The sequence below is a fragment of the Phaseolus vulgaris genome, chromosome 1 (genome assembly GCF_051622355.1).
Source record: "Phaseolus vulgaris cultivar YP4 chromosome 1, ASM5162235v1, whole genome shotgun sequence".
Classification (NCBI taxonomy): Eukaryota; Viridiplantae; Streptophyta; class Magnoliopsida; order Fabales; family Fabaceae; genus Phaseolus; species Phaseolus vulgaris.
Genome location: NC_143498.1, coordinates 43,969,576 through 44,041,664, shown reverse-complemented (window position 1 = coordinate 44,041,664; position 72,089 = coordinate 43,969,576). Strand labels below are relative to the sequence as shown.

General features: G+C 33.4%; 6 protein-coding genes across 8 annotated transcripts in view; 2 read left to right on the top strand and 4 right to left on the bottom strand.

The window, feature by feature from the left end:
• Window positions 1-6,557: 6,557 nt before the first annotated feature.
• LOC150029651 (uncharacterized) lies at window positions 6,558-7,210 on the bottom strand. The gene is made up of 2 exons (XM_090298563.1): window positions 7,043-7,210; window positions 6,558-6,916 (listed from the first exon to the last, which is right to left on the bottom strand). The coding sequence occupies exons 1-2, from the start codon at window positions 7,113-7,115 to the stop codon at window positions 6,798-6,800; spliced, it is 192 nt and encodes a 63-aa protein (XP_090154689.1). The 5' UTR covers window positions 7,116-7,210; the 3' UTR covers window positions 6,558-6,797.
• A 22,367-nt stretch (window positions 7,211-29,577) lies between these two features.
• LOC137814225 (uncharacterized) lies at window positions 29,578-31,130 on the top strand. Its single transcript, XM_068616825.2, has one exon. It carries the CDS (start codon window positions 30,039-30,041, stop codon window positions 30,942-30,944), a length of 906 nt encoding a protein of 301 aa, XP_068472926.1. The 5' UTR covers window positions 29,578-30,038; the 3' UTR covers window positions 30,945-31,130.
• A 1,087-nt stretch (window positions 31,131-32,217) lies between these two features.
• LOC137814226 (spindle pole body-associated protein) lies at window positions 32,218-34,729 on the bottom strand. The gene is made up of 3 exons (XM_068616826.1): window positions 34,321-34,729; window positions 34,019-34,160; window positions 32,218-32,513 (listed from the first exon to the last, which is right to left on the bottom strand). The coding sequence occupies exons 1-3, from the start codon at window positions 34,653-34,655 to the stop codon at window positions 32,430-32,432; spliced, it is 561 nt and encodes a 186-aa protein (XP_068472927.1). The 5' UTR covers window positions 34,656-34,729; the 3' UTR covers window positions 32,218-32,429.
• A 4,469-nt stretch (window positions 34,730-39,198) lies between these two features.
• On the bottom strand, window positions 39,199-47,382 carry LOC137814223 (F-box protein At4g02760). Of its 2 annotated transcripts, none has more exons than XM_068616822.1 (13): window positions 46,881-47,382; window positions 45,983-46,158; window positions 45,308-45,505; window positions 45,112-45,222; window positions 42,372-42,457; window positions 42,177-42,298; window positions 41,478-41,542; window positions 41,314-41,386; window positions 41,175-41,237; window positions 41,013-41,077; window positions 40,837-40,914; window positions 40,457-40,717; window positions 39,199-39,846 (listed from the first exon to the last, which is right to left on the bottom strand). In XM_068616822.1, exons 1-12 carry the CDS (start codon window positions 47,211-47,213, stop codon window positions 40,510-40,512), a joined length of 1,578 nt encoding a protein of 525 aa, XP_068472923.1. In that variant the 5' UTR covers window positions 47,214-47,382; the 3' UTR covers window positions 39,199-39,846; window positions 40,457-40,509. The 2 variants fall into 2 exon arrangements, with proteins under 2 accessions (XP_068472923.1, XP_090159238.1); XM_090303112.1 differs by having other exon boundaries at window positions 41,171-41,237; window positions 46,881-47,312.
• Window positions 47,383-47,783: 401 nt separating this feature from the next.
• On the bottom strand, window positions 47,784-51,153 carry LOC137814224 (uncharacterized). Its single transcript, XM_068616824.2, is given in 3 exon segments — window positions 47,784-48,421; window positions 48,423-48,512; window positions 50,236-51,153. Coding segments are annotated over 3 exon segments (1,239 nt in total). The 5' UTR covers window positions 51,055-51,153; the 3' UTR covers window positions 47,784-48,091.
• Window positions 51,154-61,975: 10,822 nt separating this feature from the next.
• Window positions 61,976-72,089, top strand: part of LOC137814222 (Acyl-CoA N-acyltransferases (NAT) superfamily protein) — a 12,305-nt gene continuing 2,191 nt past the window's right edge. The window contains exons 1-5 of one of the 2 annotated variants that reach the window (XR_016521354.1): window positions 61,991-62,161; window positions 62,243-62,333; window positions 62,686-62,818; window positions 69,012-69,112; window positions 70,040-70,109. Coding sequence is in view for 1 of the 2 variants with exons in the window: in XM_068616821.1 (XP_068472922.1) it covers window positions 62,084-62,161; window positions 62,243-62,333; window positions 62,686-62,818; window positions 70,040-70,109 (372 nt within the window). In the remaining variant the exon portion in view is untranslated. Of the gene's footprint in view, window positions 62,162-62,242; window positions 62,334-62,685; window positions 62,819-69,011; window positions 69,113-70,039; window positions 70,110-72,089 lie in introns of both variants that reach the window. The other variant, XM_068616821.1, reaches the window with a different exon arrangement.

Genomic DNA, 72,089 nt, shown 5'->3' with positions numbered 1-72,089 from the left:
AATCAATGGTCGACTATACTTAGAGTAAATATGGTCAAAGTATATTCAGAGAAGGGTATAAACGATAGTTTCTGTACAAACTGCAGTCTATACCCTCTCTCTCATACCTTTATTTTTTTTTAAATGGTCTCATGATAGATGTAGATTTTTGCCAATACCATACGTCTATTATGGTATTTTTTTAGTTCAAATTGTTTTATGTGTACCTCCTTTTAATTAATATGTTCATTTAAAAACCTAGCTAGATACCAATTAAGACAGATACACATTCTTTTAAACAATGAAATTATACATATTGATAAATCAATTACAAACATCAATATATATTTCTATCTATCCAATTCTTATACATTAGAAACATGGTATATCACTTAAATCTATATACTATTCATTAGCTATCCTAGAGTAATCGAAATTAATGAAGTATGTGACCCAACATTTCTCGCATAATCCATTGCTTTCGTAGGTAGAGGTTGATCATTCGTAAAAAATTACATTACAAAATAAGTTCAAATTAGTGTTAACATACATATACTTTTATTATAAAGAATAATTTAAATATTATTATCTGTTTCCAATCTTGTTGAATGTTTACCCTTATAATAATAACCATCTATTGTATAACGTAGTAACCACACTCATAGCCTTTCAGTTGTTTATTACACTACAGTTCAATATAAATTAAAAGTTAATATTGATATTTTGATAAACAATGAAGAGAGGAAGACAAAAAATTACAAGTGTTTAGGTCCAACCATGTTAGCTTTGATAATTTGCACTAGGTCGACTTTTGAGTATGCTATATCCATGCCATGCCCTGATTAATAGAAAAAATCTTGTTACTAGATGTTTCAGTATCATACGTAGGTAAAGTTCATAATGTAATTACACTTCAACTATTGGCTTGAGATGTATGGTTGACTTCTTGTGTAGTGAACATAAGCACACAACAGTGTTATCAATTACGGATAACACAAATAACTATCAATGACCCTTGCATCATCCATGAAAATAGTTAGAAAATATTTAAAAGATGAAATACTAATAATTGACAACTTATAATTGAACTTACTCATTAATATAAGGGGAAACATATATTTGTGTTGCCTTTCCAATCAAAGTGTTGGGGAATGTATGCCTAGGTTTCAATTTTCTTAGCTTCCGTTAGATCAATGAAATAGGGATCCAAGAATCCATACACATATTGATTCCCGTCATTAATAGAAACTCCAAACAAATACCTACAAGTAATTAGTTAAAGCACAATCAATAATTTAATATAATAAAGTAAATTGAGATATAGGTGGAAGATACTTACATCATAAAAAATTGAACGATGGTTATATTTAGCTCCTGGTTGCTAGCTGCAAACTCTAACACATTCGTCATGTGTATGTATAGAGGGATGTGAGTGTTTCTTCTAAAAAAAGTTTCATTCCACAAAATCCTCCACTAGATTTATACCTATAGCCTTAGCAATTATTAATAAAGAGGCTATAGGATCGTCAATGGAAACCGAAAGCTTCTTTATTTGCATACTTGGTTTCCAACAAGGTGCTACAAAATAAAGAACATTTTTATTAAATTAAATATAATACATAAATATAAATTAATATAATCAAATTGGGGGTTTGGAATTAGTCGAATGAGGTGTTTGGACCAGGCTATGAATGTTTGAACTACCTCAACCGTAGTAGTTACCTCATCTATAGGTAGAGGAACACGAGTTTAAGAACTCGTACTTTGTCCACTGTCACCTTCACCACATCAGGCGGAGAGCCACATTATGTAAGGTAGTGACCCCTTCAAAGACTTTTCCAATGGCCACCACCCGAGAAATGGTGTCGTCCTCTAAAAGTAACTCACATTGGCTTATCTTGCCAATGACATCCCCTGATGTTGTAGGAGCTACATAACTCCCCATTGTGCTTTTGAGAGTGAGAGCCATAAGTGGCTGAGTAGAAACCTACTGCATTGAAACTCCTTCGTAACAGTTAATTCTTCAACTCAAACTCTTGTCGCATTCACGGACTCTGCTCCTCAAAATCATGTTGCATTCGCTTACTTAAATCCTCAATGATTTTTTGTTGTAATTTATTGATCACTTCTTCGCTGGGCTCCGTGGAGGATGAATTTTGTAGTGCAGCTTCGAAGAATTGTCGAACTCTAACCCTTTTCCAATTGCACGCACACGACCGGGGTGCTCAGGTCATTTGTTAGCTTCGTGTAGGATATCTTGACGACCATGAGGTACAAAATTACCTTGGGAACTTTGCTCAACCAAGGAATCCTGCAAGAGTCCAAAATTATATAATTTTTTCATATAATTAAGACTTTAAAATAGATGAAAAACTAGATGAAAATAACTTACAATTTTTTTTTAGACTATTCGTGATTGCTCATGACTATATGCACCCAATTTTTTCATTCGGGCCATATTCCCTTTTTGGTGGCGGGTATGTAGAGATGGAGGTTCTTGTTAGAATATATGGTCTTAAACAAAAGGGGGGTGAATTGTTTATAAAAGATTTTCGAAAACTTTAAAGGTATAATCAAAGTCAATGAAGAATCACAAAGAAAGAAACTAAGGAAAGTAAAGCACAAACCTATTTTAGTTGATTTCCATAAAATCAACCGATTGTTTTTGCGATTCAATCGGTTGTTTTTATCAGCAGTTAATAAAAACAACTTAAAATAGATATATGTAAGATCAGGGAAAGAGAGAATCCCACAAACAGATTTATATTGGTTCACTCTTACACCAAGAGCTACATCCAGTCCCTAGAAACCACTAGGTAATCCACTATGCAATTAAAACCAGATTACAAACACAACACACCAAAGTAGTGACCTTGAACCCCTCAAAAAACACACTACCTTTGGCAAACCACACCAAGAGTGTTGATTTCGAACACCTCAAAAACACACAACACTCCTTAGCAACACAAATACAGAAATACAGTAATCAAGGAAGAAGAGAATAGAATACACCTGGGTATTACAAAACTTAAAGTTCATAATACAACCCAATCCTATTCCACACACTTAAGAATGATTCAAAACTCTTTCAACTCTTGGAAAAACTGTTTTTTCTTTCTTTTTGATAATCCCTTACCGTCCACTTCTCAGATTCACGACTTTCAACAAAAAGACCCCACATCCCCTCATCAATATTGGAGTACCTTAAACAACAATTTTGACCTTTATAAGGTCCAAAAACATATTTCGTCGTCAGTTATGACTTAAATTGACAAAATTTAATGGTGACCGAAGATAGAAAATTCGATCTTAGACTCTCCACATTAGGAATATCAAAATACATTTGCAAAAAAAAATATCATGAACTTAAAATTAATCAATTAATATAAAATAATATATAATAACAATAATAATGTATAAATTACCAGGATATCCTCCAAATCATTGTCCACTCGACCTCAAACACATGATCCCACGAATGTATCAATATGGAGATCCTCTCTCAAGCCACGACTCCAACATAACGGTTGAACATATAAGTATTAAGACCAAAAGTCACCATGGTGCTAACATTGAGTGTGATTGGTGTTCTATCACCACTAGCATGTCTCAATGAGAGACGTATGAGTCTAGTAAGAATACTTAATCATGTTATTCAATTTTATTGTAATTGTATCAATATATTTTAAATATTTTAAAAGTTGATATAAAATCCGAATTAATTCCTTTTATAACATATAAAATTCTTAAGAAGAAAAACATTCTTTTATTTAAAAATGTGTAATAAACTTTTTTTTTGGAAACATTAAAAGTGGAATGAACTTTGTGGTCAATCATATTGAACGAAAATCTTTTGGTGCTAGTCGTGAGGTTAGTTCAAATGGATTTTGACCAAAGATCATGAAGGCCTAAAGTTGTGTTTAGTCAGGTGGTACGGTTAGTCCCAGAATGTGAGGCAGGGCATGGTTGTAGCTAGAAAACCAGTGTACTATTCTGAATTCTACAACTCCCCTGGTTATACAATTTAGCATGTTCACGTAAACCGATAATTGTTGATCTTGGACTCCTACTGCTCCTATCCTTCTCTTATGAAAAATCACTCCTAAATCAGTAGCTAATTCAAAGCATCTGAGAATCGTCTTGATCGTTATCACGTTTTGGTTTGTAGCTTGGCATACCACCAAAGTATCATCTGTAAATTGGAGCATTGACACATCTACCTGGCCTTCTCCAACTCTCACCCCTTCCAACCAATTTAGATGCATTGATTTCCTTACAAAGCCTGCCAAACTCTCCACAACGACCAGAAATAGAAAATAAGCTACTGGATCCCCTTGTCTGAGACCCCTTGTAGGAATAAATTCCCGAGTAGGACTTCCATTAATCAAAACCGACACCGATGAGGATTCCAAACATCCTTTTATCCAATTTATCCATTTCTCACAAAAACCAAGTATGCTTAGCATATAGTAAAGGAATTCTCATCTCATTGAGTCATAAGCCTTTTCATAATCAACTTTTATTGTAAGACCAGACTTCTTCTCCTTCCTAAGGTCCTCCACTACTTCATTTGCTAAGACAATGCTTTCCAACAATCCTCTGTCTCTCATAAAAGTTGATTGTGACGTATCTATGATTCTTGGCAAAATAATTTTCATTCTATTAGCTAGAACTTTTTGAGATAATCTTATAAATTGCTCCAACTAGGGATATTGGTCTATACTCTTCCAAATTCGTAGGATCCTTCACCTTAGATATTAGAGCAATAAAAGAGCAATTACACCCTTTTGGAATTTTCCCTATACTCTCGAAGCTTTGCACTACTTGTATAATGTCTTGCTTGAGGGTTTTCCAATACCCTCATGAAATTAAAGTTGAAGCCATCTCGTCCTGAACTTTTTGTGTCATCGCACTGTCATACTACCTCCCTTACCCTTTCCTCTGATATCTTTGTAGTTAACGCAATGTTTTCCTCCTGTGTGAGTTCCATCCCCAATCACCCACTCAACTTTGTCTTCGAAATCACACCCCCACACATCTAAGCTCCACACACTTTTCAGATCTCTCCACTAAAGAGAGTCCTTATTATTTGTGGTCGTACTTTTTAACCCCCTCCAACCTCCATACTTAGAGTCCAAGATTTCTTTCCAAAGCCTTATTTCATCAGTTTTGAGACGCCAAATCCATTTACTTAGTAAGGCAATATTGAAAGTTGTTAGGTCTCTTACCCCAAATCCACCTTCCTCTCTAGACTTACAAATCTTATCCCAAGATACCCAAGTTATTTTTCATCCCTCTGATCCCCATCCCCAATTGAAAAACACGCTAACAAAAGGTAGTGAGTAAAAATATATGCCTCGGTAGTGTGTGAAGCAAAAGACATGGAACTTTTCTTATATTTGTTTTTTCATAGAAGGTCATCAAGAAACTGAGATGTCCATTAAAGTGAAGGGTATTGGATTAAAGTGAAGGTTCATTAGATTGCAAGTATTATAATGATAGATTAACAACCTTAATTTTTTATACAATCACATTACCACTCCCAATTATTATTTTAATATTTTTATATAATTTAATTATAAATTTATTTTTATTATATATTTATTTCTAAACTTATTATATCAACTGTATACAATTTTAAGAATTGTGAAATTATTAGATTGAAATTGTCAAATTATTAGATCCGTTGGAGAGGGTCCAAAATCAGTGAATACAAGACAATAATACAGTAAGTGTAGGAGTTGTCAGTGTTTTAAAAGTAAAGAGTACTATTATTTTAATCTTTTTAAATTAGTGACACATCTCATAAGTACAAGAGTTGAAAGACCTTATAATTTGGACAAAAAGAATTAATGTTACTTGACATGGATTAAGTTGATTTAATACTTAAATAAATTATTATTTTATTATAATATAATTTTATTTCAAAAATATAATTGCAAAGTAGTAATTTTTTATTATTTATAGTATCAAAGAAATTTTGTTCCTAATAATAATTTAATACCAACATTTTTTCTACTTTTATTTATTTGATAAATAAATATGTTATTATTTTATTTCAAAATTTTATTTATATTTATATTTATAAACTAAATATAATATTTTATTATTAAATAAGTTGTAAAGTGAAAGTGAAGGTTGGATGGTACCAAAGTAGGATTACGAGGAAATAAAGTAAGGGAGAAATTTTGGTTTAATAGAAAGGAGAGAGAAATTGATAATAATTAAGAAGAATTTTTATTTTACCTTTGTTTAAATTCAACAAAGAAATAAAATAGTGATAATATAAAATCAAATAATATAATATTATAATAAGATTTTTATTTTTTCATTTCTTATCAACCAAATTATCTTATTTTTATTATGTTTTTTTCTTATCTTTTTATCTTTTTTATTTTTCTATTACTCTCTTTTGATATTCTTATCCATAATCCAAAGAACACAAGAGAAAAGGATCATATTTGCAACTGCGAAAATTAGCCACAACTCTTATAAACTTTTGTAACTGAAGTACATCACCAGTTTAAAACTTTGCTGCATAATTTTGCAGCAACCATGAATTCTGCAGATATAGCAAGTTGAAGAAGGTCTGAAAGTATGATTTACTTTGGGGGTAAAGGCGACGAGCAATTTACAACTCGTTCAGCCACTGATATAAGGTCCCGAACACTTTCATATAAGAATCTACAGAGATACAAGTATAGAACCACGATGTAGAAATCGTGCATTTAAAATGCTGTACATTTACATTATTATATACTTTAAATGAAACTAAGTGTATCAACATTTACTTGATGTAAGGTAAATTAGAGAGTCGATCATTTTGATGGCAAAGAAGCAGGTGCAGCCCCTGACTCAACCAATATTGACCAAAGAACATGAACATCTTCGCAAGGGCAAGACTTCACATCCTTATACAGAATGTATATTCCTCTCCCTGTGTTACAAAACAAAATGCTTTTAGCTATATCATCATTTTCGTATAAAATAAAGATTAATTATTTGAATCTACGACAACAAAAGAGGATACAAAATGTTAACTCAGTTGCATATGCATGCTTACTCTTTTTTTGGCCTGAATGAAGCCGATCCCAGAGCTTCTTCAGAGGGCAGAGAAGGGACTGAAGCCATCCCATTGGGTGATGTGTTTTGCTATAGGGTCATAGTTGGTGAAAGATTGGAAGAAAATGAGACCAGTTTTAACAAGAGGGGTTGCTTGCAGCATAGTGACTTCAATGCTACTGCTTCTCATGAAATTCACCAAAATTCCTTTTCAGTGCAATCATGCAAGAAAAACATGCCCCTTCATGGGTGCCATGTCTTTGTCACACATTTTTCTTTCGTGGGAGAAGCGAAACCCATGTGTCTATAACCTGTAAAGTACCCTTTCTCTGGGTATTCACGCTTTCAAACTATCCTCCTTGCATAAACTTACATGTGAAGTCAAAGACTTTTAACTATTTTATACCCTCTTGTTGATTTCTACGTATTTCGTGGGTTTTCTTCCATTGGATACTGTTCTATTCTGATTCTGAATCATGTTGTACACAAGAAAAACCATAGCTTTGGTTGCCCAAGGGAAAGTTAAGCCTTCAAATCAATGTGCTCAAAGCCACATCACTTGATACCGAGTCTTCTCTATGCATGTCTATGAGCTCGAACTGAGTATTACTAATTAATTAATCATAGTTTTTTGAGTTAGGACTATAACCATAATACTAGAAAAATGAAACAAGATGAGCATTTTCAAAGTTAATCAGATTCAGCAAAGATACACATTCTTTGTCTTCTCAGTGAAGGTTTACGCAAGTCCACAAAGTTCGTAACCTTAGTATACAATATTAGGTACCTAAAAGTATGCACATTTCTCAGAAGAAAGTGCAATTAAACATGTCAAGATTAATCTTCAATGTGAAGGAAAGCCTTCCCAATTTGTATATTCTTTTTCTCAATCAATTTGCAGAAAATATGGGAACGTTTTAATGAATGTTCTTTTGGTTACCATATACATTATGTGATTATTAGACCATTCAGAATAAATCATAGTCCCTCTTGGGAACATCATTATTATTGGTATGAATTCAAAAGAAGCTTAATTATTTTTTAATCTTTATTTTATTTTATTATCACTAGAATGTTCAATAAGTTCCTTGATTTTTTAAAATTAATAATGTGATCACTTTTAATCTAATTAGCACATAAATGGTTAACAAGCAGGTATTAATGATTTTAATTTATGTATAATACAATTTATAATCAATAATTAGTAATGATTTATAAAACTAACTATGTCAAATTTTAATATATGAAAGAGTTAAGTTGTTACATTTTTTAAAATTGATGGAAGTGATTGAAACTTAAAAGAATATCTTTATTGTATTTTTAAAATTGAGGAATTTGATATTGAAATAGAATGAAATAAATAAATAAGAAGATTTAAAAATTGTCAAATATAAAGTGTGGTTGGGGTGTTATATTAGCTAGTGTGGTTGTGATGTTATAAGGTTAGGTGTCTGACTTTGGTAAAATATGTAAGGCTCTAGAAAACCAACAATTTGATAGGAAAGTGGCATCTAATAACATCGTAGTTTTCTCTTTAGTCCATTTCACCACTTTTCCATAAATGAATACATGATGGAGTTTGAATAATTTTGTTTGTTTCATAAACTATGCACTGAAAAAGGTACATATTAGTATTCAATAAATTACAAAAGAAAAGAAAAATTGACTAGTTAGTGAGGCTCCCTAGAAAATAATGTAGTTTCGTTCTTTGTTGTTTAAGAAAATTCATTTATGTAATTAGTTTCGTTCTTTATTGAAGGGGAACTCGTATGATCAAATTGACCTAATTATAATACTCATGTACCAAAAAGTGTGTTGATAATATATTGTTAACATCTTTAACTTATTATATTTTATAATGGGATTACTAAAATAGTAATTGAACTTTTCTGGCTAATGTACCAAGTGAATAGTAAGAAGTTAAAAATAAATTTATACTAAAAAAAGAAAGTATAATCAGAAATATATACAAATCATTTAATATTTTTAAAGTGGTTGAAAGACATTCTGGAAGATGACTTTAGCATTTACCCGAAGCATGTCGTAAAAAATGTTTTTTTGTTAGATGGTATTTTTTGTTATGAAAAAAAAAAATTAATAAGGAACAAATAGTAAGTATACATTCTTTTTTCAATGTCATGTTTAAATAATCACTTTTTGAGAAGGGATGTTCAAAATATTTAGGTCTGCCTAGTAAACAATTTTATTTTCTTTTTATATATTGTTTAAGATTCTTTTATATGAACAAGAAAATATAATCAATTTTCTTGATTGTAATAAAATAGTTTTTTTTATTTTGTTTGAGTTAGATTTTTTTTTTTTATAAAGGATGAGGTATCTCTAAAATTTTTTTATTTTTTATTTTTTTAATTAAAAAAATTACTACTAATATTATTTATCTTAACTAAAATTTAACATCTTAAATTATATCTGTTTTTTTAGTTCGTGTTATTATATAAATTAACACCGATGCTCAGACGGTAACAACATCAGTATTGTCCATTTCAATTTCTATGCCCAACTAGATGGGCTTTCCACTGGGATTATTGCATCTTCATATTTTTAAAATTATCAAAATTACTTATTCTGAATTTTATAATTTAGAATACAAAACTTTTGAATTATAGAACTCAAAATATAAAATTTAAATTCTAAATCTTGCCATTTATAATACAATTATAAAATTTGGAATACGTATTTTCAATTATAAAATTTGTATTCTAGATTTTAGAATTTGAAATAAAAAAATTTGTATTTCGAATTCAAAAATTCAGAGTACAATTTTTTCTTCTTAGACGGTGAAGGTAAAGGTAAAGGACGTGGAAAGTGTTATGAGAAATGAAAAAGTGAATAAAATTGTAATTTCTCTTCTTTTATGGAGGTGCTGGAAGAAGGCATGGGGTGCGAGAAGAAATTGCCTTGGCATGGTACTAACACCATTTAGACCCCTGCCATTCACACACTTTTCGTTTTGTTACGCTCTACCTTTTGGTTTTTCTTTTTTATTTCTAAAATGCTTTTCTGTTTACCTTCACACCCTATACCAGTTTCCATAATATAGTTATGTTCTAAATTGTAATATATTACAAAATTTAGTTGCTATTACATATTGTATATTACATAAATTATTCTTCGTAGTATATAGAAATGTAATTATATTATCAAACTAGTTTCTCTTGAATATTTATATATATATATATATATATAGAAAATATAACTGTATTGTGTAAAAATATATAAAAATTAAATGGTATGCATAAAAATAAAGGTGTGAAAAAAAGTGGTGTGAATAGTATATCTCTTAGTTTGTTCATTGAGTCTGTGACTTTTTTGTGGGCTCTTCATAGCCCATAAGTAACTATTCCCTTACATAGATATTTGATCCATAAAAAATAGGACTAGTTTAATTTTTATATATTTCAATATAAAATTTGTAATGCTTTTTGTTTTTTTCTAATTTTTTCCTTGGTAAACAATCCTGTTTAAAACACGGTGAGATACTAAATGCAACTCTAAATGAAATTTAAACTTTGTTCTAATAATATTATTTCAACTTCCGTCAACAATGTTTGGCACATTTAGTCAATAGAAATGATGTTACACACAGGTGTGTAAGCTTCCAACAACAAAATTTGAATTTATTTAGTTTGTAACAAGAGTAATTTCTTTAACCATAATCAACTTCCTCGGTCATTTTTAATAGGGTTGAGCAATTATAATTTTTAATTAATTTAAAAGTTAATAGTGTATATATAATAAAAATATTCATAATTTTTGTACTTTTAGTCTTTTTTTTTTTACAAAATTTTTATCCCTTAATTTTTTATTATTTATAATTTTGTTTAATTTTTTAACTATTTAAAGTTTTTATTACTTGGACATGACACAGTAAGATTAGGATAAAACACATAAAACTCATGTTTTTTCACAGGAATGAGGATCATAAAAGCTACAGGGACTTATTACCAAACATAATTTGATAGCAATTAAATATACTTTTAAACTAGAAATTGAACAAAGTTATATATTATAAAAAATTAAGAGATAAATTTTTTATAAAAGTTTAGGGACAAAAATTATAAATAAATAAAACTCAAGGAACTAAAATTGAGGAGAGAGAAAATTAAGAACTAAAATTACAGATTTTAAAAAAATATATAAGAATAAAATTTAAAATATAAGATATATTTAAATATACTTGTATGTTATGAATTTTAATTTTAGTGTAATTTATATAATAAATATTTATTTATTATAATTATATAAAAATCGTCATATTGTGCAATACACATTAAAGTACCATATTATTATAATTACAATGTTAATATAAAATATTCTAAGTGGATAGTGAAAATAAAAATCTCATCGTACCAATAAAACAATTTGTAGCTTAGGTTTAGAAAGAAGAATTAACCTTTTAATTCTTAAAAATATTTTAAATTACTTTTTTTAAATTAATATTTAATGACAATTTTTTAACTTTTAAAAATGAAATACAAACTAAAATAAATCTTTCCAAAAATTAATATAATCAAATATTTATTTAACTATGTCATCTAAGCAACTTCACATGCTTTTATTTATATATATATATATATATATATATATATATATATATATATATATATATATATATATATTATTTCTTTTAATAAGTGTACCACATTTCTTCTCGTTGCCAAATAGACTTTCAATATTCAGCCAATAGAAGTTCGAACAATTCATTTAAACCATGCCAACTAAAAGTATGAATGGTATTTCCAAAATCAAAATTACCATTAAATTAAATTTGTCCACTTAAATTACCCTTCTTTTCTTTCCAAAAATAAAAAGTAGGCCTTGTTTAACCTGAATTAGAAATCTGCAAATCTTCTTATTAAAAATAAGACGTGAGATTTAATACCACAATCTTTTGATATTAATATTATCTATTCTATGAGTTTTTCTGACATGAAAAGAAACTTGATAGTTCTTTTGAACAAAATAAGGTTGTCTTGTTGATGATGACAAGTCTCAAATGGTTAGAGTAGATTTTGATGACACTTTTAATCTTATGGTGATGGCATGACCTACATTCTTTTGTATGTTGATTATATGATCCTTATTGCCTCTTCTCTCATCTTCATAACACTATTATGCCACTCCTTAGTTCACAAATCACTATGAAAGATTTAGACTCCCTCAACTATTGTTTTTTTGGCATTGTAGTAACAAGATATGTAGGTGATTTATTTCTTTGCCAACGAAAATATGTTGAGGAGATCATAGGTAGAGCCAACAAGACTTCATGTAAACCTACTCCAATATCATTGTACACTAAAGTCAAGTTTATTGTCTCCTCAAGTTTACCGTACACGGATACAACTTATTATCACAATTTAATAGGATCATTGTAATATCTTACATTTACGAGACTTGATATATCATATATGGTGTATGTTTACACATGCATGATCCAAAGATAAATCATACGTATGTTCTTAAATGAGTTTTGTGTTATGTAGAAGGCACCTTAGACTTTGGATTATATTTGAATACCTTATCAATCTTCGATCTCATTTCTTACACTTATGCTAATTGGGAGGATGTCCCGACACTAGACAATCCACTTTTTAAAAAAAAACAATTTTTTTTTATCAAAACCTCATAACTCAAGGGGAAATTATAAAGAAATCAACCAAAATAGTTTAGTTTTCCATTCAAAGACAAAACAAAAGAATTACAAAGAAGAAAATAAACTAAGAAAACATTGTGAAGCTTCCTCCTTTCTCCTTGAAGCTTGTGTTTTTTATCTAGACAATCCAGTTTTGACTACTACAGTTTTATCATAGATAATAATGTCTCTTAGTCCTCTAACCAATAACTCATCTTGTATTGGTCAAGTGCTAAATCCAAGTAGAAAGTGGTAGCAAATTTTGTTTCTGAATCTTGTTAGATTTGTAATCTATTACTAAAACTTCATTGTCTAATCCAAAATGCTACATTAGTGTAACGTGACTATTAATGCAACGTATCTCTTCGATAACTCAGTACAACATCAGCGCACAAAACACATTGAAATGATATACATTTTGTACATCAGAAAGTTATTTGTGGGCAAGTTTATGTCGTTCATGTTCCCTCTTGTTATCAAATTGCTAGCATTTTCACTAAATGACTTATGTGTGTTCTTTTTTATGATTTTCAAGTCAATCTCAATGTATGAAAACCTCTTGGTTTGACTATGAGGGTAATATAAAATATGTAAATATTTTAATATTCTTTGTAATCTTTTATATTAGAATGATTAATATCCTTAATTAATTAGTGTAATTATTTTACCTATTTTATGGTCTTGAATTATACTAATACTCTTATATATGAAATCACGAAATAATTTTCTTCACTAATAAGTAAAATAATATGATCAAATATTTATATCTTATTAAATATACTTAGAAAGAATATATCTTATTGTTTTCAATTAATTAAAGGCTATAAATGAGTTCAACTAATTTAACTAAATTTGTAAATGGTAAAAATGAGTTGAAAGAGTCTTATAAATAGGAAAGGAATGATTCTAAATTAATCTTATTATTTATATATAAAGATGCTAACAACACATTAACTTCTAATCACACATTTTTTTATGTTTGAAAATATTTAAAACTACAATATCATGAATAAGATACATTAAATAAGAAATAAAATACTCATGTGTTGTCGATAAGATAGGCTCAACAAGTATTATTATGATAGACTCTTATTTTATCTTAAAAGCAAGGTTTTAGGCCTAAATCATTGAATTCGCATAATCTAGATATATGACTATAATAGAGCATGTATGCAAGTGTAAACGTTATCTTACAAGTTGGTTTGATAGAGTTTAATTAGACCTAAACTCATTCTAAAATAGTATTAGAGTCTATATTAGAAAAAATGGTTAGATATATAACGTAATTTCCTATTAAGTTAGTCATAAATTATATCCAGTCTAACTCTTTATATTTATTATTTTTCATATAAAATATTTAACATAATTTAAAGATATGATTGATTGCAGATTTGTATATGCAAGATGCTCACTTAATATTATGCTATTTTACAATAAACAAACTTTATACATGTTCACAATGATAAATTTTGAGTAGTTTTATACATGTCCATAATGATAAAATGATAAATTTTGAGTACTTTTATACATGTTCATAATGATAAGTTTGAGTTCAAACTAATGTATTGATAAAAATCATTAATCCTTGATCTTGATAGCTAGATTCTAATTTTATCATCAAACATTAATTCTTTGAGCATTTAATAAAAGAATTTATTTTAAGATTGACAATGTATAATAACAAATAAATGAGTATGGCAATCTAAATCAAAATATATAAAATACTCTCCCGATAGATTTTATATATCTAAAAAGAAATTCATGCAGAGTAAACAAAATTTCTCCCAATAGTTCTTTACAAATTAAAATGGAAGTTTTCATCAACAAATTGCCTTCAACCAAGAAACCCTATTTAGAGTGTTAAATTGGTAAGAACCACAATTTCCCTGCACACAAGGTTTGAGAGTTTGCTAACATGATTTTAAATCTTTGATACATTATTTTTACCCATCATTATCAAACCCTTTGGCTATATGTTTCCTCCAAAAACAAGTTATTTCAATTTCACTGTGCTCTTCAAAAATTTAACGTCTCTCTCTACTCAGCAATTTTTAGTCAGTACTCAAAAAGATCCAATGCAGTATTAGGATTTATAATTTAGGGCCAACATGTGTGAAGAACCCATGACCACATTCCGCAAAATTTGGATGCCAAAGAAAGATCCACATGACATGTTTATGTTACCATAACCTTACTTTTTCACAATTGCTTTTCTTTACACTATGATTTGTGTAAGACTAAACTGTTTTATAAATAATTTTTATTTAATTAATAATTAGGAATATATTAATTTTAACAACAACAATTTAGAGAGAAGATTAATCATAATATTATATATATATATATATTAATATTTTATATTATAATTTTTCATAATATATTATAAAACCATAAAAATTTTGCACAATATAAGAGTTCATATTAGATAATTGTCTATATATTTTATATATCCTAAGGATTTTACAACTAAATTTTCCATGAGTCAACATTATAGAAAAGATCTTCTAACATTTTTCTGAGCAGTTCTTATTGGACAGGTTTTGCTTCTCATACGATAAGTATATGAAATAAAAATACCAAAAGGAGTAAGGTCTTTGTAAGTCTTAGATAAACTTAACATACAATACAAATAATGAGGTTTGCTATTTAACCTATAACTATAAGACTCGATCCTATTTTATCAAACATATGGTTCCAACTTTTGATTATCTACTGCAAACATCAAAAGTTACTTGAGAAGTGATTAGGTTGTTGAGTATTTTTCATTAAAAAATATTGGTACAATTATAATTATTTTTTCGGGAATATCGACCATTTATCAGTCTAATACATATATATTCACTACCTAACCTTAACGATGTTGAGCAGGTATCAGATAGTTTCAAGTTTGGCTTATGAATATCCTAGTTCAAGACACTGTTATGAATTATCCCAATATTCACCTACTTGATAACTTTCTTAGACCCAGATATGGTCTTTGTCTTTCATCCCGTAGTGTATCAAACTATAACTTCTCAAACACAAAAACTCATACATTAGCATAATATTAATTCAATACAACAAATTTTATTATTTTAAAGAGAGAGAGAGAGAGAGAGAGAGAGAGAGAGGTTAGAGAGAGAGAGGGAAAGGTAAGGTCTTATTCATGGCTGATACTTCGTTTTTCTTCACTAATATTCCGCCTGGTCATGAAGAAAAGGAGCTTTGGAATATTTTCCAAAGATGGGGTAGAGTACTAGATGTTTTCATACCCAAAAAACTTAATTCTAGAAAACAACACTTCGGGTTTGTAAGGTTCCATGGGGTGAGGGACGTTTGCGAGTTAAAAAGAAGGTTGGATGCTATTTGGATTGGGTTATGGAAATTACGTGTGAACATAGCCAGATACCGTAAGAAAGAACAACCAAAGGAAGTGCGTAATCAGAACCGGAGGGTGGAGGGATCTAAAAAAATTTGGAGCCAGAAGGAGATGCACCGTTCATTCGCAGAAGTGGTTAGGAGTGGGAGTGCGAGTTCTTCTCAGGGAAAAAAGAGTGATGGTGAACAGAAGGAGTTCGAAGTTGTTATACCTTGTTTTAAGGTTGAGGTGGAGCCATCATTGTGGCTCGAGAGTTGTTTTATTGGGAGGTTCTCGGAACTGTCCAATTTTCAGGCGGTTAAGGAGAGTGTTGTGGTGGGTGGTTATGGTTCGTTAAATCTTAGTTATCTTGGGGAGAATTTTATGTTGTTGGTTGGTGATGGTGAGACTTCTGTTGTGAAGGTCATTGATGGTAACAAAGAGTGGTTTGGGGATATCTTTGATTCTCTTGTCCCTTGGGATAATTCTTTCTCTGTCACTGGTAAAGTTGCTTGGGTTCGAGTTAGGGGTCTACCATTGATGTTTTGGAATAGACAATGCTTTGAACTTATTGGGGCGTTAGTAGGAAGTTTATCGAGGTGGATGAGGCAACTGAGGCACGAGAGACCCTTGAGTTTGCTAGATTACGGATCAAGATTCCAGCGGGCGGGAGTGCAAATGTGGTAAAAAGTATTAATATTAATGATTATCGGTGTCGGATCACCTTTGAAGAATATATGTGCCATCGTTTTTCTTAGCTTGGTTGCAGTAAGTGCATGGAATGGGGGCAGTTGTCTGAGGGGAGTTCTGAGGCACGCTATTTAGTCACTAATGATGAAGGTGTGATTGAGTCCGTGTTCTCGGACATTGGAGGAGAAGGTGATGGAGTTAAGGGCAACTTAGATTTATTAGAAGATCCAGAGTTGGTAGAATATTTTTCTAAAGTTGGTGTAGACCTAAAAAAGGGGGAAGTGCCTGTATTGGGAAGCCAAAACAATGAGTGGGAAAGGTTGGGAAGCCAAAACCGTGCATGGGAAAGAATGGAAGTGGGCGGTGCACTTAATGGGATCCAAAACCACGTGTCAGGTGGTGTAAATGAGGGTAGTTCTAGAAAAGAGGGGGGGTGGTCTGATGAGTTTATTTGTGTTGGGCCTACATTGGCCCAAGTACACTTGGTTGGTGGGGCGGAGCAGTCACTGGTTTCAGACCCAATTGCAGACGTGGCATAACATGTAGGTTTCCCTGCAACTTGCAACTTTGGGGTGGACGGAGACGTAAGTCCAAGCGGTGTTGCCCTAGGTGGTATGACAACCAGCAACGACGCGGTGTTGGTTTCTCTTGCTCCGACAACGACGGATGCTCTGCCTACGAAGGGGTGTTCGAGCAAAGTAGAAATCAAGGTTAACGACGACATTGTTTTAGTTACGTCAACGACAACAGTGACGACGCCAATTGGGCACCATCTGGGTGCGTCGCCGTGTGACGAGGTGGCAGCGGAGCCCGTTTACAAAGACGAAGGGCTCGAGGTCACAGGCTGAAGAGGAATTGGTTACGAAGAGTCAATGGGTGGCTCGGCTGAAGTGGCGGATGGAGGAGAATTAGACGGCGTTAATAGGAGTGTCGGGAAGGGGTCAGTAGGGGCGGTTGAGATGGTGTTTTCGGCGAAGGCAGCAGGTGGAAAAAGACTTGGCAAGACATTATCTTCCTCTAAAACCAACGTTAAGAATATGGGGAAGAAAGTCGCTCCGTCTTCGTTGGCGGGTAAAAGGTTAGAAATTATTGTCTCATCTATTTCTGACAATGATGTAAGGAACTGTAATAATCGTTATTGGCTGGAAAATAAGGAATCGGAAGCCCAAAAAATTTGGAACATTGGAAAAGATCTGGGATTTTCGTTTGCTGGGAAGGAAGAAGTGGTAGTAAAAAATCTGCAAGCATTGGAAGCTCGGAACAGAGATAACATGTTGCTCAAAAGGAAGGAGAGTGTAGTGTCTGATGATGAAAATAATTAGTTTGAATGCGAGGGGGTTAGGAGGAAGTAACAAAAGAAGATATCTAAAAGAGTTTATTTTCAAAGAACAGGTAGGAATGGTGTGTATTCAAGAGACTAAGTGTTCTGAGTTCGGAGAAGAGAATTGCTTCAATTTGTGGGGTTCTAATGAAATAGACTGGATTGAAAATGGGGCTATCAATAATGCAGGTGGGATTATTACATTATGGAGAAGGAGTTGTTTCCAATTATTAAGTTTTGTTAATGGGAATAATTTCTTGATTATTGAAGGAGTATGGAAGGTTGGTGACGGAGTAAGAGTAACTATTGTGAATGTTTATAGCTCAGGTTCTTTGAAGGAAAAGAAAGCGATTTGGGATGAGATTAATGCTCATAGAGCATATCAGTTAAACAGGATCTGGTGTGTAGTAGGGGACTTCAACTCAATCAGAACAAAGGAGGAGAGGAAGAGTTTGGCTGTGGGTATGAATTATAGTAGAGAAATGCGGGAATTTAATGAGTTCATTGAAAAGGTTGAATTAATGGACATTCCGATGGTTGGTCGGAAATTCACTTGGTACAAACCGAATGGCACTGCTAAAAGTACAATTGATAGAGTCCTAGTCTCTAAGGAATGGATGGAGGAGTGGCCGAATAGTAAGCAGATCGTACTTAGTAGATCTGTTTCAGATCACTGTGTTTTGGTAATTAAAGACTCTTGTCCGGATTGGGGTCCGAAACCTTTTCGCAGTCTGGATGTTTGGCAAAAAGACAGTAGGTTCAGGGATTTTGTTTGATGTAAATGGCTTAGTTATGAAGTTCATGGCTTTGTGTTCAAAGAAAAATTGAAGAAGCTAAAATATGATTTAAAAGTATGGAACAGAGAAGTGTTCGGCGATGTTAATCTGAAAGGGGAGATTTTAAAAAAGAAAATTGAGGATTTTGATGCTCGAGATGATGTTGGTGTCTTAGATGAGGAAGGCAGAGTGGAGATGAGGTCTTTGCTAGCAGAACAAAATGAAAATGCTTTTAGACAAGTTATTCATCAGAAAGCTCGCCTTAAGTGGTTAAAAAATGGTGACCTTAATTCAAAGTTTTTTCATTTGACTGTTAAATGGAGGAGGGCGAGAAACGGAATTAATGGACTGGTAGTCGATGGTCTTTGGAGTGAAGATAAGGAGGTGGTTAAAGGTAAGGTCAGAGACTTCTTCAAGGCCAGGTTTGAAGGTGTTGATGGGCTTCAAGTCAGGTTGGATAATGTGCCTTTCAATTTTATTTTTGTTGCTGATAATGAGATGTTGGTCAGTACTTTCTCTGAAGAGGAAGTCAAGGAGGCTGTTTGGGATTGTGAAAGCTCGAAAAGTCCTGGTTCGGATGGATTTAACTTTGGACTCATCAAGTTTTGTTGGGAGTTTATTAGGGATGATATCCTGCTGGCTGTAACCGATTTCGCTAGAGTCAGAAAATGGCCTAGGGGGACAAATGCGTCGTTTGTGTATTTGGTCCCTAAGCTGGAGAATCCACAAAATGTATGTGATTTTAGACCTATTTCTCTGGTTGGATGTCTATATAAGATCATATCAAAGTTGCTCTTTCTAAGGCTTAAAAAGGTGATGAGTAAAATCATTAACTCGAGACAGTCTGTGTTTCTTGCTGGTAGGGGAATCTTGGATAGTGTGTTAGTGGCCAATGAAGTCTTAGAGGAGGCAAAAAGAAGGAAGAAGAGCTGCTTATTTTTCAAAGTGGATTATGAGAAGGCTTATGATTCGATAAGGTGGGATTTCATCAGTTATATGCTTGAAAGATTAGGTTTTTGTGAACAATGGATTGCTTGGATTAAATCTTGTCTGGAGTCTACAACGGTATCTGTGTTGGTTAACGGCAGTCCAACTAAGGAATTCGTTCCTTCAAAGGGTTTGAGACAGGGTGATCCCTTGGCTCCGTTTCTTTTCCTTATTGTAGCTGAAGGTCTAGCAGGAATGGTAAGGAATGTTGTCATGTTCGATTGGGTGGAGAGTGTGGAGGTTGGGATGAATAAGGTTAAAGTTAATATGCTTCAGTATGCAGATGATACCTTGTTCTTCTGCAAAGCAACTTCCAAAAGTGTTTTCTGTTTAAAATCTATTCTGAATTTTTTGAGCTGGCTTCAGGTCTAAAGGTGAACTTTTCTAAAGAGTAGTATTGGAGGTGTGGGGGTTGATACTTTTACGATCAGATATTTCGTAAAAATGCTTAATTGTGAAGTGATGAAATATCCTTTCAAGTATCTTGGGATGCCTGTTGGGGGATGTCACAAGAAGGAAGTGTTTTGGGACGGGGTGGTTGAGAAGATAAAGGAAAGATTGGGAAGATGGAAAGGCAGAATTATTTCGATGGCAGGGAGGATTTGTCTGATTAAATCTGTTCTCTCTGCTATCCCTTTGTTCTATATGTCTTTGTTTAAAATTCCTGCTATTGTTGTGAAGAAGATTGTGAAAATCCAAAGGAATTTCCTATGGGGTTGGAGGTCAGGTGGGCGAAAGATTGCGTGGGCTTCTTGGGAGAAGGTGTGTGAGCCCCGTGGAACTGGTGGTCTCGGGGTTATTAATATTAAATTCTTCAACTTTGCTTTGTTGGGGAAATGGATTTGGAAGTTGGGTTATTCCAAAGGTGGTCTGTGGAAGGAGGTGGTAGAATCCAAGTATGGGGGTTGGAGAAATTTGAAAGGGCCAAGATAAAAAAAGATGGGGTCCCTTTGGTGGCGGGAGCTAAAGGTGATTTGGTCGATGGAGGAGTGGGGGAGAGAGTTCGACGACTGTTTCATGTGGAAAGTCGGTAATGGGAAGGAAATTAGGTTTTGGGAAGATAAATGGGTGGGCAATTTAGAGTTGAAAAACAAATTCCCGAGGTTGTTCTCTTTATGCGGGGATAAAGATAATTTGTTGGAATGTTGTGGGGTCTGGGAAGAAGGAGAGTGGAACTGGGAATTGGGGTGGAGAAGAAATTTATTTGAATGGGAGAAGCTCCGGGTAGGCCAACTTATTGAAGAGATTAGAGGGTTGAGTATTGTACCGGATATTGATGACTCGTGGGTTTGGAGAGATGGTACGTCTACTGAGTTCTCAGTTAAATCAGCTTATAGTGTTTTAAGGGGACATAGTGGGGGGGATTTGTCAAAATTGTACAATCTGGAGTATTAAGGCTTTGCCTGCGGCCCAGGTTCTGGCGTGGAGGGTGTTGGAAAACAAGATTGCTACTAAAGTCAACTTGGCACGGCGCGGGGTGACGACTGACGTTTTAGTTTGCTGTTTTTACAGGTTGAAGGAGGAATTTACTAGTCATTTACTCTTTGACTGTAGAATTTCTTGGCTCGTTTGGGGTTAATGTTCCGCGTGGTTAGGAGTGTCGTCGGCCGCTCCCATTGATCCTTTCGCTCACCTCACGCAATTTTGTAATGTTATAAAGCCTTTTAACTCTGCGCTGGGAAGTGTGTGGATCTCGATGGTTAGAGAGATTTGATGTCATAGGAACAAGGTTATTTTTAAAGGAGGTGTGGTGGATCATTCTGAAATTTTCACTTTGTCTCAATTGAAGGCTTGGTCCTGGATAACTTCTAAAATACCCTCTGCTTGTTTTTCCTTTTTTGACTGGTGTCTTGCTCCTTTATCTTGTTTGAAATCGATTTAAATGGCCTGGTCCAGTTTAGGGTGTTATGTATCTTTATTTTGATGGTTGTTGGTTTTTGTGGGCTATTGGGTTGGTGGCTAAGGTCTGTTGTTTTATTTTGCCCTTTGTTATGGTTGTAGTGAAATTGTACTGGGCTTGTTTTGAGATTGTACGAGATTTATAGTGGTAGATTAATTTTGACTCTCTCATTTTGCTAGTTTGGGAGATCAATTGGATTCTATTATATAGGTATGTATAAGGGTGGAACTACCTTAGGTGGTTCTTGTTATTCAATCCTTATTGCTGATAAAAAAAACAACAAATTTTATTACCTTTTTTCAATTGACATATATTTTTATACTTTCAAGAATCACACAACATGATAACTATTAAAATACGTCATATTTGTCTTAACCAATAATCTATACACATCATTAAATAAAACAGATACAAAAAAGTATATCAATAATAATAAAACATATAAAAAGATATAAGTAACTTTCTTTTATCAAGCACATTAAATAAAATAATAATTACTTTTACTTTATATTTTAATTATTAATTTATATATTTATTTGAATTATAAAAAATATTTTAAATGATATTAAAAAATATCAAAATAAGAACTTTAAATAATTAAATAAGGATCGATATATTATAGAAAAATTAAACAACATGATAAATTGAATAAAAAGAACATTAAAAATAAATTAAATGACATAAATAAACATGTTGTGTAACCGAGATATATTAAATTATATAAATATAAATAAATAATGACATAAAAATAAATAAATATAACGTAATAGAGATTAAATTGAATAATATATATAAAAGAAAAAAAAATTAAAATAATATATAAAAAAAAACTTAACTTCACTTCCTTCAACCTTTTGATTGGAGTAACACAATAGAATAAGAGCTACGAGTATTTTTATAAGATTTAAAATTTTCTTGCTCCAAATCTCCTTTCTCTTTCATTCTTTCCTTTTCTCTCTTCTCTTCTCTTCCTTATTTTATTTAATGTTATTTAAAAAAAAAATTCGTAAAAGTCATAATTACATTCATTAAATGAAATCTTATCTTCTTATCTTCTTATCTTATCTTTTATATTTTATTTTTTATCTTCCTTATTAGAAGATTCTTTTAAATAATTACTTTTAATAATTAATAAAAAAAATTATATTTATTTTATATTTTAAAAAAAATTTATTCTTGATATTTATTTTTATTATTTTAATTTTATTTAGGTATAATGTTTCTAAAAAATACTTGATTTATAATGTTTAGACTTTATCTAGATAAAAACATATTTTTTCTCATAGGAGTTTAATGACAAGAAAAAATATAAGATTTTCTAACTCTTATTTTAAAGTAAAGATAAAATCATTAATATAGTTATTTAAAAGTATGAATCTTACATTTTGTATGTTTTTTTTCTTGTTTAGATAATTCTCTGTTAGACCATCTAAACCTTTTATAAACGATCATTTGTTGGATCGTCTACAGACGGCCTTTTACTAGATCATCTTGTCTGTTTTGTTTGTCAAATTCATTTATACTGTCTAGTGTGTTTAACACTAGACTGTTTAATATGTGTATATAACACTAGATCATCTAGTTTGTCGTTAAATGATCTAGACCTTTTTGTGTTTATTTATTTGTGTGTCTTTCGTTTTTGTCTTTCCTTCTACTTTATATATATGTTTCTATTTATTTTTAGTTTTTCTCTCTTCCTCTTTCTCCTTTAACTTTATATGCTATGGGTTATTGTTACGAAGAATTCCATAAATCTTTATAATCGTTATTCAATGAAATGCATCATGGACCATATTATTATATTTGGAAGCATTTAAAACTTTTAGTCACATTAGGTTGGTAGGACTTTCTGGAATGAGGTTGGAACCGAGAGAACTATTGTCTTCCTTCGTGGTTGGTCGGTCTACCTTTCATCCTTTCCTCTAGAAATGGTCACTTTGTCCTCCTTACACTTCTTCACTCCTTGTCTTCGTGAATTCTCCGCTCGGATGGTACCTGTAAAAGGCACTCCGACGCTTAACTGAGAATTCGGTGTTCAGCACTCGGTGCTATTAATACTGGATGATGACATATCTGATTCTTGAAATTTGTGCCTATTTATATGATTATCATGGGCCCTTTGTTATTGGGTCGGATTAGGGATTTGGATCATGATTAAGAGTGTATTACGAATCCAATGCCTCGAAAACCCAAGGGTTCCTCCGCAAGGTTCGTCCACAGAGGGTGAGTCTGGGCCTAAGATCAGGCCGAAAGGCATAGTCGATGGTAGTGTTTGATCACTGATTATTCTCACTAATCCTCTGTTTGGACGTAATAAATTTAGCTGCCTCGGTTAGTCTTGACCGAGTACCAGACCTCCAGGTGTCATACGGACTTGACCGATACAACATTCATATTAATCCTTGTTAAGTAAACTTTAGAAAACTCTGATTTTGAAAGGTATTTTTCATTGGTATTTTTCATTTATAAATCCGAAGAAAATAAATTAAATATCATTGGATTAACATATGTTCATATTATAATATATTTTATATATAATTTTATCTATTAATTATGCAATCATGAATTTGATTTTATGTTCATGTGTATAAAAAAATGTATGGCATACATTTCTTAAATAAATTTTTGATATTTTAAAAAATCAGTCTCTAATTTCCGACAGATAAATAGCTAACAACATTCCAAAGGAATTCACAAACTCCACTGGGAATCAAAGAAAAGGCATAAAATCCATGATTGATAGTGTTGAGAGCAATTGATTGTAAGTAAGTTAATGCTTTTATAACAGAGAAGGTGGGAGACAGCAGGACCATTTTTCATCAACCTGTGTATGCTTTAAAGTCTCTATATACCTTTTTTTTCTCATACTGTGATACACACACCACTTGCAGTAACACTGACACTACACAAGGGATAAATTAACCTCAATTTCTAAGCAATGTTTTGTCTCATAAACTTTACCATTATTCCATCTCCTTTAATCATTCCACTTTGTTGTTTTTCTTTGCAAATAGAATCTTTAATATATTTTGGACACTGCATGTTGCCTTTTCTCTTAAATCAACTGTGCAAATATTCTTGGGTGCTGTTTAATAGAGGATGTGTATTCATAACTGTGTTGGAATCTTTCGTTTTAAGCTAAGGCCACATATTTTTAAGGCCAATTAAGCAAAGAATATAGTTAGTAATGGAGACCACATATTTAATTCTTTGATTCCACCCAATCTGAATTCTCATCAGCCTCAGCTAAGGTTACTGTGATTTTTTTTTTCACTCTGGCAAAACTCTTAGTAGAAGAAAATTATTGAATAAAAACTAATTTAGAAAAAAAAATTACTTCTTATATTAACTAAAATAGAAATCATTTTAAAGACTAATTTTTTTTAAATTAATTTGTATTATTAATAAATAGTTTTTAAATTGGTATCTAATTAATTACCAAAATTTTTTTACCAAATTTAAAATCTAAATAATTAGTAGTTAAAACATTGGTAGTTAATTAGATATCAATTTATAAAATATTTATCAATAATATAAATTAATTTAAAAATTAAAAAAAAAATCTATAAAATGATATCTAATTTAGTCACTATAATAACTAATTATTTTTTATTTTTAAAAATACTTTCTATTTAGTAATTTTCTTGTGTTATGTTGTATTCCGCTATTAACCTTGTTCATTATTTCTACAAAATTAAGTTAATTTGAATAAAAACAATTTTCATTATTTCTACAATGAAACCAGACATAAAAAAAGTAGTTGAACTTTTTTTTAAAATTTAAAATCGCCTTACGTATTTTACTTTTTTGTAAAATAATAAATATTTTATAGAAAATATACAAACTGATTTTAACTTATAAAAAAACTTAATTATTTTTTTTTCTTAGAAATACTTCTGATAAATTAGAAGTTTCACTCCCATGTTAGAATAGTTGGATGAAGATGGATGGCTAATATTTTAAGTAAATTTAGTAATTGGGTTTACTATCATGTTGATATCTAAAGTTTAAAAAAAAACGTTTTGAAAATTTTAATACCAGTCATAGTTTGTCAATAAAAAACATTAATATTTTAATTCTTGTTTTCAAGCAACCGCAATAACCAATAGTGTATTTATGACGTTGTTGACTTACCAAAAAGTTATTTAGAAAGTTAACCGAGTTAAGTGAATATGGAAATATATTTGAATACACCACCTATTCTTTATTGGAAAGTCAAAAACAAAAATGTTAGGCAAGAAAGAGAGTTTCAAGTGGATTTATATTTCTCACTAGTCGTGTAATCATCTAGGAAAGATTAATAATGTTAAAGATCCTCACATTTTTTATAAATTGTTGTTAGAAAATTTGACAAAAATACATTGTTAGAAATTTAGGTTTAGAGAGAGAGTTTGAAATTTTACATTAAATAAAAATAAAAGAAAACTTAACAATAAATAAAAAATTATTTATTTAAGATTTTAAGTTAAAAGTGATTTCATAATTTTAATAATTTAATAAATAAAATATATTTTTCATACTAACTTGATATTGATTTTTGTCTTAGTTCAAATTTTAAATTTTCTGAATATTTGTAATGATGAGAAAATTATTATCAATTTTTTTATCTAATAAACGAATTTTTAACATTATTATTAATATTTTTTTATTATAAATATTTTTAAAAACTTTATAGATAAAAAAAATCAATTTACATAAAAGTATAAAGATAGAAAACATATTTAATTCTAATTTAATTTGATAAAAATGGAAAGTGAGTGGTCTAATCCTGATTTAACAGTCCTATTGTGTGTGAGTTTTGTCTTGGCAAAAGCTTGACTAAATCCATGGAATCTGAATGGCTTGTGTGTTTGGATTTGCCATTTGATAACAGAAAGTCCTTCATGACTGCAGTATAACATGTATTTCACATTCATCATACCATCAGGATGAGGATGGTGACATCAATCCTCTATTAACCTTCACTCATCAAAAAAATAAATAAATAAATATATATATATATATATATATATATATATATATATATATATATACTAAAAGGAGGAACAACACACATGTCATGTACAACATCTAGCCTGCAAGGACTTTTGGTAGTATATATACAATATATATATATATAATTTGAAAAATAATGATCTTCTTTATATATAAATAAATAAGTAGTTTAATGTTTTCTAAACAAGAACTCAAGTTCAAAAATTGTAGATAAAAGAATTATGATTATCAATAGAAAAGATTAATTAAAGATAATTTGTCAAATCTCTAAAGAATTAGTCATCATGGCAATGATTATAAAAATTGGAACTTATATAAATGAAACCTGGGTATATATTATTTATATTTCCAGCTGTTTGATAATATTTGGGATCACAAGAATTAAATAAATGACAAACTCAAGCTAATAATATTATTGCCTACATTTAATATTCGTAAAAATAATGAAAACAAAAGTCTATGTCAAATGAAAGTGAGCCCTGCAACATTATTGAGACAGCTAGCTAGGTAACCTTTTTCTTGTTTAAGGAGAGAAAAAATATTGAGCAGTAGAAAGTAAGAAAATTAATACATGATAAGAAAACATCATAGTTTCAAAACAAAACCACATAATACATAATTAAGTTTTTTTTTTAGAATTTAAATTTATACTTCATTTAATCTCAAAAACTTGTTCAAGAAACGAAGATTGTCTCTTAATATAATTATTTTCCACATAAACTCCAATATTTCTCTATAATTTATGTTTGAACTTATAATGTAATATGAGATTTTAAACATTTTTCTTAAAGTAAAAAACTTGAATTTGTATCACACACATACAAATAAAAGGTATTAAATGGGAGCATGAACTAGTCCGAAGTATTAAAGAATTTCTCATAAATTGAATGCCTAAAGTTGGAAGCAGTTGGCTGGTCCATAATCTAAGTGTTCCATGGTGGGGCACCTAATCCCTGGTTTGGTTATGGCAAGATGAAGATGATCCACATTATGTCATCAAATTAATTGTTGAAGATGATGGTCAAACAGCCTACAATTTCCATTGGAACACATGGAAAAAGTTTCTGCCTCTGTTCCCCCAACCTCCCTCTTTAAACTCAACAACAAAATACATCAGAATTGTTACTAATACCTCCTTAGTGAACCAACAATGGTTTGTTTAAATTTAGAGGCTTGAGAGTGGTACCACACACACATAACAACGTTAGATTAACAATCTAATCAATATTATTCACTTAAATGAGTGTATTAGTGTATTAAGCTAAAAACACAAGGTTGTCTCGTCATTAAAACTTAGAGCACAATCCACACAATAAGAATTAATAAAACTAGTATAAATATATTAGGCATCATAGTCTTTCCGTAGACACTCTTATTAAGAAGTGAGTTTTAAGTCTAACTCAATCCCATAAAATCGGCTCATCGATGTGGGATCTCCAACACACCCCTCTCACGCTGAGACTGTCAACTCATGCGCGGGACTATATATTATAGGTGGTCAGATAGCGGCTCGATAGCGGGTAGCACAATAGGCCCAACACAAACACTCGCTAGGATAGACTCGAAATGGCTCTCGAAATGGCTCTGATATTATATTAATAAGTAGATTTTAAGCCTAACTCAACCCCATAAAACTGACTCATGAGATTGAGGTTTGCATCCACTTATGAAATGCTCTAATCTCTAATCGATGTGGGATCTTCAACAACTCTCACAATTTTCGATCTTTGTTCCGTAAAAGTGTTCACTAAAGGTTGGAAGCATACTTAAAGGATTGAAATTGGATAAATGTTTTAATCAAACTGTGATCTAGAGAGGAACATTTTGAAATGATTAATTATAATTATTTTAATATTAAAAAAGAAAAATATATATTATTAATAATCCGATATGATAAGCACTATAAAAAATACAAAACATAAAAATAAAATTCAGATAATAAATAATTATAAAATATAAGAGGGACACATATACAATAAAAAATCACAAAAAATTGTATAAGTAACTAAAAGAAAAAAAGGAAACACCATGTTAAAATTACTTGTCTAAATTCCTAAGATTATGAGATCATAATAAGTCAAAAATCAATTTTGGATGTCTAAACAGAGATGATCCCACTAATTGTGGAAAAAAAAGCCACGTTTTGGGGGTTGGATAGTGGACTCTGGAGATGAATACTTAGTGCTCAATTAATGGTTCAATTGAGAAGGTGCCCACTTAATTAATACCTTTCACTTCCCTTATCTTCATCTCGAAATACACTGTATTTACTCATTCTCCTCTCTTTTTTCTTTTTTTTTTTCTAGAGAATACCATTAAATGTTTATTTTATCCTCATATATGGTATTCCCATAACAAAAAGTCCTTCATCAAAATAATTGTTGAGGACTAGAAACAAAGTTGATATTTTTTTTTCTTGTAACTTTACAAAAATATGATGACTACCCACTGTGAGTGTCTTCTGTTACTTTGAATAAACTTTTCCTAAATATTCAAAAACTCAATTGCTCATTGCCAAATGGTTTGATAGTTTAGATTTTTTTTTTAATAAGAATGGAAAAATTATTAAATATTAAATATTTTTATTTTCTTGCTTGAATATATCATTTCATATTTATGTATTTTATCATTTAATTAAATTAGTCTCGTCCTTTTCATACTCACTCTAATTATACCAGCTCACAGACACTTCGAAGTGATACATAGAATATCATTCTTAAATATTACGTTTATTGCTAATGATTTCAATCATTTTATTTTATGGCAATTATTTTAAACACTTTGAATATTGTCACTGCTTCTCAGCAGGGACATAATTATAATTTTGAAAAATTGAGTTGGCATCATTATATGTTTTTTTATTTAGAAGAGATTGAGAGAGAGCTTGTATAAAACAAAAACCAGACTCTTAAGCAGATACATACCCAGATGCCACACTTCATGCTTTGACCAACTCTCTATTTTTTTTATTTTTGGTGTAAAACTCTATTTATTCTATTCCAGGCTTTTATGCTTTATCCATTCCTTCTCTTTCCTTGTTACCCCATGTGCTAAAAGCAAATTCTCTTTTACTTAGCCTTCCTTTCCGTTCCTTCCATTTCTCAAATCAGCTTCTACTTTAGGATTTCAGCATACAATTAACAGCTAAAGCAAATCTCTCTCTGTCTCTCTCTCTCCCTCCTCTTCTGCAATCCTATTCTAAACAAATACTGAATCAGATGAAAAATGAAGAGTTTTTTAGCTGATCTTGAAGAATTTAGGCCATGAAATTTTCCAGCTCATAAAGTGACAAAAAACAGATTTCAGGAAACAAGTTCAGATAATTAGCTGCTGCTGCCATGAAGGAGTTTCCTTCTTGCTTTGGAGAAAATGGTGTTCAGGTTGTAGATTCCTCCTATTCAAGTACCACAAGGGGAGCTCAAAATGCTGTTACTTGTGTCTATCAGTGTAAGTTAGGAGGCCGTTCATGCTTGATTACTGTCTCTTGGACCAAATATTTGATGGGACAAGGCTTGAGTGTGGGAATAGATGAGTTGGGTAATAGTTGCCTCTGCAAGGTTGATATAAAGCCATGGTTGTTCTCAAAAAGAAAAGGGTCAAAGAATTTGGAGGTTGAATCAAACAAAATCGATATACTTTGGGACTTGAGCTGTGCAAAATTTGGTTCCGGGCCAGAACCATTGGAGGGATTTTACTTGCTTGTTGTGTTCAACCAAGAGATGGTCTTACTCCTTGGGGATCTGAAAAAGGAGGCATGCAAGAAGATTGATAGTGACTATGCTTGTGCTCACTCTGAAGCCGTTTTTATTGCAAAGAGAGAGCACGTTTTTGGCAAGAAGTTTTATGGTGCAAGGGCTCAGTTTTGCGACAAGGGCCAAGTTCATGATGTGAGAATTGAGTGTGACACACTTGGGCCTAATGATCCATGCCTTGTGATCCGAATTGATAGCAAGACAGTGATGCAGGTGAAGCAACTCAAGTGGAAGTTCCGGGGCAATCACACTATTTTGGTGGATGGCCTACCAGTGGAAGTGTTTTGGGATGTACATAATTGGCTCTTTGGAAATGCCATGGGAAATGCAGTGTTTATGTTCCAAACTTGCATTTCAACTGAGAAGATGTTCGCAAGCCAATCTGTTTCTGATCCTTCTGTTCTCACATGGGCTTACTCTCAGCAGTTCAGGGATTCCCAGTTGCAAGGTCTTGGATTCTCTCTCATTTTGTATGCTTGGAGAAATGAGTAGTCAATATAGGAGTTATTAAATCTTATTCTTGCTAAACTGGTATTGCCAGCCACACAGTTTTCAGCAATCATGTGATCAAAGTACATGAAACTCAAACTCGTCTTTTTTTGCCTTAGTACTTTCTCTTTTTCTTCTTCTATTTAATTCAATTGCCTGTATATACCACTAGTCCTCCATGTTCCTTCCATTAGAACTTCTGGAATACCTCCTTCGGTTTCTAAATCTCTGAATCTGTTTCTTGCTGAAATTAGTCATTAAATATATGGTTTAATAAGAGCTGAAAGGTGCGTGGAACAAAACCTTTTTGGTGGTATCACTGTCGAGGAATTTCAGTTTGTAAGAAAAATAACAAACACGGTATATAAACTTTGATTAACTTGAAACCTAAGCTTCAAATGTTTTCCATTTTCAACGATCACCCAGAAACAATATCATGATTTTGACTCCTGTGATGGACTTTCAGTTCTGACGTTTAACTTTAAGCTCGGGCTTCAAATGTTTGATTTTGATTTTGATTTCCATTTTCAACAACCACCCCAAAACAATAGCACAAGATTTGACCTTTTGAACAAGACTAAGTTCTTTCTGATAGCTTAACTCTCACAACCCGGAAGAAAATGGCCAAGTTTCCATCAACCTTTTGAGAATCTTTTTCTATTCATACCCAATTTGCCAAACTTATTTTTTTCACTCCAAATTCTGATGGTTAAGTACTATAGGGTGAGTGTCTTAAAAGACCTGTTTGCAAACTCCATTTATTTTGCTTAAAACTTCTCCTTTTGATGTACAAAGGGACAACTTTAATCTCAATGTTCTTTGTGTTGGTAATTTTCAACTAGTTTCCCCGAGTACTGCTCCTGGAAAAAAGAAATGACTTGGAAATTATTTTGCCTTCGACTTTATTGATGGCATGATACTTGAACGTTCATGATGGTGGACTCTGCAACAAATTGTTTGACTATGTTTTCCCAATGAAAAGTCCTTCCCACTTCTTTCGCTTTTAACTTTTCATCAGATGAATAAAATCTTACGAAAGTTTTTTTTGGTGAATTATCCGTCTTTATCCCTCTTCTAAATCTGAATAAATTCTGGACGACTTTTGGTACAATACATAAGCTAACAACACATTTTTTTTTAACAATAACTAATGTTTCGTACCTCTGACCGAAGCTTTTGTAAAGATAAATGCTTCTTAGTTCTGACAGAAAGATATTTTCAGATTGAGGGAACAATTCTCAAATTTAACCAAATCATAACGCATGCGCGTCCAGTGTAAGAAGACAAGGTCAAATATTTATTATACAGAGTGTTAGTTCAAGACTTGTACATTACCCTGTTATCTCCAAGTCAATTGGCAGTAATACGAATGAAGCCTAAACCACAACGTGTACTATTCAGTAATTGAATATACAAATACAAGCAGAGGCACAGAGCAAGGAAAGGAGGCGTAAAAGATGAATACAACTCGGGTAAGAATAATACTAATCACTGATTCTTCCTTTGACCAAATGTGTCTTCAACACCATTAGTAACTCTTTCTCTGCGCTCAGCAATCATCTCTGAATATGCCTAAAAACAAACAAGAAATATTACATTAATCTTACTGAAAATTACTGCAAAAGCATTTGAAAATTACACTAGCCTCATGAGGTTTAGCCCTACTTACTTCACGTTGTTCTCATTTGAAAAGCCAGAGTATTTTCAATACAAAAATTCAATCTAGATTCTTAATTCTCTTTTAATAGATGTCTTGTTATCATATAGAATTTAGAGATACTAATTTCCAATTAAGAACTCAATTGAATTCTTTACTTGTTTTTGTTATTATCAGAGTTCTATTTTATTTCTCAACTCACACACAAGAGAACCCTCATTTTGACTTGAAAATTTGAATTTTTTAAGCTTAAACAACCTGTAGTTGCATATTTAAGCAACTTTAATAATCACTCCTCTACTTCACATACAGTAACTTTTAAGTGTAATGATAATCAAATACAAAAAGAGATGAATATAACTTCTGAAATAAAAGGGAGTACTGAATGTAAACACAGTAGAACCTCCACACTCCACATAACTTTCTCAAATGCAAACGCTAATGCCATGTAGAACATGCAGAGTGTTTGGATGATAAGAAACCTTCTTTAAATTAGTTCATGCAAAAATTAATTTTAGCTTAGACAAAATTACTCGCAATTTTTTTTCTTATTTTTCTTTTCTAGAAGAAATTTGTAGAAAAACTCATCCACACATGTTCATTTCTTGGTAATATATCTATATCATTATCTCTAGTTTCGAGAAACACACATGAACAATATCAACATCAGTTGTTATTAAAGAAACAAGACCTGAACAAATCACTACATAAACCAAACTTGATGCTTCATTCCCTAAGCACGCTGAACGCCTGTGACTAAAATCTGGCAGGTATCTATGAGGGGGTAAAACGACATGAAATTTTAATCACTACGCATGTTCCATCAACAAAAGAAAAACATTAGGGTAATCTCAAAATCCCACTGAATCGAAGATTCATAAGCTCAGACTCAAACACTAACCACATGTTCCCCCCCTAACAGGCAAAGAACTTTTGGCAAATTATATAGGCACTTTTAGAAGTTTTGTGAGATGTCACAAGCCTTTTAATTTTTTTTATCATACACTAATTCCTTTCAAGTGTATGAAAAATAGTACAGTGAATACCTTTCATATATTATATTAACTTCCTTTACTTGTTTAAGATAAAAAAAAGTGTGCAGTATCCCTTGCCAGAGATTCACAAAACTTCACCTGATGTCAAGCTAATGTAAAGTCTAGACGAATTTCTTCAGACACACTTAGGGAAAGAAAATAAAAAGAAAAGCTAAAATTGATTTCTCCATAATTATAGAAAAAATCATTCAATCTTTTTTGTCTTATTTTTATCCCTGATAAATGCTTGTAGAAAAACATGGTCAATCATGTGTTCTCTCTTAATTTTATACCCTGGACCGCAAAAAGCAAACAAAGAACCATGTCATGAAAAACAAAAGAAAAAGATTAAAAAATGTAACATAGATAACAGAATGCTGACAAACCTTGGGATAAGAATAGAGAAAAATGTACCACCATGCAAATATTAGCGACGATACAAGCGAAGTGACTAACAGAGAATTCAAAATTAACCAACTAATGGCAATGAATGCTACACCAGTGAGCGCAATTGTCCAGGGTTGACACCTAAACAAAATATCAAAAAGGATAAGCAATCAACCACCAATAACGAAGTGTCACTAAACACCAAAAAAAATGTTAAATTATGCTTTCAAAGTCCAATATCAATGTACAAAATAGGGATTAAAAAGACATTTTATTGAAATAATTGGGGAAGGTAACCAACCAAGAGGGTTTGGTGTCCCAAACAGAGTCGTATTCGAGGGAGAGGTGGTTGAGGTAACCCTCCATGTCGTTGACGGCGCCATTTTCGTCGAAGAAAGATGGGTCTTTGGAGTCGCTGGGATTGACGCCAAAGACGATGGTTTTGTTGGGGAAGGATGTGAGGAAAGAGAAGGAAGAAGGAAAACGGTTATGCGAATTGGGATTTTGGGTTTGTGTGGATAATCGATTGGAGAGTGGATACGGCAACACCGACACGAGTGCTATCATCGTTTTAAAATTACTCACAACAGTTACTACTTTCTTTCTGCAACTGCAAACCCTGTAATAAAAGGACATTGAATTTCTGAATTTATTCACTTTCTTCTTCTTTTTTCTCGGAAAATACTACCCATACTATTTTATTTTTACATAATTTTACTTAACAGATACTAATTTTGTGGTTTTTAATCAAATTTATAACTAAATCAATTATGCCAGAAAGATGTGTTAAAACATATTTTACAAGTTAGAGCTATCAAAATCACCTACCTTAATTAATCCTCGCTTAAACGCCGATTAAAATAAATAAAAAGTTCACTGAAAACTAAGTACAAGGTTGAAAAACACAAGCCACGTCAATGAATTCACTCTCTTCAGCCATTTTAGTAAGATTAATAACAAGAATTTACAAGTGTAAGAAGTTAGATTAAAATTGTTACTTGAAAATATGTTTTTAAAATTTATCAGAAGTTTATTTCTCAACTAAAAAATAAACTTTGCTTTTGAATAAGTAAATTTAGTGTTTAATGAGTCTTTATAAAATAATTGGTTGTCTCCCAATGTATCAAAACAAACTCATTCATTTGATGAGTAAGAAATCATGTGTTCCTTTTTAAAATCGGTTATAGACCGACTAATAGACGACCTAAACCCAAAACATTCAAGGTAATAAAGAACAAGTGTGCTCTTAACTTAAATTGAGATCTCCCTATCTGTGAGGTTTTACCTAGTATATATGGAGTCAGTCTTAACCTCGTGTCTGTCATTATGATTTTCTCTTTACTACCTGATTAATGTTGGTTAATGCTAATTAATCAAGATCTCATGTTTCACGCTATTTCCATTGTATTATTCATGTAGGGCTTCTTCTTCCTGCACCCCTATGTTTTTCTTCCTGCACCCTCACAATTTTCTAAATTTTGAAACTGGCCTTGACCTTTTATTTGAAAAAGGACACTGTGGTTACTGAAAATCGGGAGTGTGCTATGGATTCATCAATCTGGAACTGAATCATTTTTTTTTTCGGATGAGGAAGTGTTATGGAAGCAAATTTTGCATAAATTATTGATTTCTAGATTACTGAATTCGGAAGCCTAATTTTGTTTCGGATTGGTGGATCCGGAATGCTTTTTTTAATTATAGATTTCTGATCCAGAATGCATATTTTTGTTACGGATTAGTGGATCCAGAATGTTTTTTTTGAATGATGGATTTTTCAATGTGAAATGTATATTTTGAATTATGGATTGGTGGATCCGAAATTTTACTGAAAGTGCCAATCCAAAATTTTTCCAGATTTCATAATCCAGAATGCAAAAAATTAAATACAGTTCAAGTGCATTTTAGGATTTTTAAAAAATAATAGGGATAGTTTGATCTCTGCATAACTTTGTGGGGGTGCAAGAAGAAAAATGTAGGGGTGCAGGAAGAAACTTCCTTCATGTAGATCGGATTCCTGCCTTATTGATGGTGGGTCGGTCCAGGCCCATAACCCAACATGCCCCCAGCCTTATGTGCAAGCAGATAAGGCTACTACTGGCTTCAAATTGTACTCGATCGCCAGGTTGGACTACACCCGCTATATTTAGATCGGCCTCCTTCACACTTAATAAAGGATCGGCCCAGGCCCATAACCCAACATGTAGCCTTATGCGCAAGCAAAGAAGGCTATTGTAGATCCCTTTCACTATCGGCCTTCGAGCTTGTGCCTTTTCCACAACCCCTCATTAAATGCGTTATGTCTTGCGTCCCATAATCTGACCGTTTCACCTTCCCAGATCCACGTGTCGTCCTCCTACTGGCTATTATTCAAATTATCACTTCTCCTATGGACCCATTCAAAAGCGTGGTTGACGAGCAACTTGTTGATGAAGAAGAACCTCTCCAGACTTCTGCATGACTCTGACCGATCTCTTAAGTATTTTGCTTTTTAACTTTAACTTAAATTTGTAGTCCTATTTTGTTGTTTTAACAACTATAATTGTTATGCCCACTATGTTATTTACATTGTTGCCTTTAACTACTATCTCTACTATTTGAACTTTTCTTACGTAAGTTAAGTATTGGTCATCCTATTGCTGACTATGTCTAATTAATTATAAACTTGATACTGTCTAACTGAAAACATTTTAGTCATAATTTACCTGTCCTTTTTAAGTCGGCATCATGAAGGGTGAAAACCAGTCCATGATTTTTTGGGCCAAGACTCTGCTCGACACCATGGTGGGTGAAAACCCTACCATGGTTTTGGTATTGGACCGATCTTTTTAAGTCGGCACCATGGAGGGTGAAAACCAGTCCATGGTTTTTTGGGTCGAGACTCTGCTCAACACCATGGTGGGTGAAAACTCTATCATGGTTTTGGTATTAGAACGATCTTTTTAAATCGGCACCATGGAAGGTGAACACCAGTCCATGGTTTTTTGGGTCGAGACTCCGCTCAACACCATGGAGGGTGAAAACCCTATCATGGTTTTGGTATTGGACCGAACCTTTTAAGTCGGCAACATTGAGGGTGAAAACCAGTCCATGATTTTTTGGGCTGAGACTCTACTCGACACCATGGTGGGTGAAAACCCTACCATGGTTTTGGTATTGGATCGAACCTTTTAGATTGGCACCATGGAGGGTGAAAACCAGTCCATGATTTTTTGGGCCGAGACTCTGCTCGACACCATGGTGGGTGAAAATCCTACCATGGTTTTGGTACGAATGCCCACCTTAGCATAACACAGATCAGAATGATACTTCTTCTTTATTTTGCAACAAAAATAACACAATATTTAGTTTCTGAGAAATGTATGCAAAAGAAAAAACTTCAGATGAAACACAACTAACTATAATAAAATCGCAAATTGGCTACATTCCATGTCCTTGGCACCCCTCCTCCATTCCTCCTCCATTCCATGTTACAGGAGATATTTTATTAATATTTCAATATATATTTTATCAATCACATTTTGTTTTGCAATTCAATTAATCATATTCCAAAGCATTATCTTCGTCCACATTTTATTTGCAATTAGACACTTATATTATATTGTAATTTTTTAGTATTTAAAATATACTTAAGTTGATATTGTCCATTTTATTTTTTTTCTAATAATTACATATTATACCTACCCGTCACAAGGCTGAGAATGTCAAAAAACTTAGATAACTATGTACATTCCATAATTGAGCTTTCATTATCATCAATAACAATTATGAATAAAACGTTCTACTCAACGAGCCTTTACTGATCGACTATTTATGAAGCAATAAATGATAATCATACTACCAATCCAAAAGTTGTCGTCTAAGAGATCTATAAATACTTATTCTCAATCCTATTCTATATTCTTAACTCTGTGAGCACTTATCATCATGACGTTTGTTTGTGCAATAAAATACTTACCATCAAAATTTCTCACTTAATACTCCTATAAAATATATAAACTTTTGCTCAACCAACAAACTATAACTACAATGATTCAGAAACTTTCATAAATCAATTTGTAAAAGTCTAAAAAAATCATCTTTTGAATTTAAACATCCTCTAATTAGGCCTTTTTTTCAGAAGAAATTGAAATTACATTTTTTCTTCTTTTAGGATATGGTTTTTCTTGTAGGAAGGGTTGGAGTTAAGTGGAGAAAGTTTAGGATTTTTATTTTGCAGCTCATACTTTTTCTTTTACAACCTTACAAATATGAAAATTTTCATTTTGTTTTTTTTATTATGCAATTTGAATGTTAAAAATGTATTTTTTTTGTATTGTCTAATCCAAAAATATTTCGAGTTGTACATTTAGAAGTCATTTTAGATTTCCAAAGTATACAATGTGAATTTTTTTTATTTAAAAATATTTTACATTCTAAAAGTCATTTTTTACTTTTATCCGGAAGTAAAAAATAGATATGCCCTTTTATTAACTAAATGTCTCATGTGTCAGTAAAAACAGTGATAGTGAATATATTTCTGATTATTTTCCATAAAAGTTATACGCTTTTTTTATCCCAAACCAAACCAAACCAAATTAAATGGTCCAAAGTGAGAGTAAAACTGACCGCTTGGTATGACTCAGACCGCGTCTTTTCTCCCACGTTTTATTCCTTGATTCCAAACTGCTTAGAAATAAGTAGTATAGTATCTACTGTTGTTTCCCAAAACCTATTAAATACACACTCATTTCTATGAAGGGAAAGCTTGAACCTTTGGCACTCAATGGCTGAGTTATGGGTTTTACTCTTTTTTTTTGCATTTTGCATCATCCATGACAGAGAATGATCGTTTCTTTTAGGGGTGTTTTTCTTTCATTGGAATTTCAATGCAGGGTAATCAAGGAGGCAAACTGAAAGGCACTCGCGAGGAAATAAGAAGGTAGACCAATATGAAAGAGACGAGGGAGGAGTGAGAAAACAGGTCACATGCTTGTACACAATTTAGAAGCAATTTTTTATTCAGATTGTACAATTTTAAATTGAGGTACATAAGTAAAGTATAAAGTAGCAGGAACATATACCCTACAGAAATATGTAAAAGAAACTCTACTAAAAATTACATCTTGTTTTGTAAAAACCCAAAGGGTTCAATTATCTCACGCCAAACCAAAATATTGCAATGCGAATCATTCGAAAGTCATGAGATAAGAGATCAATTTCATTACATTACAGTAAATATTTCCCCCAGGTATATAGCTCCATAGGAACTTGCAATAATTTTTCCATGTTTAGGAGCGAGCAGGGAAGAATATTACATCAATTCCATAATTTGTGTACTGCACTCTGCGTGCGAGTTATACATTTTTTCAAGGATGTCACCCCTCATGAATAGGAATGTGTTTGATCAACTGGCCATGTTCATTCATCACAGAGTGATCTGTGACCTGCCCATCTCCTATTACCCATTACTAATAGAAAGTAAACAAAGAAGTGTTTACTTAATTTTATTTGCGAATTGACTAAAAGGGGTACAAAATACATAATTGAAGACCTCTTCTGCATTAGAACCAAAAATAAATGCCAGCATTACATGGATTGGTGCCGAGGAAAAATAACCTCTCTTTTTTTTGGGGAGCCTGCGCGATGAAACAGCAATATTTTGACAATATTGCAAATATGGAAACAAAGGCCAACTTTAAAATAACAACCAGCCTCCAATTGTCCTCCAGATTGAAAATTCCACAATGAAGAACATCAATTAGGGAGAAGGACAAGATGGAAGTCGAAAAATCCAGGATCCATCGTTGACACCCACATCCTGTGGTATCGTTCTTCCCCTACAGCTCCCCTAGTCCATAAATTCAAATCGCCGTTAGGAAACGCCAAGAGGCGGACAAAGCTAATAAAATGGGTCCAACAAAAATTGAATTTAGAAGGAAACAAACAGGCACTAACTTCCAAGCATCAAATTGAAACAAATCCTTTTGTAGACACAAATTATTAGGTATCTCTAATTTCCAATATGGGAATACTAGTAGTAGACAACAAAACTTGTCACGTGTCAACCATGACAGTCACCAAAAGATCATTCTGCGTAAGCTTTCATAGTTGTTCAAAGTGCATAGTTGTGGAATGTTAAAACCTAAAGCAAGCCAATCTACCCTTGTAAGTGCTTCTATTAAATTAAAGGGTAAAAGCAAGTATCTTGAGGACACTAGAGAGAGAGCATTTATCACCCCCAATTAAATATTTCCAATTCCTTCAAAAAACAAGAATTAAACGATTTTTGTATTTATTATATCAATAAATACTATCCAGTTTTGTTTTCTGCACCAATGTACTCAAGGCACCTATAACGTTTGCCTGTATGCATAACACACCCTTGTAACCCACCCTACCCTACGCCAACACACAGGTGCACCCGCAACTACAGGGAGAGAGAGAGAGAGAGAGAGTACCAAGTTCACTAGATTGTTGTCCTTCTTAAATGATGCCTAACAACGAGGATTTCCTAGAGGGACAAAAAGTCAATCTCATCTGAGCTTTCCTCGTATATCACGTAGTTGGCATCTTGACCATCCTCATTGCCACTTCCTTGATCACTATTGTAGCTGCTTTCAGATGTACTCATAAAAACTGATCCATCTGACGTGTGGCTACTCAATTGTGAGGGCAGACTTATCTCACTGTTCATATCAGCATCAAATGTCTCCATATAACTGCGAGACAATCAGGAAACACAATTGGTGACCATTATAGAATGAAATAAGAAAATCCCTCCACCTGCAATAAATTAAGGGCACCAGAACCCAAAAATACACAAACTGAAAACTCTAACCTTCCTTCTGCTGATGGATATTCAGCCACCAGACACATATCAGGCCTCGTTTCCAAAACCTGTTTTATAGGCATAATACTATCCAACCCCAAATTTGTAAATAAATAGAGAAGAAAAATAAGTCATTTAAAAAGTCAAAGTAATTCAAGAAACTCATCATATGTGATAACCATTACCTAGAGTTGTAGCACCTGTGATACCAGTCAGCCTCAGATGCTAAACCTTCCCTATTTGATATGTCCTGTTTAAAGGTAAAAGTGACAACAAGAATCAAAATTGAGAGTCAAGCTGAAACATCACTTATTTTATAGCAAGGTAAAATATATCTATATACCCACAAGATGTACAAGAAATTTGAAATCTCCAGCAAGAATTGCAGTCAACAGCCTCGCGACTTCCATCTGCACATGAAGTATTAATGTTTCAGAGGTAACTGAGTGAAAAGAGAAAAAGGTATAAATGTATTAGAGACATTACCTCTTTGAGATGCATGCAATCCCTTAAAATTAAGACCTCAAGTAAATTTCCCCCATTGCAGCTTCCAAGGTTTCTGAAAAAATAGGTTTTAGTATTTTTTAATCAATCCCACTAGATGGACAGAATGTAAAGGCTCTTGCAAAGCCTTGTTAGAAACAACTGACCTTAAGAAGTTACCAGTGATTGAATAGGATGTTGAAAAGTCACAATATTTCAGTTTCCTAAATCCCTGCACATTTAGTTTAGAATTAATAACTATGAGAACATGCGGCTTTTCTTTTACTTTGATGAAAAGGAAAAGTTAGGATAATGCTATCTAATTGTCCAAACTCCAAAACAAAATGGTAGCTTCCAATCACACATAAATGGAATATTAATATAATCCTCTGTAGGTATCACAATAACCACCAATATGTAGCGCATAATATTGCAAAATTATTATTCAGAAAATCAAATTTTCCCACCAGTAATTGATAATCACAATGAAATAAATAGATTTAAGCTCATACACATTATAAAACATCCACATATCTCAACTCTCCATGATAAAAGATACGTTACAGGCTGCAAAAGTTCACACAAATGCCTCTAACTTGAGCACAAGACAGTTTTTGGGTGTAAAAGGTGCAGACAATAAAAAAATATATAAAAAGGAGTCAAGTTTACAATTTCCAACTAAAGTAAAATGCAGAAACTGAATATAGAAGATAGAATTAAACTTGAATCTTTTAATGAATAAAATGAATAAAAAAATTCACTGGAGTAACAAGAGCAAGTGGGTGCATACTGCAAAGTGTAAAATATGCTAAAATAAGAATCTGAAACATAGTACATTGAAAATTGCAACTTTCATGAAAACATACCTTGACCAATACGCGAACTTTGCAATCATGTAGTTTAAACCCTCTAAGGGATAAAGAAGTTAGATGAGGACAATTGTTTACTAGCTCAAAACAGGTTTGTGCTTTCAAGCTGTCATCTCTACCTGAAAATCAAAAAGAGATAAGTAGAGATATTAAAAGCCCTAAAAGGTAACATTAGCTGAGAAAGTGAGTTACCTGTTTTAGAAGACTCAAAAAACAAACGCTCTATCAAGTGGCAGTTTGCACTTACTGACATTAGTGTTTGTCTCAGCTCAACATGGCTAGCATATCAGGAAAAAAGAAGGAAAGAAAAGGACCATCAACAAACACTATTTAGAAATGATCTTCTACTTTAAATGAAATAGTGAAAAAAAGAAGACAGACACAGATACACATTAAATGCTAATCACATGTTCACACCAGAGTTTAAAACAATAAAATCTACCATGTTTGTAGTCAAACTTACAGCAGAAAGTATTCCCATCCTAACTATGGCAGATGGAATTTAAAATAGTGCATATTCCAGATCATAAGAAATTAATTTGAGTTTCATAATCTTCATGTTTAAGGACTTTCAAAAGGTTCATGTGATTTTTGGGACTCTAGGAGTAATACAGAAAATTGATGAGGAATTATGGGAGAATAGTAAATTCCTTTACAGAATTATTGGAAAAAAAAAAAGTGAAATTTTGATTGGCCTCGAGGCACAAGGCATTAAAATAAAATCTTAAAAAGTAGATTTAGGCATAAATCAACACTAGAAAATTGGCTTGAAAAGTGAGATTTATACCACTTATATACCTATAATTTGGTCATATCTCTAGTAGACCCCCCATATCACCAAGAACTGGAAATGTCTTGGAGTTAGATATTTGTGGGTGGTCCCGATAGCAAGTGATCTAATAGGCCTAATAAACCTTACTAATATAGGCTATGATATCATCTTAGAAAGTAGATTTAGACCTAACTCAACCTTACAAAACCAACTAGCTTGCAGGATGAGGTTTATACACACTTATATGCTATGATTTGATCATATATCTAATCAATGTGGGATCTCTAACAGACATAATTGTGGAGATGGATGCATGCATCAAGGTACAAGAGAAGCATTATAACAAAAAAGCTCACTGGATTCAGTACATGAAAAGTGATTGCATTCTAGAAGTAGTAATATTATCTCATGGAGCAGGCACTTCATCTTCATCATCCTTACATACTGAAGGATTTTAAAATTTCTAACAGACATTAATGTGTCCAGACCAACACACATGGTCCTCCAAAACCTTAGGTTTTTTAGTTTTGAAATCCACTATTATCATGAAATGACAACCAGATAGCTGATGCACTTTTATGGAACACGACTTCTACTAGTACCATTTCATAATTGAATGGGAGCAAGTAAAGAAGAAGTTCCGACTAATTCCGGTTTGCATCAGTTCATAAGAGAACTGATTGCACGACCCCAAACCTCATCCAGGTTATGCTTTGAAGATGGCAGGCTATTTTATAAAGGACAGATTAGTTATTCCAAGGACTTCTGCTAGAACTCCTAGCCTGCTATCAGAATTCACAAATCAGCCATAGGATTAAGAGGACAGTTAAGTCTGTTCAGAAATCAAACATGTAAGAGAATATCTGGGATGATTTAATTGGAATGAATGAAGAAAGATTCCAGCAGTTTATAGTCAAATGTGAAATACACAAGAGAAATAAGAATCAAAATCAGTACCCCGCCAGTCTTCTGCACCAAACCATTGCTTATTCAGACCCAAATGTAGAGGGAAGTCACCATGGATTTCATCAATGATCAATCCAAGGCCAAAAAGTGGAAGGATAACACCTTAGCATGGAGTGTAGACTTCCCAAATATACCCAGTTTAGGCTTTAGGTCATCCTTTCTCATCTATGAAGACAGCCCACATTTTTATATCTGAAATAGTAAAGCACCAAGTGTTCCCTAGTTCCATTATATCAAACAGGGACCAAATCTTGCTGAGGCCTTTCTATTAAAAGTTATTCAAACGATTTGAAACTAAACTCAATAAAAGCTATGCTTGCTTAGCCTGCACAAGGAGGTAAACAGAGGTTTGGATTTTTGAGGTATTTCACAAGGTATAAGAAGTGGCCCCAATCATTCAAATGGAATGACTGTGGGTTCAACAAAAATGACGCCCTTTAAAGACTTGTATGGAAGGGAACCAGCCTTGCTTTTTATAGGGAGTACATTTCCCTCGAACATGGACATCTAAACCAGCTCTCCAGACTCTGCTACAAGAGACTCAATTTTGGATGAGTTTAAGCATAATTAACACCAAGTTAATGTTGCACTACACTGCTACAAGGATAACATCAAGCTTTGCATGGACCATAATGTTGCACGGCCAAAGAGAAAATCAGTCCAAAATTGAATGGGCCATATTCACATGATCTGTATTTCATCTCATTTGATTGAACAAGGCTTTATCAGGCTCATATAGTCCTCTGCCATTGCCCAAAGTATTGACAGACAATTGGAAAATGCAGACAAAACCTCAGAATTTTTTTGAACTTTTGACACACTGCTCATGTGGAAATGACTTGCTCACACAGCATGACCGACATTAGAACTATTCATAGTGTATCACTATCTACCTCTAGATCACTTCAAAGGTCTACTGACAGTATGTCTCACTGTCTTCTAATCATTTTTCATTCTACTCCTGGTTGAATTCAACCAGAATACCCAGCCTGAATATGGCAGATCGCAGATGGATTTTAAAATAGTACCACACCAGATTGTATGGAAGTTCACTGATCATAGAAAAAGAGATACATTTTCTTAATGTTTAACACATTTTAACCAATGACATTCTCATATGCATTATCCACTAGCAGAGAGAAAATGCTTAACAAAAAGAAGGGAAAGAACAAGAGTTGAAGTAAATAGACTTACAGCCCAACAATTTCCAAATCAAGGAGAGATGGGCATGCTGACAATGCTGCACCAAGGGATGCATTATCCATTCTCTCAATATTATACAAGTGCAACTTTCTTAAAAGAGCCCTACAAAAACAAAATATAGAAGTCCATTTAAAACACATCACCCAAACACACTGAATATTTAATAAGTCAATGAAAAAAAAAATACCCTGGGGTGCCACCATCACCGCTTAAAGGGCTTAAACAGCATCTTGTGAGAATGGATGACTCCCTCCCCTGTCGAGATCTCTTATCATTCCATGAAAAATTTGATACTTCTACAATAGCATTTCTGATGGTACAAACAAATGGTGGACAAGATCCAAGTGAAGTAGTAGCGCCAGGAACAACACCAAGCTTAAGAGACCTTATCAACAGAATTATAACATGTGAGAATATAATAACGAAAGAAAAGATAGATCACATTGTAATGCAGGACCGAGAAATTAACACAAGGTAAAATAATGAGAACAGTTAATATTTTTGGTTGAAAGCTAACAAAGTTTACATGGTAATATTCACTTAAAATGATGAAACTAGTTGCACAAATTCTAAAAGGAGCTGATAAAAGATGAGTCATTAATGAAATGTAAGCACCTAACCAGGTGAGCCAGACCAACCGAACAAATAATCAATATGCAACTAAATAGCCCCCCCTCCCCTTTCCTTTTTTCCCCTTTTACCAATATGAGCAAAGGTGAAGTACAGTAAGGAAAAATGATCAGTCCAGTACATGATTCATTTTGGACTGTCACAAAGCATTCACCAAAAGCACCAATTGGCAGTAAAATGAAGTTCCCTCCGGAGCAAAAACTATATATAGCACGGAAAGAACATTTCAAACCTTAGTGCCTTTCCAGCTCGCTGAATCATCGTGGCAACTACTGCATTGTTAACCTTCGGAACAAGTGTTGTCAAATCAAGATTTGCATAGCACAGAGGATCTTTAGCACATTTGCTAAACATTGAACAAGTAGCTGATGCATAGCACAGGCTCTGGGTATCTAGCATTGAGAACACCTGTGTATGGGAGTCAAAATTAGTACTCGGAAGAACTTACCAATTACTTCATGGACACATTTAAAACTCTTAGAAATTGGTCTTAGGACTCAACACTATAAATCGGCTCGTAAAATGAGGACTGACCAAAATTTATAAGCTCTCTTTTAAGCCATTCTCTCGATGAAAGATTAACACATCCGCAAATATGCTGCAATTCACAGCCCCCAAACAGACCACAACTATGATGAATTAGGGGTAACCGGAATTAAGGTGTCTTTCCAACAAAACAATGATTAGTTTCCAATAATAATTGAAATGTTGGCCTTTCTTCAAAAATACTATGAAAACAGGTGAAACATGTATAGCCATCGTTTGTGCAAAATGCAACTGCAGTCCATAAACTCGTGATGCATGTTCCTCCGCATGTACTTTTTATGCATAATCCTCGTATTCAGATACTGAGAAAACTCGGATCCAATTATATTCAGCAAAATCATTTGCACTCTCAAACTACACATGCATAATATAAAGAAAAAACTTCACTATGAGAAGGGGGGAAAATAACAAAAATCAGCCCTCTTTAACTACACATCCATCTACTTAATTAATAAGCATACCGACACGAAAGGCAAAACAAGAATCTACAGAAAGGGAAACAGAGGAAAGGTAGTAACATTCATACTGAAATAATAAGAAAAGGAAAAGGAACTCCAGAAGAAGGGGAGGGAAGCGAAAGTGACCTTGATGGTGAGGTCGGGAGGGAGGGGCCAGGCAAGGGAATTGTGGTTGGAAGCGCGTTTCCGAGAAGAGTGCTTGGCGGCGTCAAGGAGGAGAGAACCCATTTTGAGGGCGCGATCGATAAGATCGGAGTCGGAGGGGGCCGATTGTAGAAGCCTCTCGAAGGAGAGATCGAGGGAGAGAGAAGGGAGGTCGGAGAGGGAAAGAAACGCGTCTAGAAGACGCTCTACATCGCTCAGCTTCTCCACTCTAGGGTTTTGCGACGGACACGGACGCTTCGCCATTGACGATGACGCTGATGACGCACTCACACTGTGAAGGACAACGGAATCCATACCCACGGCAAGAGTGAGAGAGAGTGAGTGAGTGAGTGGTTTGGTTTGGTTTGTTCACATTCACACGACCCTCACCCTCTCTGATTCTGTGCCTATGGCTATGTACCGCAGATAGATCCTATGCGTTTCAGTGCCGGTGCCTGTCGCCTTAGCGCCACGTGGACCATCCATTGGTTCACAACCCTCCATCTGTTCAAAACCATTATTTTTAAATTCTTTTTTATTACATTACCTTTTCCTCGCCTCTGTTAGTTCTTTCTCGGACAACGTTTTTTTATTTTGTTATTTACTCTCCTCTCCTTCGACATGACATATAATCCACGTCACTTCACTCCCATTTGTTTACTACCCATGCCCAATCAAAATTATTTCTTCGTTACGCACCTCCTAATCAAACTCTGACAGCTACAGATTATATAAAACTGAATGTGGCATTATTTTGTTTTTTAATACACCTACAATCTTCTGTGCTTTCTGACAGCTGTTTAAAAAAAGAAACTAGTATTAAAATATTATACAAAACGACAAATTTTCTCCGTCTTTCTTTTTTGTTACTCAAAAACCGGATGCTCGAAAAGAAATAATTAAGATACATTTTAATTATTCTATGCAATACTTCTGTATAATTTAGTCTCTATTTTTACAAAATAGCTATCGAAATAAATTAATTAATCTTTCAGACAAAGCAAACGAGATTCAGGCAGCAGAGCCCGAAAAACCAAGAGGATGAAGCCCAACCGCGATGCTCGCTGATTTAAAACAACATCGGAATATTTACATGTTTTCGCCATAACAAACCGATCGTAGGAAGGATAGTAGCAATTGGACATAGATAGTATACATCATATGATGATGTCGTTTCAGCAAAGATGGATGAACTAGCTGTCTCTTGGAGCAGGCATTATCCTAAACCTCTCCTCAGATGTCTGGTTAACCCCACTAAATCTCTCTTCTGCTAGAAGTGACTGTAAATCACTGCCATTTGCCAAACTGTTAAACTCCACTGCTTTAGACGGTAATGTCGGATAACGCCGTTGGCAAAATGTCATTTACCTCTTCACGGATTGCAAGTACTTGCGAGTGGTTTCGTCATTCATGATGTGAGCAACACTGTTAGTGTAGATCTTTTCACGGGCAGATCTTTCATGAATACCAACCATAGTGACTCCAATAGGCCAGGGTGCATTCCCGATGGCCAGCTTGAAGCTTGATATACTGGTCCATTGCAGCCAGATAATCTCGCTTCATACAGCATTCAACCACCACCAACAGTGCCTGTCGAATGTCATCAGGAAGAACCTGAAAATAGAACACACCGCATACATTTCCATTAGTTAAATGCTTCAGAAAATATGCAAAATTGACACATGCCTTGTCAACAATAAAACTTTATGATTACTGCTCAGTCAATATCCATTACTTAAACAGTATGTACTGGTAAGACAAGGAACGTAGCCTTCAAAAGATATGCTAAATATTCAACGGTTATAACCATGCTCAGTAAATCCTTTGATTCTCTAGAGCAACGGAGAACCAATGGAGGAGACACTTACTATCTATATCCTTCTAGAAAGGACACAAACATTGGAAAGTGAAAGCCAATTATATCTTACACTCGCCCAGTCAGTACTGGGTGCTTTATCGACTTGCACTATGCAAAATCGCAAACAATATTGCTTCCAAAACATGTTAGCCCCAAAATGGAATCGACAAACAGAATTGTTGTGTGGGCCATTGGGAATCCGTGAATAGAGCCGGAAGTCACCATATTCTATTCTCATGCACGTTTTGCTCTCTCAAGCCCTTGGGGATAGATATGGGGTCCAATAAGCACTCATATTCTAACAAAGCTCTTCTGAAGCCAGGATTGGGTCCTTTTATCACACCCAATGCCCTTCGAAACATGCACCAAAACTACAAAACATAAGCTACCAAAGACATACAGTAAAATCCATAAATACGCTTATAACTGATAGATAAAGGGATTGGTCAATGCTCAGAAGTAATGAACTCTGTTTATTGGCACTGCTCAGCACCACAAGCAGCCATATTCATCACGAAATCTCCAAAATTATTTTGCTGGACAGTAATATGATGATGTCCAAAAAATGAAAGAATACGGTGAAATTAAATTAAATTGATAGAAAAAGAACATAATAAATTAGTTCAAAATTAGCAGTGTCCGAAGTAGGAAGTCTAAATTAAAAGAAAGAATGGAATGCAGGAAAAAGATTACTCTGTAAGACGTGAGAGAACAGATCAAACAGGGGCAACTGATACAGAGAGATCTTAATTGTAGTTACTCCTAGCCAGCCTAATTGCAGCCTCTATAGGCTCCCTCACTATAAATATGACCTAACTAGTGCTTATAAGGATGAATTATGCTCTGCACCCAATTTAAGAAAAAGTGTGGAACGCTCAAGGAAGAAGAGTGTCGAATCCTATTATGTTTCTGGAGCTAAAGAGGCCATAGAAAATACGGAGAAATCAGAATTTTCACCCAAAATAAAAACTTAAATTTGTTTCAGAGGAAAAATTGGGGCTTTGAAACCCATACCAAGGTAGAACCAAAACATAGCTCACAAAAACAACCTGCTATTTGGGCCATTATTTGAATCCTATAGCAGCCTAGAGCCACTACTCCATTGTAGCGCTACTGCCACTGTGCAGAATCACACACATACTCTCAGAATGGCATTACACTCCTACCAGTCCTACCAATCCAAAATCATAGTAGAATATAAAATACCACCACACTCTCGCCTGCACCTAGGTGACATGCATGTACTTCACTGAAGACATGATGACAACAGCTTACTTTCCCGTCTCTCTTCATTGAAATTGCATTATACTTCAGAATGTTCTATTTGGTAGAGTTATTCTGCCAAACATTTAACAGTTAACAATATCATCCAATCACAAAACCAATATCAATTACACAAGGGTTGTCAAAACGCACGCACAACCATTCAACAAAATCCAAAGGAAAGCATATAAAAAAAACAAGATCAAGAAAACTCACCTTCTTCCTACAAAACTTGAACAGCGGATTCAAGTACCGCGCACACTGCTTAAACGTAGCAACCATGGACTTCCCCTTAGCCGTGCGCTTCTCCGACTCAGGCTTTTCGTGCAACTCCTGCTTCCACTCGTTCAGGAGTTTCTTAAAAAACACCAGAATCTTATCCTCGTCGCACAGATCTTCAAAATTCGCTTTCATACGCTTCAAATCTTTATCGGCATCGGCGCCACTAGAGCCTCCCTCGCTCAAATCATCGTCGCCACCTCCACCCTCGCGGTCCTCTGCGGCGCCGTCGTCGGACTTCTGGCGCTTCCTTTCGCCAATGATCCCGGTCTTCTGGCGCTTCCGGAGCTCAGCGATGTCGCGCAGGAAGTCGTTGGTCTGCCCCTCGGTCATGTCGCTGTCCACCTCAAACACGCCAGCTTTGAGAACGTGCTTCAGGCGGTCCCGCCTGGCATCGTCGTCCTCCCCGAATAGCGTGACCGGCTGCTTCAGGAAACGGAGGCGACGGATGACCTCGGGTTTCGGGAGGACGAGATTGTCGATGTTTTGTTCGTCGGTGAGGGAGGTGCAGGCGGCGGCGGCGGCGGATGAAGATGAGGCGGAGGCAGTGGTCGAGGAGGTGGGGGCGGCGGTGGCAGCGTCGGAGGACGTTGTCTGGCGTTTTTGCGACTTGGCTTCCAATTCGCGTTTCTCTTGCTCCCGGAGTTTCTGGATTTCCTTTTGTTGAATCTCGGAGCGCTTGAAGAATTTCTTGCCGCCGATGTCTTGCGCCAGAGATTGGCGCTTCTTGAGAAGCTCTTGCTTCAGAAGATCCATCTAGGGTTTGTGATGACGCGGTGGTGGAGAGTGTGATTTCATCACAATTCAGTCCTTCGGGGTAAAATTAAAGAAAAATTATTTGACGTGGCTGAGATTCATGACATGTCGAGGGTATTTCTGTGATTACAAAAAATAATTAAAATTTGAAAGGGTAGAAATTGTGAAAGGCGTTTTTTGTCATTATAGGGAAAGAGTGAAAGGGTGGAAGTGACAACGTTTAAATTTAAGTTTACAGTGTCATCGAATACTCTCTTGATTCTGGTGTGCGAAGAGTGAATGGAAGGCGAATTGCGAATGGAACCATGAATTTTGAATGGAAGATGAAATGAGAATGAGTTTACAATTTGATTTTTTTTTCTAACACGATTAATACAAAACTGAAATGAAGATGCGTCTTGGGGGAGATGGTAGAAAGTGTTGTAGCTTTAGTCCAAAGAGTAGTGTAAAAGCATTGTGTAGAAGACAAAAGAACTTGCACTTTGGACTAAATGGGGGCACTACAATTCTAACACCCTAAAAGAAAACAGAAATAATAGAAAAGGGACTTGATGAATCCTAAGAGTGAAGATGCGTAGAAAGAAAGATAACTATTAAGGAAGAAAAGAAAAAGTATTATTGACTTTAAACTTTTGAGTGGCCAAAGACATGGGCCAAAGAAATAAACAGAAACTAACAACCCGTATAACAATCCAAACCAAATAACTACCCACTTTATCCCTTCAAGCTGGGAGTAGATATTTTGCATTCCCAACTTGGATTTAAGTTAAGTAAAAAGAGCTAGAGCAAGAGGTTTTGTGAAGATGTCGGCAATTTGTAGTGAAGATGAAATTAGAAGTAATTTGAGAAGCCCAATAGTGACTTTTTCTCTGACAATATGACAGTCGATTTCAATGTGCTTGGTACGCTCATGAAAGACTGGATTGGAAGTTATTTGAATAGCGAATTGATTATCACAAAAAAGCGTGGCTGGTTAAGTGTATGGAATTCCAAGATCTTGAAGAATGAAGGTAAGCCACTGTAATTCACAAGTGGTAGTGGCAAGTGCCCTGTACTCGGCCTCAGACGAGCTCTCGGAGATAGTCTGTTTTTTTTTTATTTCCACGAAATAAGAGACTCTCCCAAATTTTCTGGTGTCAGGACAGGTAGCCCAGTCTGAACCATTGTAGGCACGTAGGTGTATGGAGCTATTGCGGGGAAGGAAGATGCCAGAACCTGGATTGCCTTTGAGATAGTGGAGAATACGAAAAACAACTTGTTGATGAGCTTTAGTTGGAAATGAGAGAAATTGGTTGAGGTTGTTTACACTAAAAGCAATGTTTGGTCTTGTGTTAGTGAGATAAATAAGTTTGCCAATCAAACGGTGATATGTAGAAGAGTCTTTCTCAGAAAGGAGAATGCCTTCAGAAGATGTCAAACGAGAGGAGTGGGTCATTGGAGTAGGCATTGAAGCATAATCTAACATGTATGTCTCAGGGAGAAGATCCAAAACATATTTACGTTGACTGAGATGTAAACCACTGCTGTTTCGGGCAACTTCAAGTCCTAGAAAGTATGTGAGATCGCCAAGGTTCTTGATCTTGAATTGTTGATGCAGTGATTGATTTCCTTGATATTGTTGCCAGTAAGTACAAGATCGTCAGCATAGACAAGGATAGCAGTTAGTTTGGTTTTATCTTGTTTCAAAAAAGGGAATGATCGGCAGATGATAAGATATAATTATGGAAAATGAGAAAAGATGATAACTTAGCATACCATTGCCTACCAGCTTGGCGAAGTCCATAAAGGGATTCCTGAAGTTTGCAAACATGTTGAGGTGTAGGGATAGATAAGTCAGGTGGTGGTTGCATATAAACGTCTTCGTGTAGATTGCCATGTAAAAAGGCGTTATTGACATCTAGTTGCTTTAAATACCAGTCATTAGCAGTAGCAACCGCAAGAAAAAGTCGTAAGGTAGTAAGTTTGGCGACAGGAGCGAATGTATCAATAAAATCAAGACCTTCGAGTTGAGTATAACCCTTGGCCATTAAGCGAGCTTTGTAGCGATCAAGAGTGTCATCAGACTTATGTTTGATTTTGTAGACCCATCTACAACCTATGGTTGTTTTCCCTTCGGGAAGAGGGATGAGCTGCCAAGTATGATTGGTAGTAAGAGCATCAAGCTCTTTTTTGCATCGCTTGCTTCCAACAGGCGTGCTTGGAAGCCTCAGTATAATTTCGAGTCTCCGTGTGTGAGGATATAGAAAGAGCACTGTTTTTAAAAGTAGATGATAAAGCTGAATAAGAAAGAAACTTGTGAATAGGGTATTTAGAACTTGCATTGCTTGCATTTGGTATTTGAGTATGTAAATCTTCTAAGTACGTGGGTGGTCGTCGTGGTCTACTAGACCGTTTAGGTGGTGCATCAGGTATGGTTTGAATCGGAGAATTATCCTCATGTGGAGTAATATCCTCATGTGGAGAAATATCCTCACGTGGAGTAGTGTCCTCAGGTGTAGTATTTGCATATTCAAAAGAAAGATCATAAATGATATAATAATTTGAAGGTATAGGTAAAGACAAACTGTTGGGACTGTCATTTTATCATTTTTCGACATGTATGGGAAATGATTTTCGTAAAAGATTATGTGTCTTGAGATCTCAATACGATGATATTTTAAATTTAAGAAAATATATCCCTTTGTAAGAGCAGGAAATCCAAGAAAAATGTCATGCACAGACCTATCATCTAACTTTTTCTATGTTTAGTAAAGTACTAGAGTAACAAAGGCATCCAAAAACACGTAAATTGGATACGTCACAAGGTTTACCATATAGTTTTTCATATGGGGCAATGTTTTGCAGCAACGGAGTAGGAGTGCAGTTAATAAGGAAAGTAGCATGTTGAAAGCAAAATCCCAAAAAATAGAAGGTAAATGAGCTGGAAAAATTAAAACACGAGTGATATTTAAAAGGTGTTGGTGTTTGCGTTCAACTATGTCATTCTGTTCAGGTGTTTCAATGCATGTTGTTTGATGAATAATACCTTTGGAAGAAAAGAAATCTTTCATAGAAAATTCAGGGTCATTGTCCGTACGAATGATTTTAGCAGTAGTATGAAAATGATTTTCAATATAGGCAATAAAACTAACAATCTTTTGTCTAACTTCAGATTTTGCATGTAAGAGAAAAGTCCAAGTATAACAAGAAAAGTCATCTACAACAGTAAAAAAATATCTGAAACCTTGCATAGAATTTGTAGAACAAGGACCCCAAATGTCCATGTGTATAAGATCAAACACAACTGTAGTTTTTGAAGTGCTTAAAGTAAAAGGGAGTTTCTTTTGTTTGGCATGATTGCAAATATCACACAAATGTATTTTTCCAGAAGAAATAAAATGATATTGAGTTCTCAACACACGTAATCTTTCATCAGAAAGATGTCCCACTCTATAGTGCCACAAATTAAAGTCTTTAGGAATGTAATGAACAAAAGGAACAATATTAAGCGTGGCAGAAAAAAGAAAAATGGCAGAATTAAACATGTACAAGTAAGCTTTGGCACTAACTAAACCAATCTTCTCTTGAGTTAGGTTATCCTGTATAATACAGTGGGTAGAGAAAAAGATCAAATGGCAGTTCAGATGTAGACAAAGTTTGGAAGTAGAAATCAAATTGAAAGAAAACTGAGGCACATACAAAACATCTTTAAGAAAAAACTTTCTATTGAAAATGACAGTTCCAGAATAATCAGCATACACATGATTTCCATTGGGTAAATGAATAAGAATAGGTTTGATTTTCCTATAGGCAGTAAAAACAGATAAAATAGTGCATACATGATCTGTTGCTCCAGAATCAAGAATCCAAAAATATTCATTTTTAATTGCAGAATTTAAAATGGTATTACCCGTTGAAGATTGCTTAAGAGCTTTGTGATATGGATCTGCATAGAAGGATCCCACTTGGTTTATTTGGGCAACACCACTATTGCCATTTTGTTTGAACATCTCAAATAAAATTTGATATTGTTGAGCTGTAAAGGGATTATCTTTGTGTTCCTATTCTTTTGAACAATGCTCAGAAAAACTATCATCAACAACAATCATATTATTAGCTTGGTGATTTTGACCATTATCATAAAACCTATATCCAGCGGAATAACCATGTTTCTTGTAGCAAGAATCAATGGTATGACCACTTCTATTACAATAGGTACATTGTTTTCTATTTCCACTATTTTTTTAGGGTTCTATTATCTTGACTGGGAAAACCAATTTTATCACAGAAGGTACAAACAACAGAAGAATTCACATGTTTAGAGTTAGCACTATTGATATTAGAAACAAGATGACTGCTAGCTAATTCTTGTTGAACCACAAGGGAGAAGATTTTCGTTATAGAAGGAACCAGATCCATAAGCAAGACATGGGATCGGATGTTGTGATATTGATCGTTCAAACCCCTAAGGAATTGCATAACTTGGTCCTCACATTTTCTTTGACATGTGACAGAAGCAACAATACACGTATCTTGATGAACACATAGAGGATTAGGCCTAAAATTGTCTAATTCATCCCAAATAATCATCAGCTTAGTAAAATAATTCGTCACGAATAGGTCACCTTGGTTTAAAGAAGCAGCTTCAAATTGTAAATCAGAAACCCAAGACAAATTATCCTGAGAATACCTAACTTTCAAATCATTCCAAATATCCAGAGCTTTTTCCATCCATACTATACTTTGTCTAATGGGTATAGAGACAAAGTGAACTAACCAAGAAGTTACCATGTTGTTACATTTGTACCAGGAAGGGTAAGAGGAGTGATCCTTTGCTGGACAAGGGTGCATTCCGAGAACCAACTCTATTTTGTTTTTCACGCTCAAAGCCGTCAACATGGAACGACTCCAGGAATGGTAATTTGATGGTTCTAGCAGCGGCGACACCAACGATGTGGCAGGATTTTCGCTAGGATGCAAGTACAGGTAACTACCGGCTGATGGGGTCAACTGTTCCATTTGAGTGGAGGAGGAAGAAGTCTTATTTTGTTCTTCCGCCATATCTGTAAAGGGAAACAATAAGAAAAAAGAAAAATCAGAAAAGCAAGAATTGAAGACAGATTGAGAAAGAAGATGGAAAAGGGAAAAAAGATTGAAACAAGAAAAACAAGGTCACGCAGTAGAGATCTTCAATTGAAAAGCTCTGATACCATAACACGATTAATACAAAACTGAGATGAAGATGCGCCTTGCGGGAGATGGTAGAAAGTGTTGTAGCTTCAGTCCAAACGGTGGTGTAGAAGCACTGTGTAGAAGACAAAAGAAGTTGCACTTTGGAGTAAATGGGGCACTGCAATTCTAACACCATAAAAGAAAACAGAAAGAATAGAAAAGGGACTTGATGAACCCTAAGAGTGAAGAAGCGTAGAAAGAAAGATAACTGGTAAGGAAGAAAAGAAAAAGTATTATTGACTTGAAACTTTTGAGTGACCAAAGACATGGCCAAAGAAATAAACAAAAACTAACAACCCGTATAACAACCCAAAGCAAATAGCTACCCACTTTATCAGTAGCTTTGATCTTCGGTCACACTTCATCGTTTGATATATTTTGGTTTAGTGTTAATTAAGTGGTCCTTGCTTTAACCTTTGTTATGGGTTCCTAAAGTGCGTATAAGATTGTTTGAAGTGATTGGAAAAGTGAGCATATTGTCATCATATTGCAGCGTTATTTTCTGAATGGCTCCTAAAAGCCCCCCTTTTAATTCATCTTGTGGCCCAGAATAAAGGTTGTAATCAAACTGCACTACTATTGTTTGTTAAATATATCATTAATATTTTATTATATTACAAAAATGATAACAAAGCCTAATAAGTGCGAGAGTTTGCAAAAAATGGAGAGTTTTCGAAACCATGTTCTTCCTTCACTTATTTATGAATCAACACATTGCAATGTTATGATGACACTAAGAAAGGGTTTCAGAAGAATGAGTGTTTTGGTAAATTTTTTTATCGGTCTCTTCACATCTCTAGTTTGTCTTTCAATTTGAAACTAATTAATATTTAGGGTTTTTTAATTCCTTGCTTTTACAAGGTTAATTAGTTTGTTTTTGTTTACAGTTAAGGTTAGCAACAAATCATCAGTTACTTCCAAGATCGAGATTCAAGAATTCATTTCGTTCTCCAGTGATATTCGATATATCGAGATGCAAAGGTCAGAGAACTTGTACTGTTTTACTCATTTTTCATGATTGTTATTTTTTAAACTTTAACATTGAACGCCTGTCTCCCTAATTCTTTGGTTTTTAATTCTTATTGTATGCAAATAAATTTTACCTTTTGTAAATGTCACGTAATATTTCCTGATAATGAGATGGGTTGGGTTGCACCATTTTATATTATTAACCCTTTCATTCAATCCCTGAAACTGATAGAAATTGCATAAAATAAGATATTTTAGTTGATGTTGTTTTTAACTCATGTGCTTAATCTTCATTTTATAGGGTCTAAAGATAGGTGATCTATATGCCACAATCACACCTGTAGTGAAGTATCAGCTGCCCCCTGATGCTCTTCCAGCAAGTCCGGTAAGTATTAGCTTTGTCAAGAGATTAATAAGCTAATTTTAATTTATAGAGAAACTTATTTTATTTTTTCTTTCGTTTCTCGTACAAGTGTTTATAAAGAAAAGTTAGACTAAATAGGTTGTTCGTTTAAATGTTGTGTAATTTATTTTTCATGTAGTATTGGCCATCATGCAACGCTGTGTTGCTAGCCTGCTACTAGTACGTATGTAGTAAAATGTGCAAGATATATGAAGTTTTGCATAACATGGTGGTTCTATGTGTCTCAAATATGATTGTCAATACTTGTATGTTTTATTTCTGTCTCATTTATCATTACTCTTGATAGACTTTGGGCTTTGAAATTTATGGCTTCAATATTGTAGCCAAGTTTATATGGTGCCTAAGATCTTTCGACTAGATATGATAAATAAAAGTTTTTAGATTTACTATCTTCTGTTGATGATGTCTGCAACTTCTCTGACACAATAAAAACAACTCTGGGTTGAAGATTACGGTGCAAAATCAAATTGCCACTTGAATCTTAGCATATCTAATTATGCTCTTCCTGCAGGAAAAAGAGAGAAAATGGAAAAGAATAAAGGAAGGAAGCAGAACATGCAAGAAGATAGATGCAGATGGAAGAAGAAATGCTATAGATGTCTCGACATAGTTTGAAGAATATAGATGCAGATCGAACTGGAGTGCCACATAGAAAACCAACAAGCAGGGGTTTGTGATGTTGCAGCAGATGCTATCAGCAAGGCGAAAGCCTTTTATGAGTGTCACCAATTGACCTCAAATGCTTCTTCGATATAGTTGCTTCCATTGATTGTAGAATGGGTTTCAGTGACAAGCTAAGTATTGGAATAACTATTTGTGAATGGAAAGGTGAGATAAACAAGTATACTTAAAATATTGTTTTTATTTATTTTTTAAAAATTGAAAATGAATAACTTTAAACCCATTTTTATTTATTTAAGATATCGGATGTTAGAAATGGTGATCCATTACCAAACCAAAACATTGTAGGATCAAATGGAGAGAATAAAACAGATTAAAATATGTCTTGTTAAATGTGAAACAATTGTTATTTTGTAAATTTGAAGTTATCATTTTCATGCAATCAGTTTAGTATATTTTGAAATAACATCTGAACTTTGATCATTGGATGAATCAACTTTAATCTATAAATGAATGAATTCTTCTTCTATTATAATTTTGTGTGTGTATTATTGAATTATTAGTGTTTATGAAGTTTAATTAAATTATAAAATTAATTTGTGAAAACAGGGTTATGAGAACACATGTTTAATTATATAATTAAAACAAGGTTCAATTAAATTATAAAAACAAGTTGAATAGAATATTAAAATTTTTAAAACTTAATACTTGAATTACAATTATTGTAATTAACATAAAATAATTCACAATTTAATATATTAATGGCGATTACAAACGTTGCACTATAATGTATAAAGTAACATTTAAGTTTGTCGTTATTTATGCTTAAATTATTTTACCCATTTAGAAAATTACGACATTTATAACTAACATAAATTACACGCTTAAAACTGTCACATTTATAAGGTATTACATGGCACGTGTTGCAACGGTTCATAATAGACTGCCACAAGTCAGATCTATAGGGGTACACACATACATTATGAAGGTTATAAATGTCACTTTATACAAAAGTAATTGTCACCCCATACATTTTTTCTTGTAGTGATTTGTTTATCACATTAAATTTGTTTCTCACATGAAAAACAAAATTGATTACTTTAAACATTTTGAACAATATAACATGGAAACACAAACTCATTGACTAATAAAATTGACTACCTAAAACAACTTTGACTAACACAAAGCTCAAAATTACTAAAACTACTTAACTCCGCAGAAAGTTCATAGCAGATCATCACTTATTCCTACATAGGTCACCATTTACTTTGACTTACTACATTGACATTAAGATTAGATAATTGTACCATGGTGTCCTCCGCTGAGGTCACTTAACGCACACTTCATGCACCACCCCACATAAGAACAACACAAAGCTAAAAATTTTACAACTACTTAACTGCGAACAAACTTGGTAGCATGTCATCACTTATTCCTACATGTATCATCCCTCAATGTGTTTGTGACTAACTAACTAACTACATTAACAGTGAAATTATAAAACCTAACCTTCATGTCCTCCACTTGGGTGACATTACACACCTCATGCACTGCACTAGCCCATACAACAACAACACAACTCGACATTTCTAAAATTACTTAACTGAACAAAAAAGTTGGTAGTAGGTTACCACTTACTTCTACATAAGTCACCATTTACTCTAACTTACTACATTGGCACTAAGATTAAATAATTCCTCCATTGAGGTTAACTTGCAAACACCTTATGCATCACCCCACACAAGAACAACAAAGACCTTAAAATTTCTAAAATTACTTAAATGTGCAGAAACTTGTTATCAAGTCACCACTTATTCCTACACAGGTCATCACTTAATGTGATTATCACTGACTACATTAACAGTCAGATCAAAGAACTTGACCTTCATTTTCTCTACTGCAGTGACTTTATACACACCTCATGTACTACATTACTCCCACACAAGGAACAACACAAAGCTCGAAATTTCTAAAATTTCTTAAATTGTGTAGAAAATCCGTAGTAGGTCACCACCTGTTACTACATAAGTCACCACTTATTATAACTAACTACATTGACATTGAGATTAGATAATTGTACATTGGTGTCCTTCGTTGATGCTACTTTACATACACCTCATGCACCACTCCATACGAGAATAACACAAAGCTAAAAAAAAATTAAAACTACTTAATTGTGCACAAACTTGGTAGCATGTCACCACTTAGGTTGCCAATTCCATTTTTTTTTTCTTGCATAATTGCTTGTTTTGTTTGTATATTAGAGTTTGATTGAGATTAGAATGTGAAATTGTAGATGTGACAGATGTTGTAGAATTATATTGGTTTTGATTTGAATAAGTAAATTAATGTATTTGAATAGTGTGATGAATCACTTAAAGAGTAATGTTTGATGAGTATTGGTTGTTTGATTTTAATTTAGAGATATTGAATATATGGCATTATAAATTTGTAGAGTGGCTATATTAGATTAATTATCCAACTCCAATGTCACTTTTAATGTAATTAGTCACAATCAAATTAAGTGATGACCTATGTAGAAATAAGTGATGATCGACTATCAAGTTTTTACACAATAAAATAGTTTTAGGATAATATAATATTATTATAGTGGAAGTATACAAAATTTATTTCGTATTCAAATCAAACAAAGAAATAATAATTATTGTTTACTTACTGTTATTAACTTTCTAGTATAATATATTATTTTATGTAAGGCTAAATATTTATTTCTAGATTACGAATTATTAAGTTTAATAGAAAAAATAAACTACATATAAAAGAATAATACATATATATATATATAAATAAGTTTATTCCCTTATATATATATATAGTTATAAAATAATTAATTGAAAGTTTATTTCCTTTATAAAATGTATAGATTAGTTTATCCCCTTTACTGGTTATTTTTTAATTAATGGCTATCCTCAAATGATTAATACATGATATATTTCATATATGAACTCTTACTTAAAGGTAATAAGCTTAATTTTGCTAATTAGTTTCATGGTTAGACAATAATTTTGAGAATTATTTATTATTTTTTTATGCATCTAACATTATATTATTTCAAGACTAAAAAGATATTCTGCTGATAATTCTATAAATTTTATTATATAAATTATTTATATAATTTTATAACTTACACAATTATATTATATGAATTATGAAAATAATATATTTTATATAATTCAAAATAAGGAAGATATTTGAATATGATCAATTTTCCGCCATATGTATATATTATAATTAATTATAATATATGATGTATATAATTACGTTTTTTTTTATATTTTAAAATTTAACTTTAATAGATATTTGTAGCTATTTAAAATAGAATAAATAGTTGATTCAGTATAATAAATATTGATATATTTTATTTTTATACTAATAAAAAGATAGTCGTATGACAAAAATTCTAATTATTTTATTTAAATTTCATTAATGATACTTTAATTTAATTTATTTAAATTTTATTAATGATTAAGGTATTTGAATATGTGTTTTGTTATTTGGTAATAATAATTGTCACGTATCAATTTTTCACGTACTTTATATATATATATATATATATATTATTGTATATTTATATTTAATATTGTAATATGTACTGTATACAACTGTGTAGAGTAAATAATTATTATTTTTATTTATATTTATAAATTTAACTTTAATAGTTGTTTATATCTATTTAACTTTAATTGATCCAAATCTATTTTCTTATCTTTTTTTTGACTCGTTTAACCCAGCTTTGAAGGTTCCTGATTCTACTCAGTCTGTCACTAGCGAGGGTTTCTGAAGATGACGACGATACGCAGATTCTGTTGCAACGATCTTCTTCGCTTTTCCTCCGTCAATCTTGACCATCTCACCGAAACAGTAAGAGTTTTTTTGGTTCATTTCCATTCAATACGATACTGAATTGGATGGTGCCTTAATTTAATTGGTTTTTGGTTTCAGTTCAACATGTCCTTCTACATGACCTATCTTGCAAGATGGCCAGACTATTTTCATGTTGCTGAAGGTCCTGGAAATAAAATCATGGGTTACAGTGAGTCTTTGCCTTTTCTTTCTCACTCACCTAAATCACTATATGCCAAAGTTACTTAGGTTGAAATCATTTTCAAAATGAAAAATCTTGCAAAATTGAAGCAAGGAAGGGAGACAGGGTAATGAGTGTTGCTCTCAATAGCTTATTGGTGGCAGAAATTGATGGTTTAAACGCAAGTACGGGTTCAAGAATGACTATGTAGTTGTTCTAAAACACGATAATGATAATCTTCTGTTGCTTGCACCGGCTAATTCAATGTAGCTTATGTCTTCCTTACTAGTCTGATCAATGTGCCTAATTATGAATCAAGTCGCATGACAGTGGAATGCTAATGCTAGTATTATTGATGTAGTTATGGGTAAAGTAGAGGGGCAAGGAGAGTCTTGGCATGGTCATGTAACTGCAGTAACAGTTGCTCCTGAGTATCGCAGGCAGCAGTTAGCCAAGAAACTTATGAATCTGCTGGAAGAAATTAGTGACAACGTGTAAGACGTGCATATGTTTGATTTCTTTTAATATTCAAGTTTCTGAAACATTTCTTGTCCTCTTTACATGATCTTATTTAAATTTTCTTCTCCTGGTAGTTTTCTGGTAAATTGTGTATACTCTGTAATACATGATATCATGATACATAATCTTTCTCTTGTTGAAACTGCAAGAAATCTGTTGGAAATGAATAGCTGCATTTATAGGTTAGGTTCATGCATTCTTTTGGATTCATTTACCTAGGAAGTTGCTTGTGTATTTATTCTTGTTAACATAACATATATTCGATTCAGAAGTGCGTGTGTGTATAAATATATCTAATAATATAATATAATATAAAATATGCGACCATTTCACAAATTTAAGTCCTTCCAAATAATTAAATTTCTACTTATCACTTAAAATAGGTGGTAATTCAACAGTCAATTGAATCTTATGCAATGTTGTCTCATCTTAGAATAGAGGTCGTGGAAATCACAAAAGAGGAAGCGCATGGAGGAAGAAGTGGTTGTAATTTGCCACACTCAAGTCATTTCTTTCTCCCTTTCTTCATGTTATTCCCAAAGAGAAGGCAATACACATCTCTAAGTCTAAAAATGTGAGCAAAATTTTGGGAAAAAGTATAAAAAAAATATCTTCAATTAAAGGCTCCTAAGCTTTCTTAGTTGTCTTTTGCAACTAATTTGATAATAGTCAAAGTTCACGGAGAATTGATTCAAATTCCCTTAATCACATCATTCTACTACACATGTTCTCCAAAATGTTATCATTTCAATACCCTAGCTGTTGGAGCATGGGTTGTTGCTCTAACATTACATGAAGAATCGAGTGGTCATCTCCTATTCAACCCATCTGCTATGGAACTTCATCATCCAGAGATTGGGTATTCTATCCACCCTAATTCCTCATCCCATCCTATCTATGAAAGTTTTTACGACATTATTGTTTATCTCCTCCATATTTCTCATTTATATCTTCTATCATAGTTCAAAAAATGTGGTTAGGATGGAAACGAGTTATGATTTATGAATTGTAGGCTTTTTAAGTGCAGTGATATTTGGAAGTTATTCTCTTTTAGATAGATGTTGATTGCAAATTGGTGTATGGTATTAAAGTCGGTCCAAATAGAGAAGTTAATCAACTTGAGGTTACAATAGTTGCTCTAGGGTAAGACCCTAATATATGGTATTGACTTGGGATATATTACATCATTAGACATTAAAATTCCATTTCTTGAAGGGAAGTAGAAGAAGAATTTTATACTAAACTACCACTTGACTTTATGGAATTTGGTTTTGTTTGCGAACTTCAATGTTCTCTTTATGGGCTTAAACAACTTGTTGCTCAGGGGGAGTTTGGTTTGGTTTGTAAGTTGCGCCACTCTCTTTATGGTCTCAAGCAATCTCTCCGTGCTTGGTTTGGAAAATTTAGCTGTATTGTTCAATCCTTAGGGCTAAAACATAGTGAGGCAAACTAGTCATTTTTGTCATACCTCCCTTGGAAAATGTGTGTACTTAATTGTGTATGTTGATGATATAGTAATCACAAGGAATGCTGCTACTAAAATCTTTGAGTTAAGAAAACACCTGTGCCATTTTCAAACTAGGGATCTTGGAAATCCTATATATTTTTTTGGCATAGAAATAACTCAATCAAGGGATGGAGTTGTAATCTCTCAAAGGAAATATCCTCTTGACATACTAAAAGACACAAACATGATTGATTGCAAACCAGTGGATTGGCCCATGGATCCAAATCTGGAATTAATGGCAGCAGAGGGAGAGTTTTTCTTTGATCTAGAAAGATATAAAAGACTTGGAAAACTCATTATTACTAGACCATTTTGTCTTGTGCAGTTGGTGTTGTGAGTCAATTCATGCAAAATCCTTGTATTGATAACTCGAATGTTATCATTCATATTCTAAGATATCTCAAAAAGGCTTGAGGACAAAGACTATTTTATGAAGATAAAGGGAATGCCCAAATCTTTGGGTATTGTGACGTTGATTTGGTTGGTTCTCCTATGGATAGGCGTTCTACCACAAGTTATTGTGTTTTGCTTGGAGGAATATTATTTTGGAAGGACAAGAAACAAAATGTTGTTGCCCGATCATCTACTGAAGCTGAGTATAGAATAGAACAATGACATCCCTCACCTGTGAGCTTATATAGTAAAACAATTTCTACAAGAATTAGATTTTTGTGAGATTCAGCCAATGATGCATTGTGATAATCAAGCGACTTTCCGCATTGCTTCCAATCCAGTGTTCCATGAGAGGATTAAACACATTGAAATTAATTGTCATTTTATTCAAGACAAGTTGTTTAAGGAAATTTGTATTGCATTTGTCAGATCAAATGCTTAATTTGCAGATGTACTTACAAGATCCTTGAGAGGACCTTGGATTGAATATATTTGTTCCAAGCTTGGCACATACAATTTGTATACTCCAACTCGAGGGGAACTGTTAGATTAAATAGTCTTAAATATAATTTATATAATTTCATACTCTCTTTTCTTCCCTCTCATACATTATATTTGGTCTATCTAAAGAATACGTTGTATTTGGTCTATCTATAGTAGTTATAAATATGAGATCATGAGAGACGGAAAGACACACTCTAAATTTCAATTTTCTTTGTATTATAATCAAGTGCTTGTGTAATGTTGCTCAAAAGTGAGCCTCTCTCAAACAAACTAGTCATGATATGGTTTCTCTTGTTGTTGAAGCTCAAGCTGCAATGGAAGAGTTAAGAAGGTTCTTGGATGATGATTCATTGGAAGGAATGAGAAAGAAACTTGATAGATTGAGCATGGTGTTGATTCTTTGAACTTTGGAAGGAATAAGAAATAAACTTGATAGATTGTGACCAACTCCTAACTAGTCATGAAATGCCCTCAATGGATGGCCTGTTTATAGTTTCTTTTGTTTTTGAAGCTGAAGTTGCAATGGAAGAGTTAAGAATATTCAGGGACAATGATTCATTGGAAGGAATGAGAGAGAAACTTGATAGTTTGTGTATGGTGTTGATTCTATCAATTTTGGAAGGAATAAGAAAGAAACTTGATAGATTTGACCAACTCCTAACTGGTAATGAAATTCCCTCAATGGATGACTTGATTATTAGACATCTCCATGTTCCCATTAAAGTGAAAACAGAAAATTCAGTTGGGATTGTGGAAACTTTTGCAATGGTGTATATTAAAGGAAGAGGCAGTCATGAAGTTTGAGGAAGAGGAAGTAGAAGCGGTCGTCCTTAGTGTTCCTATTTCAAGTAGAAGTTTGTTACTCACTTTATGATTTTCCAAAAAAGATTGCAAACTTGTCAATCTAAAGTAAAGATTCTCAAAGATGATTATCAAGAATATCTTGAATGGAAAGCCATAAATCAAGTCCCAATCATCCTTTTCTCCTAGTGTTTCAATTGTTGATGTTTCTGAATCTGTTACTAATAAGGTCTATGGATTATTGACTCAAGTGCTTTTGATCACATAGTTGGTAATAATTCTCTATTTTCTTTTTTGTCACCTTTTAAATTTCCTCACCATATTACCCTAGCAAATGGGTCCAAAATTGCTTCCAAAGGAGCTGGTCATGTTTTCCTTTCTCCTTCACATGTTTGAATTTTGTTTTGTTTGTCCTTGATTATCCATTTAATCTTACCTTCAAAGTCAATTGTCAAAGTCCTCAAATTGTTCAATAATGTTGAATGTTGATTAGTTGGTAATAATTCTCTATTTTCTTTTTTGTCACCTTTTAAATTTCCTCACCATATTACCCTAGCAAATGGGTCCAAAATTGCTTCCAAAGGAGTTGGTCATGTTTTCCAAAAATTCACTTAGTTATTTGGGGTCCAAGTCATGTAACATCTTTTGCTTTCAAATATTTTATTCTAGTTATTGATGAATATTCTTGATGTACTGGAGTATACCTAATGAAAGATAGATCTAAACTTTTATCCATTTTTGTATCTTTTTTTAATGAGATCAAGAACCAATTTTTGGAAAAATAAGTACCAAAGAGTATTTTTCTTTTGAACTTTCTTTCTTCTTATCTTCAAAAGGCATCCAACAACAATCCACGTGTCCTCACAAACCTCAACAAAATGAAATAGCTAGAAAAAAGATAGGCATTTAGTGGAAGTTGCATGCATCTTAATGCTTAATGCAAATGTACCTTTACTTCTTAGTTATTGTTTTCTAATAAATAGGATGTCCTATCCACCCTTGAAAATAGAATTTCTCACTCAATTATTTTTCAAAATGAATATTTATTTCATGTTTCTCCAGAAGTTTTTGGGTCTATGTTTTTTTTTCATGATGTTTTTCTAGGTCAGGATAAAAATATCCATTAGGGCTACTAAATGTGTTTTCTTAGGTTATTCTTGCCTTCAGAAAGAAGATGAATGCTACTCTCCAAAGACTAGATGGTACTACATGTTGGCTAATGTTATGCTTTTGGAGATTCCTTTTGCATCTTTTGTACGATACACTACTTCAACACAACAAGTCTTATCCATTCCTTTTGTCCCTTTTGTACTACCTCTTCAAAAAGACAATCAACCTCATTCTCCTCCAACTAGTCCAATCGACGTGTTTTGTCTCCTCTACTCACATATCAATGTCAACCACATAGATTGGTCTAACCATACTTGAGGAGTCCCTTGAATTTTGTCCTTCACCACAACCACTCCTACATATCCTAATAATGATAATTTTGATTGGCCCATTGCTTTTAGGAGAGGTATTTGATCTACTCAAAACCCTCACCCTCATCCTATTTACCATTTTATGAGTTATATATCATAATTTATTTTCTTTGTATTTCTCCTTTGTTTCCTTGATATCTTCTCTTACTATTCCCAAGTGTTTATGGAGAACTTAATCATTTTGGATGAAGACAAACCATGATTATTAATGTAGACTCTTGAGCATAGTGGTACATGGGAGTTAGTTCATCTTTCTTCTGGAAAGAAACCAATTGGATTGAGTTTCAACAATGCAAGACATCGTATTGTTATTAGATTGTTGGAGAGAAACCAATCGATTAGTAGAATCATAGAGGCATTGCAAAAATATTTTGGGCCTTAATCCACAAGGAATTACAAGTTTTGAAGCACATGAGAGCTCAAAATATTGGTCTCTACTAACCGTCAAAGTAGAGCACAAAGCTGGAAATCAATTTTCTTCCACGGTTGAATTTGATTTGGTGGTACTCTACTCTCATCTTCTAAGTGATCATGAAAACCTTATCCAATGAACCAAAGTTCAATTCAGGCAGACAAGCACAAGTAATTTTTCCCATTTAATTTCTCTAAAGTTATAGGAGTCTCAAAAAAAGAAGAGATAGTTCATGAAGACATGTTGAAACAAGGTAGGGACACGACTAAAAAATGCTACAGAGAAATAATAGAGGGAACCCTAGGGTTTCAAAAGAGAGAAACATTGACCAACTCTAGACAACTCACCAAATAGTACCATAACAAAGGACAAAGGGCGGAAATGGGCTCAAAATACTTCTGTGAGTCAAAACGTGGTGGTTCGAAAGAATTATGACCATTGGAAGGTGGTGCATGTGACACACACACCTAGGTCGGTCGAGACTGCGATGGTGTGTGATGACGCATCAATCGGAATTTAGACGTGCACCACTGGGGTTGGGTTGCGCTCCTTGAGGCGCAATAGACCCAAGCATGAATAACAACTTTAGAAAAATACAAAAAATATAGAATGAATTTGAAAGGATGATTTTCCCTCTCTTATATAATGGGTCTCATTTTTATAATAACTTTTGGAGATGTCGGATACAATGTATGAGAGGGAAGAGAAGAGAATAGGAAAAAACATATTTAGGAACTACTTGCAGCACAAAGCAGACAACAACTTTTCAATAAAGTCTATTTAAGTAGCTGATAAAGCACTTGTTTAACCAAAATCTTTGAAATTTTAAAATACTTTTTGGTAGTGAAGTGACCCAATCAAGGGATGGAATCTCGGTTTTCCAAAAAGATGTAAGCATTAGACATACTTAGAGTAGAGGTGTGTTAGATTACAGATCCATTGATAGTCCCATGGATGCAAATTACAAATTGTTACCTAGTCATGGCCTTGTTCAGATCTTGAGAGATATCAAGTATTGGTTGAAAAGTTCATCTATTTCAAAATTACTTGACCTCACATTTATTTTGCAGTTGGACTAGTTAGAATATATGCAATCTACAAGCACCCGTGAACTTTTTTTGGATGAACTCCTTCAAGGATTGAAGTTTTGTGACATCTAGCAGAGAAAGCAGTATGTGATAAAATCAAGTAGTTGTTCATATTGCTTCCAACGTTCATGAAAGGCCAAATATAGAAATTGATAATCTTTTTGTTCAAGAAAAGTTTGTCTATAGAAATCTATTGGAAATTACTACATTTAAGCTTAGTTTCTTGTATTTTTTAAATTCATGTACTTAGAAAATTGCACCTGTATGTATTCCCCTTGTAAATATATGCAATGAATTCAGATATGACTTTTATTTTGCCCATCACATCTATAGTTTTGACTGGACTGTATAGTTTATTTTTATTTTCATATTTTATAAAGGATTATATTTATTATATATTCAAATCCTAAAATCTCAACTTCTCTATCACTGTGACTTTCCTTTTGTCCATTACATGGATAGTTTTGACTTGACTGCTTGTTATTTTTATTTGCATAATTTATAAAAGACGAATTGGAGCAGTGATTAAATGTGGTTTTTTTGTGTGTGGGGGTTGCTTTGTGTAACAAGACTCATGAATGGGATACTAGTTCTAGGAGATTAGGCCATCTCCAATGCAAGGGGGTCTTACCCTCAGGTTTATTTTACTTAAGTGGGTCCTACATTGCCACGTCATTTTAAGACCTTTTTCGCAAATTTTGCTCTAATGCAAAGTTCTTTTAAGATCCACATTTTTATAATTTTTTATTTACACTTCAATTTCTTACAATTTAAAAAATTAATTTATTACATTTTGTTAAGATTGAAAAATATTTTCTTAGTCTCAAGACCCAAGATCTTACTTAGACCCTGTCCATGCCACATCAACATGCTCCAATTGAGATTTCTTATAATACCTAAGTCTTAAACCTAAGACCCTGGCTATGACTCCTGCATTTGAAATGTCTTTAATGATGTTATGTTTGTGTGGATGCCTTGCCTTGTATTAATTAAGAATGTGAATTTTTCAGTGACAAGGCTTTCTTTGTTGATCTCTTTGTGAGAGCATCAAATGCGCCAGCCATCAAGATGTATGATAAGGTAATGTGAATTTCATTTCACAACTTAGACTTTCCATTTCTTTCTTATTATGTGGTTTCTTAAATATAAAGAAGGATAGGGAGATCTCTCAAGCTGTTACTTCTTTTACTCCTTGTTTACTTGTTTTATGTGCTGGTAAGATGGTTCCTGATGCTCCTTTTCTATTCCTCTTTCACTATATTATTTTTTTTTCTTTTAACAAATAAAACAATTGAAATAAGGGAATAAATGACTGCATGCTAAACTTTTATTTTTGTTATAATTATAAAAATAGCGAATTGATCCTGTATAATCAAGAATATTAAGATTATATATGTATTATTAGAAATATTTTTATTTATTCTCGTATCATATCTTTGTTAATAAAAGATATCAAATGTCCTCTATTTATTATATTGATTATTTTTTCTCAATACAAATAAAGCATTAGTGTTGTCCCAAAAACATGTAGTTTCAACACAATGTTTCTCTCTTTCCTAGAGTTTAACATGATATCTAGAGCTTTTTTCAAAACTGCATTGACCTAGTAGACCCAGTGCCTCTAGAGGATTCTTTTTCTGCGAACCTTTCTCGCATGTTTGCATTCATTGTTTCCATGTTGCTTACAAGTTTTTCGGTGACCTCCTTTTTCTCCGGTGAACACAATTGGGATCGCACCATGCCAATCTATCCAATCGTCAATGTGAGCCACCCATCCTAGTTTGGTGGTCCAATCTACTATTCCCTCTCCTTAGGTTTTTCTTTTTTTCTTTCCAACTTTCATGAAAAGAATGTCTTCCAACACCACATCAACCTCTAGAACAAATTCTCCTTTCTTTTCTAACCATATTGTTTGACAAGATGAACAAGTCTAACTATTCTACTTGAACTTCCAAAATCAGGTTATGGTTAAGTTCATTGGGTTACAAATCCCATCTCACTATTATGATTGAATCCATTCCTACAAAAAATTGAGAACAATGGATAAAGATTGATACCCAACTCTCTAGTGTCATTAAATTCATTATTCATACCTCAAATTTAGTTTTTCTCTCCATGAGATGTGTGCATCAGTTTGGAGTGAGGCCCATGCCCATTATACCAATAACACAACATTTGTATGGTGTGTGCCAAAATCCCTTAACACTTCTTGCCCAACGAAATTTTGAGGGTCTTATCTCCACTTCTTTTGGGCGAATTCATGCTGCCTTACATGATTTTAGTTACCTCCTTCCACGATATGTGGATATGAAGAAGGAACTTAAGAACCGTAGTACGTTCTTTATGACCTTTGACTTGTATGGCTTGCCACAAGAATATACTGCTACCTGTCATAAGATTTTGGGATTACCAATACACCCTATTGACTTCCGCATTATTTGAGCTCCTCCATGTTCCTCAAAAAATAAACAGGAGACACATACTTCGTCTGTAGGGGATAACAATACTGTTGCCTCACGTAGTAATAATTATGGGCGTTCTCGCAAACGTAGTTCTAAGATCATCCAAAATGTGAATATTGCCACCGCATTGGATATATACAATTGATAGGTGTTGGAAGCTGCATGGGAAACCCTCTCGTTCACACTATTGCTAGACATTCACTTGTTGCTCTTGTACTATTGGTTGATCTATCTTTGATTGTGTAGCAGTTGTGATGCACTGATATGTTCATCAAGCTAGTGTATCGGTGTCGAGGATTTATTTGACACAAATACGTTTAACATATGTGTATGTAAAGTGTCAACAATTAAAAATAAAAAGTGCTTAAAAAGTGTTTAGAAGTTAACACGGTTGCTTATTGGTGTACAACTAATAATCCTGTTTTATGAATTTGCATTGTCCTTGGGGTTAAACCTTGTCAACTCTAATGAATAGTGTTCTTTCTAGAGTTGTCTTCTTCCTAGACAAATTTCTAGACTCCTCCTAGAAGTGTTCATCCAACCTCACTCTAGAAACTAAGTGTTGGCCTAACCTCACTTAGATTCATCTCATATTTTT

Excerpts from the sequence above, each read along its gene's own strand:
- LOC150029651 (XM_090298563.1), bottom strand. The coding sequence starts at position 7,115 with ATGGGATGGCTTCAGTCCCTTCTCTGCCCTCTGAAGAAGCTCTGGGAT. Across the intron at positions 6,917-7,042 it reads TCATTCAGGCCAAAAAAAGA|GGAGAGGAATATACATTCTG; the intron begins GTAAGCATGCAT and ends TTTGTAACACAG.
- LOC137814225 (XM_068616825.2), top strand. The coding sequence starts at position 30,039 with ATGAAGGAGTTTCCTTCTTGCTTTGGAGAAAATGGTGTTCAGGTTGTA.
- LOC137814226 (XM_068616826.1), bottom strand. The coding sequence starts at position 34,655 with ATGTCCTTTTATTACAGGGTTTGCAGTTGCAGAAAGAAAGTAGTAACT. Across the intron at positions 34,161-34,320 it reads TGGGACACCAAACCCTCTTG|GTGTCAACCCTGGACAATTG; the intron begins GTTGGTTACCTT and ends TATTTTGTTTAG. Across the intron at positions 32,514-34,018 it reads TTCTCTATTCTTATCCCAAG|GCATATTCAGAGATGATTGC; the intron begins GTTTGTCAGCAT and ends GTTTGTTTTTAG.
- LOC137814223 (XM_068616822.1), bottom strand. The coding sequence starts at position 47,213 with ATGGATTCCGTTGTCCTTCACAGTGTGAGTGCGTCATCAGCGTCATCG. Across the intron at positions 42,458-45,111 it reads GATTTGGAAATTGTTGGGCT|CCATGTTGAGCTGAGACAAA; the intron begins GTAAGTCTATTT and ends CTGATATGCTAG. Across the intron at positions 41,238-41,313 it reads ATTGCATGCATCTCAAAGAG|ATGGAAGTCGCGAGGCTGTT; the intron begins GTAATGTCTCTA and ends CTTCATGTGCAG.